The 71690-nt window shown below is 47.9% G+C and overlaps 1 protein-coding gene and 1 non-coding gene across 7 annotated transcripts; one reads left to right on the top strand and one right to left on the bottom strand.

Moving 5' to 3' along the window:
* Positions 1-7836: 7836 nt before the first annotated feature.
* LOC117881141 lies at positions 7837-7999 on the bottom strand. Its single transcript, XR_004646715.1, has one exon. It is a non-coding gene; the product is annotated as a U1 spliceosomal RNA (small nuclear RNA).
* A 5349-nt stretch (positions 8000-13348) lies between these two features.
* On the top strand, positions 13349-59507 carry LOC117880273 (zinc finger protein 773-like). Of its 6 annotated transcripts, none has more exons than XM_034776289.1 (4): positions 13349-13663; positions 22188-22276; positions 22932-23058; positions 55705-59507. In XM_034776289.1, the coding sequence occupies exons 2-4, from the start codon at positions 22235-22237 to the stop codon at positions 56403-56405; spliced, it is 870 nt and encodes a 289-aa protein (XP_034632180.1). In that variant the 5' UTR covers positions 13349-13663; positions 22188-22234; the 3' UTR covers positions 56406-59507. The 6 variants fall into 6 exon arrangements, with proteins under 6 accessions (XP_034632180.1, XP_034632179.1, XP_034632178.1 ...); XM_034776288.1 differs by having other exon boundaries at positions 13350-13622; positions 22219-22276; positions 55702-59507; XM_034776287.1 differs by having other exon boundaries at positions 13350-13622; positions 55702-59507.
* The last annotated feature ends 12183 nt before the right edge of the window (positions 59508-71690 follow it).

Here is a 71690-nt window from a genome sequence, read left to right as displayed (position 1 = left end):
GGGGGAGCATCTCTTTATGCAATAAATGAAGCAATAGAAACAGTAAAGTACGTGGTTTAGTGATTGTTGGGAATTAGTTACAGAAATAAACATTTTTCAGTACATTTCAATTAAGGGGGCAGGGGAGAGTCCAAAGCAGTATTGAATGTTATAGGCATATGGATGTTATAGGCATATGGATGTTTTAGAAGAGGTAACAGCAAAAGTATGAGGGTAGGCCAAAATCCACAGAGGTATATCAAAGGAAATTCGGAGTCCAACTACACTTATGGATCTGGTCCTAATCCACTCTGAAGGCTCAGGAACAAACATAAAAAGAACCCCAAATTATTTCTTTTTAAAAATTTCATGCCTTTGGGATGTATAACTCCTGATTTTTGAATTCTTGTGGTCGTCAGTTTCTCTTGGAGTTGTAGATCTATTTTCAGTAAAAATGACAGTAGTAGAACTTTGCCTTTGATAAGGATTTCATATGAAATCAGTCAGTTGGGAGGCTGTTTGTAACAGTTGGTAACTCAGACCCTCCCTTGCTTCTTTTCCCGACTGTGCTTCTCATCGGCACTCCAGCTCATCCCTCCTGGTATTGCCAATGTCCCGTGATGTGCTCTATGCAGATGTCCCTTGACCACCTGATGGCGTCTGACACCATGAGTTGCCGCATCAGCCAAGCATAGCATTGACCAACTCCACATTCTCTCAGCTCTCGCATATTACCGGGGTCCCATGCACCCAGGGCTCCGACATTCAGCATGTGAATTTGGACCTCATAGCCCCTAGCTCTCAGGGTGTCAGCCAGAGGGGTGGATTTCTCCAGCTTTCAAGATTGGGCATCGTGGAAAGCCGGGGTCCTGTTTTCAAAGGACACTGTGATGTCCACCATGATGACTTTCTTCTGGTCCTCGTTGGTGATGACGATATCCGGTCGCAGTTGACTGTCGGTTCCGGAGATGGTGGAGATCATGACGACCTTCCCTGCGGGTGGTGGGATGGCTCTACCAGGCAAACTTGGATGGCACTGTGTCGCAGTGGTCGTCATGAACTCCACCATCTCTGGAACCGACAGTCAACTGCGACCGGATATCGTCATATCTGGGCTTGCATGAATGGGGCTTGCAGCTACACAGGACGTGGGGTAGTGTCTCGTTGGCACAGCCGCACTTCCTGCATCGCTTGTCCCAATTCCCATGGCGGATGGCTCCATTTAGTGGGACACAGTTGAGCTGGGCCCTGTGGATGAACCTCCAGTTGGCAAATCAGGTAAAGCTGCCCCCGGGGGAGGAAGTGGTTGCTGGCATCCCACTTGCACATCACCTCGAAGGCCTTTCCCTGGTCTGGCTTCAGTTTCAAGTTTTCCACATATTGGCAGCGATGGCATCCTTCAGGGTCCTCTCCAGCACAGTTCTGGCTCTTGGAACGATGATGGTGCGCTCCGTGTTCTTCACCCGTGGCACTAGGACTTCCAGCTCCTGGAATTCCTCGCACCACATCCAGCAGCAGCCGATACACTTCTCTAGTCATTGCGTAGCGTTGCGGGCAGGAGTCCAGAGTGAAGCAAAGTCTCCCCCGTCTCTTCCAAATTCGCCTTCCAGCAAGCCGCTCAGGTAGGTGGCAACATCTGGTTGGAGGGGGTCCTGGCGATTCGCTTCATGACGGCATCCTGCAGAGCACTCTCTGAGATATTCCTCACCGTGGAGTCCAGGCACGTCAGAAGGCAGAAGGCGTAGTGATCACAGCAACGTTGCACGGATTGCCCATTCGAGGGACATTGGCGCCACCCTGCCTGTGCGAGATGTACACCAGTTCATTGCTGGCCCTCTGAGGAAGAAATATTCACTTCTTCACCAGCTGCTGGATGGTGTTGTCTGCCTTGCTCAGAGGTACCTTTGCCACAGCAGATCCCCTCAGGATGAATGAGATACGGGGGATCAGGAAGGTGTTCAAGGCGTTGATCTTCTGCCACAGTGCCAGTAGGGAGGAGTCGATCCTGGCCACATCTCGTAGGATCTCCGCGATGGTATCCTCAGGTGTCTGCTGGATGCGGAAACCCATCGGCATGCTGAGATATTGGTACACTTGCCTGTCCTCTCAAAAAATCATGGGTTCGCCCTGGATCTGAAATGGTGTCGCCTGGATCAAATCCCTTCTACTGCCATCAATATGCAAGGATGCATATTTCCTGGCATTGAAGCAGAATCCCATCCAGTTGGCAGCCTGGCTTGTGATGTCGAGCATTTGTTGAAGATTCTTGGGTTTGTCTGTGATCAGGACCAGATTGTCTGCATAGGCCAAGATATTCACGCTGTTGTCATATTGCTTGAAACTGCCTACACTGCTGGAGATCGCTCAAATGAGTGGCTCCATGGCTAAAGAAAACGATGGGGCCCAGGGGACAGCCTTGCTTCACACCACTATGGCTAGGAATTTTGGGTGTCTCTCCTTCCATGGAGCAGATGGTGGGGTGCAGCCTTCATACAGTTCCTGGACCAGTTGGAGAAAGTTTTCAGGCATCCCGAACTCTTGCAGCATGTCAAAAATGTGCTGGTGGGGCATCGATCCAAAAGCATTAGCCAGGTCGAGCCATGCTATGGCACATTGCCTCCGTGCCCTCCTGCCGTGTGGATGGCAGTCTGAAGGACAAAGTTGTGTTCATAGCAGCCTTTGCATGACATGAAGCCTTTCCGGATGGAGTTGATGGCTCCTCTGTCACTGACCTAGCCATGAGGCAGCTGTCATGCAGTTTGTACATGGTGGAACAGAGAGAGATGGGTCTCCAGTTGTTGGGGTCGTCTCACTCGCCTTAGTTGTAGACGAGCACTATCATTGACTTAATCATAGAATCATAGAATATCAGGGTTGGAAGGGACCTCAGGAGGTCATCTAGTCCAATCCCCTGCTCAAAGCAGGACCAATCCCCAACTAAATCATCCCAGCCAGGGCTTTGTCAAGCCTGACCTTAAAAACCTCTAAGGAAGGAGATTCCACCACCTCCCTAGGTAACCCATTCCAGTGCTTCACCACCCTCCTAATAAAAATGTTTTTCCTAATATCCAACCTAAACCTCCCCCACTGCAACTTGAGACCATTACTCCTTGTTCTGTCATCTGGTACCACTGAGAACAGTCTAGATCCATCCTCTTTGGAACCCCCTTTCAGGTAGTTGAAAGCAGCTATCAAATCCACCTTCATTCTTCTCTTCTGCAGACTAAACAATCCCAGTTCCCTCAGCCTCTCCTCATAAATCCTGTGTTCCAGCCCCCTAATCAGGAGCGGAACTGTATGCATTTGTTGAAAATGGCAGTTAATACCAGGCAACTGGGGTCTCGTTTTTTCAGGAAGTTGTAGCAAATGCCATCTTTTCCTGGGGCTGTGTTTTTGGTCTTTGTGAGTCTGGTCTCTACTTCCTATGATGTAAAGTCTTGTTCCAGGTCCTCTGCATAGTCAACCCAGGGTAGAGGATGAGGGCACTCTGGACGCTTCGTGTCGTTCTGAGCTAAGCGGTCAAACACCCCCTTGAAGTACGAGAATAGTCTCTCGGATGGGATTGCGCAGTAGGATGAGGGCATGTCAAGGATCTCTCTCATAGCCTTAGGGTAGTTTGACCAGTAGACCTTCTGGATCCTGGATGCTACTGCTGGGTCATAGCAGTGACTGATGTTCCTTCTCCTGGCGTCCCTCATGTTGTTGTGGTTCTGTCTGGACACAGGAGCTCTGTGCACAATCAGTGTGTTCTCCTGAGTTCCCTTCCTCTCAGATACGATTTCTGCAGACAGATCTTTCGTGAGTCTGTCTACAAGGAGCTCAAAGTCCTCGAAGGAGGGTGTCTTCACCAACTCCTCCATCCAAGCAGCTTGCCATGGTGTGGTGGCCCTCACCCTGGGCTGCTGCTCTTCTGTCTGTGCAATCTCCGCAGGCTCAGTCTGGAAAACTGCTGTGGAGTTAGCCCTTTGTCTTTTTCCCTCCCAGTTTTGAGAACTCCATCTGGCCAGATCTTCCGGAACGAGGGCAGTGTCTTCCCTTACAGATTTTAGGGCAGCACTGGTGGACACTTTTAGAGGCAGCGGTACTGGTCCTTTTAGGGATGTGGTCTTGCTTGGGAGTTTCCGGAGCAATGCCGGTCCTTCTGTGGGTGAGTTCTGTCTGAGGGGTCTTTGATGCAGTGTGAGACCTTCTGGGGGCAAGGTCCCGTTGGATGGTCTTGGAGGCCATGCTGGTCCGTCTTGAGGTGGGGTCGTTTTGCATGGTCCGAGCAATGGAAATAGCTCCTCCACTGTCTGGGTCTCACTGGGTGGCCTGTGAGGTAGTGCTAGCTCTTCTGATGACAGGATCCCATGGAGTTACCTGGGGTGGGGGACGCTGATCCTTCTGACGATGGCGTTGTGCTGGATGTACTGTCTGGAGATGGAGTTGCATAGATACAACCTAGATGGAGCTACTATAAGGTGGGTGCATAACTGATTGGAATATGGTTCCCAGAGAGTAGTTATCAGTGGTTCACAGTCATGCAGGGATCAGTTCTGGATCTGGTTCTGTTCAATATCTTCATCAATGATTTATATAATGGCATAGAGAGTACACTTATAAAGTTTGCAGATGATACCAAGCTGGGAGGGGTTGTAAGCTTTGGAGGATAGGATTAAAATTCAAAATGATCTGGACAAACTGGAGAAATGGTCTGAAGTAAATAGGATGAAATTCATTAAGGACAAATGCAAAGTACTCCATTTAGAAAGGAACAATTAGCTGCACACATACAAAATGGGAAATAACTGCCTAGGAAGGAGTGCTGTGGAAAAGAATCTGGGCATCATAGTGGATCACAAGCTAAATATGAGTCAATAATTTAACGCTGTTGCAAAAAAAGCAAACATCATTCTGGGATGTATTAGCAGGAGTATTGTAGGCAAGACATGAGAAGTAATTCTTCCACTCTACTCCGAGCTGATTAGGCCTCAACTGGAGTATTGTGTCCAGTTCTGTGTGCCACATTTCAGGAAAGATGTGAACAAATTGGAGAAAGTCCAGAGAAGAGCAACAAAAATGATTAAAAGTCTAGAAAACATGACCTATGCGGGAAGATTGAAAAAACTGGGTTTGTTTAATCTGGAGAAGAGAAGACTGAGAGGGGACATAACAGTTCTCAAGTACATAAAAGGTTGTTACAGGGAGGAGGGAGATAAATTGTTCTTCTTAAACTCTGAGGCTAGGACAAGAAGCAATGAGCTTAAATTGCAGCAAGGGCAGTTTAGGTTGGACATTAGGAAAAACTTCCTAACTGTCAGAGTGGTTAAGCACTGGAATGAATTGCCTAGGGAGGAACAGAGGGTCCTGTGGCACCTTTAAGACTAACAGAAGTATTGGGAGCATAAGCTTTCGTGGGTAAGAACCTCACTTCTTCAGATGCAAGTAATGGAAATCTCCAGAAGAGAAGCATTAACATAACTCTCAAAACTATGTAACTAAGTGGCAATCACGGCTCCGAAATGACTCCAATGGATGCAATCATTCCAAGTAAGAACTCCCCACACAGAATTCTGCTCACAGACATAGAATTCTTTCCATCTGGTTCGTTTGGGTCATCTGGCTGGTTTCCCTGGCTGCTGCCAGACACTGCTGATGTGCATAAACCCGCCCACTTACATGTAACACCATCTGTCACTATCAACTCTTACAGCAACAGGTCAAAGAAACTCTGTGCCAGCGCTCTGCCGGAGCCCCATGCTCCTTTCTGCCCTGGCCCAGCTACCTGAAACATTCCATCAAGAGTGCCTCAGAAACTTACTTACAGCTTCACTCAACACAAGTCCAGTTCCTTGTCTAACCACTGCACATATGCCTTCCTTGTGCTGACCCCCAGGTTTTGCACTCAGCTCAGGAAAATAGGAATTGAGAGCCCTCTTGTGTAGGGAAGTCATATTGAGGGTAGTTTTCTGGTTGGGGGTGGGTTCAGGGCGACAGAATTTCTGATCCCTAAAAATGGGGGGCTGCCAGCACCCAACCCGTGGCCCCGCCACCCCTCCACCATGAGGCCCCACCCCTACACCGCCCCTTCTCCCAGGCCCCTGTTCCACCCCCCCTCCGAAGGCTCCACCCTCACAACACCCATTCCCCCAAACCCCTGCCCTCGCGCTTCCTCTTCTCCCCGATCTCCCACCCTTGCCCCACCCCTTCCCCAAATCCCCGCCCTACCCCTTTCCCCAAGGCCCCGCCCTACCTCTTCACCAAGACCCCACTTCTGCACCACCTCTTCTCCCTAAGCCCCTGCCCCGCCCTTTTCTCTGAGGCCCCGCCCCTGTCCTGTCCCTTCCCCCCAAGGCCCTGCCTTCCTGCCACCTCTTCTTTCCAAGCAACCACCCTCGTGCTGCCTCTTCCCCCGAGGCCCCACCCTCACACAGCCCCTTCTCACCAAGCTCCCACCCTCACACTGCCCCTTCACCCTAGTCCCCGTCCCTGTGCCGCCCCTTTCCTTGAGGACCCCCCCTGCGCCGCCCCTTCCGCTCTGAGTCCGCCCTCACAACACCCTTTCCCCCAAGACCCTGCCCCCCCTCGGTCTTCTCTGCCCCTGCCCCTGTCACTCACCCTTATGGATGGTAAAAAGTGGTGGGGGTCATGGCCCCTTGCCCCCCTCTTCTGGCGCCCCTGGGTGGGTGGCACGACTCATTCCAAAGAATGGAGTAGTAGGGACAAATAACTACATTAGATTGAAAATAGAGTCTGATAAGTTTATGAGTGGGATCGTATTATGTGATTGCCTGCAATGGTGAGGGACCAGGGATGGAACAGGTGGGGCTAGGGGTCCCATCACTTTCAAAAGACAGAGGGCATACCCCTCCCACTTTTTACCGGCAGTAAGGATGAGCAACGGGGAGAGGACAGAGAGGAGTGAGCAGGGGGCAGGATCTTGGGGGGATGGGCGGTGCAAGGGCAGGGCTTCAGGGGGAAGGGGTGGTGCGAGGGCAGGGACTTGGGGGGAAAGGGTGGCATAGGTTGGGACCACGGTTCAGGCACTGGTGGCCCCTCCCCCACTTTTAGGTAGCTTAACTCACCGTTGGTGAGCGGCTGTGGCGCTCCCTCATCTCCTCCTGCTGGTGCCTGGAGCCCCGGCTGCTCCTCAGCTCCCCGCCACCCGTTGACTACTTGCATTCTTAAGAACCGCCTGGGGTGTGGGGGATTGGGGCTGGCAGAACCCTCAGGGTCCAGCAATTGCATGGGGTAGGGCCCAGGAGCCCGGGCTGCACTGGGTCAGTCCAGGCGGCTGTGGGGAGACTGGAACCTTTCCACCTGCCCTGGGCAGCACACCCTGGCGGGCGAGGACATGGACCGGGGGGCTGCTCTCAGGCTCCCCAGGGCCGAGCTTATTTCTGCCCTGCTGCTGGCAACAGGGCTGCCCTGCCTTCAAAGCCAGGAAGCCGGAGAGCGGCGGCTCATGGCAGGGTACCCAGCTCGATAGGCAGCACTGCAGAAGAAAGAGTGGAGAGTAATGTAACAAACGGGTGTATATGGGGAGGCTAAAGCAAATTCTGGGACAGCCATAGCCCGCCCTCCTCACGGCACCCCCCCCACCCTCCCACCAGCACCACCCCTGCCTGCCATAGTTCCAAACTGGACTCAACAACTCCTCAAAAGGCAGACCAAAGAAGGGGCACAAAGAACCTAGGACAGCAGGAGTCAGCAGCTGAGAGGAGAGCACTCACGGCAGTGCCCACAGCCCCCTACTTTAACACAGACTCTCCCACCCCTCCCTGACTGCCTTCCATCTGCCCCACCACCACCTTCCCAAGGCAGACGTTCTCTGGCTCTCACAGACCTTGAGGTTCATCTGTCTTTGCATGAGCAAACCAGGGGAAAGCACAAACGCAGTCCCCCACTACCACAAATTATGCAGTTGAGTTTCCAGCATTTGGGGAAATAGCAGGGGTCAGCACATCCACAGTGCAATGGATGAGTCTCCCCCTGGGAAACCACCTTCATGATCATGGTATCTCCTTTGCCAAGTAAGTATGAGTTGCTCAGCCCCAGTCGCCACCCACCCTCGCTCGCCCCAAACTCTCAGCACATGGCCACCTCAGCTCTCCCGCCATCCCCGCCCACACTAGCTCTGACTGCTACAACCAGCCCTGCCACGGCCCCAGGCCCAGACCCTGGCCCTGCTCGGCAGCCTCCTCCTGCTCCCACAATGCTTTGTTTGCACACAGAGCTGCATACGTGCACACTTGGCCCTGCCTCTCCCGCAGCCCACTGACACCAGGCCCCTCCCCTTGCCAGCCCCGCTCCCAGCCTAGCAGCAGCTGCCCCACAAGCTCAGGCCTGGGCGCGTTCTCCCCGGGCTAGGCAGGCAGGCAACTGCGGGCTGCAGCGCAGAGCACCAGTGCCCGTCAAAGCTGTCTGGCCTGGAACTCAAGCAGCTGCTGGGGCCAGAACTCAGGGGGCACCAATGTGACTTCCAGCCTCCATCGCCCCTCCTCCCCCAGCTGGCTCTGCCGCGGTTCTGAACCAGGCTGCTCAGCAGCAGGAGTAGAGAAGGGGCAAAAGGACATGGGGGAAGCAGGAGTGTTTCAGAAGCCAGCCACAAGAGGGGGAACAGGAAAATCCCTAAGGAAAAGCATCCGACCTCTGCCCCCTGCTCTGTCACAGACTTTCTTGGGCAAGTCACTCAGTCTCTCTGGGTGATGTGCTTCAGTTCTCCCATCCAGGAAGTGGGGCTGGGGGGCGCTTCCCGACCATGCGTGAGCCTTGGGAGAACTACACTGAAGATTAGGAAGATGCTCAGATACTGGAGTAATGGGGCGCAGGATATTAGCACCATTGTTTGGTATGGAGTCTGTTTGGAAAGAAAACAGTTCCCTAAAGTCTGAAAACATCCGTGTTCAGAGATAACGTTCTAAAATATGTCATGGAGCAGAGTGGTTTTCCCCCGCGTAGCCAGCCCCTCAACCTCATGCCAGCCCCCGCTCTGCCCTCAATCCGGCCCTTCTTCCTTCCCCCCAACCATCAAACCCCGCCTCCCCCATGGCTCCCCTTAAACTCCAAAATCGTATCGGGAGGAAAAATAATATAGAACATTACCAAAGACTTACCCCTTATAATAATAAATGATACGTTACTAATACATTAACCTTTGTGAGCTTGTACACGCTACTCTTTCTCAGTCTGTGCAGTTAATACCCAATGTACAGTTATTAACAAGAAAAAAAGAGATTACTCAACGATAGACAGAGTCACTTCCTCCCTTTGGCTGTAAGTCCAGCTCCACTCTCCTTAGATTTGATGTTCCTGTGGCTCTACCTCTTTGCACCCAGTTTATCCACAAGCGAGATTTCCTCATGTAGCGGGCCCTCGCTTTTCCATTAGACACCTTTGAACTGTATTCGTCAATAGACATTCAAACAGTCATTCTCTGTGTTCATTTACTTTGGGTCCTTAGTGGGTGGGCTTCTTGTTTACAGTTTTCATCTAACACAACTTTTTGATCAATTCCCTTTTTCACCAACTATATTTCCTTTCAGTTTTTGCCCTTGATACTCTCTCTCTCTAGTACATCTGTAGATTTTATTTCCCTCTCATTCCCTTCTCTAATGGTGTCTGCTCACATTCACAGTTCTATTTTTTTTCTGCTTCTCCTGACTTGAAATCTTCCCTATTTTTCTTCTTTCCTCTTTTTCACTTCCCAGGTACCTACTTCTAGTCTCCAGTTCTTCTTCTATTTTATCACCTCCCTCACCTCCTACCCCAGCATTGGTTCATCTGCTAGCTCAACATCTCCATTCTTCTCTTCCCTCCCTCTTCGCTCACAGCTTTTTCCAACTGCCACCTTTGGGCGGATTGTGAATCCTCTCTCACTGGCTGTCTCTCTCCCTGGGAACACCATTCTATGCTGCTGCCTCACAGCCACAGCAGGCGCTAGTGCCAGTGTCAGAAACAGCTTCCCATTGGAAGTAGCTCCTGGCAGCAGTTTCTGGCAGTATGCGTATCAGGTAGGGCTTGTGATTAATGTGCATAAGTCTTGTCAAGTAGTGTCAGGCTAAGCAGTTTTAGGCCTCAATCTTCTGGAAGTTGTAAGAAGCAAGTACAGTTGAATCCTGCAAGCATAAGCATAATCTAGCTAGGAAGCTTTATAGACTAAAAAGGAAACTCTGTAAAGGTAGATACAGACTTGTGGTTACTATGATCTGCAACCAAATACCTCTTTAAGCTAACTCAAGCATTTTTTAGTCTAGAAAATTGACCACAATTAGCCGCATAGCGTAGAGATGAGAAGAGCACAGGTGCACAGTTCATAAGTTCAAAACAACCGCAAATACCACACTGAAACATTTGGCCACCTTCATTGGTTGACCTGTTTTGAAACACGGCCAGCAAATACCGTATAAAAAAGGTGCAAAGACGCAAGTGTGTGTTGACCTAAAAGAGATCACTCTTTCTCAGGTTCACATACACCCCCTGAACCAAAGGGACTTGTGCTTCACTGACTATCTGTGCCTGGCCAATGCAGGAAATGATCAACTGAAGGTAATGTATCTTTGGAAAAACGCAGGGTAAGGCTTTGGAGTGAAGAGGTCTGGTTGTGCTCGAGCTAGTTAATCTTAAGTCTGTATTAATACTATAGTTTAATTATATTAGTAAATTGGTTAAGTTGTTTAAAAATAGTAGTAGTCAATAGTTAATCAATATATAGTAACTGTATATGTTTTGTGCCTTGCTGGAAGCAGGTACAGCGCTGGTGAAGCTAGTAATTTATCAACCATAATAGCTTTACAAGTCGCTGTGCCTTTCTTCACTATAAGATCAATAAAAGTTTATAAGTTGTTATATAAGGTTATAGGTAGGTTAAGGTTAGTAAAATATAGTTAATCAATGTATTAGTATTGCATATAGAATTGTATTTGTTGAGGGTGGTTACAGTACATGTGAAGTTGCTACGGAATCAGTAATAGTAGCGTTGCATGTGCTTGTGACTATTTTCAGTATTATTTACCTTTTATATGTGCACTTATAGGAATAGGTAGTTAATGCATAATATTAGTTGTACTTGTGCTTGTCTCTAGTATAACTTGCCATTTGTATTAATCCTCACTCAGTGCTGGTCTTTAATTCTGTTTTTCTTATTCTGTCTATGTTGCCGTTATGGTCATAAGTCATTAAAAATCTTTCTTGAGGAATAATTAGTTGTTTAGTTTCTCTTTTGCGGACACTACTCATTACATCTGGGTTGGGTGGTGGGAACTAGCGATCACCCAGAGCCCCACTAGGGCCCTGACGTGAGCCCCCCTAGGGCTCTGACGTGTGCCTCCTCCTTCCATTAAACTCCACAGGGCTGTCAAGCAATTAAAAAAAATAATTGCGATTAATTGCGCTGTTAAACAACAATAGAATACCATTTATTTAAAATATTTTTGGATGTTTACTACATTTTAAAATATATGAATTTCAAATACAACACAGAATACAAAGTGTACAGTGCTCACTTTATATTTATTTTTGATTACAAATATTTGCACTGTAAAAAACAAATAAAAATATTTTTCAACTCACCTCATACAAGTACTGTAGTGCAATCTCTTTATCATGGAAGTTGAACTTACCAATGTAGAATTATGTACCAAAAAACTGCATTCAAAAATAAAACAACGTAAAACTTTAGAGCCTACAAGTCCACTCAGTCCTACTTCTTGGGCAGCTAATCACTCAGACAAACAAGGCTGGTTATAATTTGCAGGAGATAATGCTGCCTGCTTCTTGTTTACAATGAGAACAGGCATTCACATGGCACTATTGTAGCTGGCGTTGCAAGATACTTATGTGCCAGATGCGCTAAAGATTCATATGTCCCCTCGTGCTTCAACCACCATTCCAGAGGACATGCTTCCATGCTGATGACGGGTTCAACTTAATAATGATACAAAGCAGTCCAGACTGATGCATATTCATTTTCATCATCTGAGTCAGATGCTACCAGCAGAAGGTTCATTTTCTTTTTTGGTGGTTTGGGTTCTGTAGTTTCCAAATCAGAGTGTTGCTCTTTCAAGACTTCTAAAAGCATGCTCCACACCTCATCCCTCTCCAATATTGGATGACATTTCAGATTCTTAATCCTTGAGTTGAATGCTGTAGCTATTTTTAGAAATCTCACATCGGTACCTTCTTTGCATTTTGTCAAATCTGCTGTGAAAGTGTTCTTAAAACTAATATATGCTGGGTCATCATCTAAGACTGCTATAACACGAAATATATGCAGAATGCAGGTAAAACAGAGCAGGAGACATACAATTCTCCCCCCAATGAATACAGTCACAAATATAATTGATGCATTATTTTTTTAACGAGCATCATCAGCATAGAAGCATGTCCTCTGGAATGGTGGCCGAAGCACGGAAGGGGCATAAGAATGTTTATCATGTCTGGCATGTAAATACCTTGCAACGCTGGCTACAAAAGTGCCATATGAACGCCTGTTCTCACTTTCAGGTGACATTGTAAATAAGAAGCAGGCTGCAGTATCTCCCATCAATGTAAACAAACTTGTTTGTCTTAGCAACTGGCAGAATAAGAAGTAGGACTGAATGGATTTGTAGGCTCTAAAGTTTTGCACTGTTTTGTTTTTGAGTGCAGTTATGTAACGAAAAAAAATCTGCATTTGTAAGTTACACTTTGACAATAAAGAGATTGTGCTTCAGTACTTGTATGAGGTGAATTGAAAAATACTGTTTCTTTTGTTTATCATTTTTACAGTGCATATATTTGTAATAAAAAATAATAATATAAAGTGAGTACTGTGCACTTTGTATTCTGTGTTGTAATTGAAATCAATATTGAAAATGTAGAGAAACATCCAAAAATATTTAATAAATTTCAATTGGTATTTTATTGTTATAAGTGCAATTAATGATGATTAATTCTTTTGAGTTAATTGCGTGAGTTAACTGGGATTAATTGACAGCCCTAGTATCAGGGTTTGTGTGCTTCGCTATCAGAATGAGCTGCCCTCCCAGCTTTCTCCCATGGGTAGCTCATTCTGACGGGTGGGGTTGCTGTAAGGTCTAACTCTGAAGTATGCATACCCCTGACAGGCTTCTTTAAATAATTTTATGATAAGATACAGTATAGATACACCAGCATATACCTGTATATTTCAACCTTAATTCAAAACCCAACCCATATATTAATTTAAAGATAGGCGCATAGAGACTAGTTTTATAGTTTATGGCTACTTGCAGCTTGGATCCCTCCTGCATGATCTCCTTAATGGTGCCCTTTTTTAGTCTTGCGCCTCCAGCCGGAGAGAGCCCCGCCCCCTGACCAGTCAGTACTGCTGCATCCGGGTTGGTGCTGACGGCGCAGGAAGCGGTTGCAGCAGCTGAGAGCAGGGGCGGGTCACTGGGAGGAGGGAGGCCGGAACCGGGGAGGACAAAGGCAGATAGATACTGCGCAACCCCACCCAGGCTCAGCACGGGACGCTGCTGCCTTCGTGTGATCTGGGAGCCCGAGCTGAGCCACTGCTGCTTCCCCGGGTCCTCCTGTCCTTTCCCTGCTTCCTCCTGAGCCCAGCCTGCGGTGAGGGGAGAGTTTCTCCAGCGGGAACCAGCCTCGGGCTCTGCCGACCCCAGCCCCTGTGCCGGAGACTCCAGGTGAGAGAGGCCTCGGGGACAGCGCTGGGAGCGGCAGGAAGGTGAGTCTCTAGCTCTGGGGCACTCGGAGCTCGCAAGCGGGGATCTTCTTCTCGGTAATTGTTAGTGCCCTTGCGGGCAGGGTCGGAGCTGGGTTAGCCTCAGCGAAGCTGCTTCCCTGGCTCTGCACCTAGCTCCTGTCCGGGTCTGCAGGGCCATTAAAGTGGGGAGGATCGGGGCGGGGAAAGAGAGTGGGCCCCAGTGGGTTTGGAAGGGAGGAAAATAAGCCAGCGATAGGGGGACGGGAGAGAGAGGACGCAATGGAATGAACTGAGCTCTTCTCCGCAGGCAGGAAGTGCCCGGGGAGAACAGCAGGTGATGGGGGAAGGGCTCCTCTGTTCTCTCCCCCGCCCTTATCAAGTATGGCTGTAACCTCCATGCAGATCCCCCTGCTCTCGAACGACTAGGGTGACTAGATGTCCCGATTTTATAGGGACAGTCCCAATATTCAGGGCTTTGTCATGTATAGGCTCTTATTACCCCCCATCCCGTCATGATTTTTCACACTGGCTATCTGGTCACCCTATGCATGACTGATCCTTTAGCAGGGGTGAAAGTGCCTCCAGACTTACCGGTAAGGGCTGGGGCCGACTCTGGCCCCTGGCAGGGGCTTGGGTGGAAGGGGTGGGGCTGGGGGTCAGCATTCCCCAGCTAGCCCTTCCAGGCTGCCTGACCCACATGGCCCAGGGCTCTAGTTGCAATTTAAAGGGGCCGTGGTAGCGGCGTCCAGAGCCCTGGGCCCTTTTAAATCACCGGCCCCGGGGAAGCTGCTCCCTTTGCCCCCCCCACCCATCGGTGGCCAAGGGGGGGGCAAAAGGGGGAGGGACATTAAAGTGCTGCCGGGTACTTTGCCGTGGCAGCACTTTAATGTTGCTGCCCACCCCCCATTGGTACGGTACAGACCCTACCAGCAGGGCTGCCAATGGGTGAGACAAAAGGGGCAGAGACATTAAAACACTGCCGCGGCAGCACTTTTAATATGGGCTGCATATGGGCAGATGCAGGTTCTTACCAGAACGCCGTACTGAGCCCGTACCGTCTCACTTTCACCCCTGCCCTTTAGCCAATGTTGCCCCATTTTCTCTCTCCTCCTCAAATGTCAGTTTAAATTCTCACCTGAGTTGAGCTGTTTTTCCACCCATTTTATCTGCGGCACTTTGCCCTCACTTAGGTGGAAAATTGTTGCCCTGAGTCATTCCCCAAATGGGAAGGGGGTTGGTGAGTAGTGGTGGGGAGAGCCTGAGACACGCTGCCTCTGGGGTGGGGAGAGGGTGGCCAGTTTTTGCCATTAACAGGGCATGGAAGGGACACAGCAATGGAAGGCCGGAGCAAGTTTCTCCAATGGAGTATCTGCTCTGAGCTGCTGCCCCTCCCCGCTATCCACCCAATGCACTTCTCACCTTCCCCTATCTCTGTCCCCCTCCCCAGGGCCAGGGAGTCTGCCTGCTCCACACCCATCTCCAAAGCAACTTTGCAAAGGGTCCTGCTGCCTAGGTGAATGGTGGTGAGAAACCACTACTTTTTCTGTGGTTATTGAACATCCATACACAGTCCTCTCAAACTTTCCCTCTAATTATTAAATATCCCCCAGAGCTTGGTGCTTTCCTCTCCTATTATCAGATATTTAGTTTTTAACCCTTTTTCTCCCCAATTCTCAAAGACTAAGATAAAAGTACCCTAAACTCTGCCCCATTTTCTCTCTCATTACACTGCTCTACAGCCAAAATGCTTCTGAAATAAATGTAGTCAAACTTTACTAATTCTGGGTCACTGAGAACGAAAATTATGCTTAAAATTGTTGATTGGCTCTAGTTTTCAAGATACGCTATTGGGTCAGTATATACGACCCTTAACTTGGGAATTGCGGAGGATAAGTGAGTTATAAAAGGAAGGGATCTCAATTTAAACCAGAAATTACTAAAATACATCTTTGACTGGATCTATGAATAAATCTGACTGGGTTTTAGGCAAAACAATGAATGATGCAATCTGAAGCTGGTATTGCGTCATACATGATATGAATTGCATCATGTTATTCCTAGAAGTCATGGATGATGCAATCATAACGAAGCTTACATCACTCTGCTGAACAAATTGCCCTATATCAGCTCTAGAAATCATACAGTGTCGTGCTCTCTTATTTGTCAGTGTTTGATTTTGCAAAGGGACACATTTCTGTTTAGCCAAAGTGAGCAGAGATGCCTCGTACTTGTGTGAACAGTGCAGATAACTTCTGCTATGTTTGTGGTGAAGTGACTTTTGCATCACAAAAGTGCAGTATAACCACTATGGTTAAGAAAGCCTATCACCTTTATTTTGGCTGCAAAATTGGAGATCAGGACAAGAGGTGGGCCCCACACATATGCTGCAACACTTGTGCAACAAATCTTCGCCAGTGGTTGAACAGGAAAAGGAAATCTATGCCTTTTGCAGTGCCAATGATTTGGAGAGAGCCAACAGATCATACCAGCAATTGTTACTTCTGCATGGTGCCTCCAGTTGGGAAAGGTGTGTCAAAGAAGAAAAAGTGGACTGTGCATTATCCAAACATTCCATCAGCTATATGCCCAGTGCCCCACAGAGAAGGACTGCTGGTTCCTGATGCACCAGAATCATTCTCACTTGAATCAGACAAGGAAGAGGATGAAACTTCTGGTCCTGAACCATCAATGTCACAGGACCCACATTTTCTCCCATCCTCCTCCTCTGAACCACACCTCATAACACAAGGTGAACTGAATGACCTTGTCAGGGATTTGGAACTACCCAAGAGTAAGGCAGAGCTGTTGGGCTCCAGACTGCAGCAGTGGAATCTCCTGGCAGGTGATGTTAGGGTTTCCATGTTCCATGACCGTCAAAAGGATCTTGTCCCATTCTTCTTCATGGAAGGTGATCTTGTAGCCTGCAACAACATCGATGGTGTGATGGCAGCCCTCAACATCGTTCACGATCCAGATGAGTGGAGACTGTTCATTGATTCATCGAAGACTAGTCTTAAAGCTGTTTTACTACATGTCATGGAGTATTGGGGGACTCAGGGCCCTGCACCCCCGGCTTCCTGCGATTCACCATGACTCTCAGCCAGCCAGTAAAGCAGAAGGTTTATTTGGATGACAGGAATACAGTCCAAGACAGGTCTTGCAGGCACAGACAACAGGGCCCCCCTCAGTTAGGTCCAGCTTGGGGTCCCAGGGCATCCCAGCCCACCCCCCTTTGGGGGGGGGTCAGAGCCATCTCTGCCTCCCAGCCATCTCTCCAGCCCGCTTCCAGCACTCTGCCTTCAGCGACCCCTCCCACCGCCTTTGTTCAGTTTCCTGGGCCAAGGTGTCACCTGGCCTCCAACCCCTTCCTGGGTTCTCATGTTACACGCTCAGGTATTCGCCTTCGGGCAGACTCCCAAACCCATCCCCCAATGCAGACTATCTTAGCCACACTCCCCTGTCAGCATTCACAGACCACAGTAAGAACAGGCCCAGTTCGTCACACTACATAATGGCAATGTTTTGCTATCAATTCCAGTTGGTCATGCAGTCCATATGAAGGAAACCTATGACAACATGAAACAACTTTTGAGGTGCATAAACTATGACCAACATCAGTGGCAGTTTTGTGGCGATTTGAGGTTGTTGCTCTCTTGCTTGGTCTGCAGACTGGATACACGAAGTACTGCTGTTTTCTCTGTGAATGGGATAGTCATGCAAGAGATTCCCACTACATCGAGAAAGATTGGCCACTCCGACAGTCATTGGAGCCTGGGAGGAAAAGTGTTCAGCATCCACCACTTGTTGAATCAAGGAAGATTTTGTTACCACCCTTACACATCAAGCTGGGTCTGATGAAGAACTTTGTCAAGGCCATTGACAAAACACAAGCAGCTTTCAAGTACCTCCGTGGAAAATTTCCAAGGTTAAGTGAAACTAAGATAAAGGAAGGTGTCTTTGTTGGTCCTCAGATTCGTGAACTTCTTCGAGATGATGCATTTGACCATGCTCTGCGTGGCAAGGAAAAGACGGCATGGAAAGCCTTCCAGTTAGTGGCAATAAATTTTCTCAGAAACAACAAGGCAGACAACTACAGGTTGTTGGTGGAAAATCTCCTCAAGGCATACAAAAGCCTTGGTTGCAACATGTCACTAAAGATACCTTTTTTGCATTCTCATCTAGCGTTTTTTTTTTTTTTTTTTCCACCGAACTGCGGAGTAGTGAGCAACAAGCACGGCGAGCGATTTCACCAGGACATTGCAACAATGGAGAAACGCTATCAGGGCAAATGGAGCCCATCAATGCTTGCAGACTATTGCTGGACAGTGACAAGAGATGCTCCATTTAATGAATACAAGAGACAAGCCAAGAAGCGCCGAGTAGACACTGAATAGGACTAAACTATGTACATAATAGTTTTTTGCCTTTTTGTTTCATAATAAATTTTATTTATATAACCCTTTCGCTGTTTTTTAAAGTGTTATATAAACAGCACAGGTGAAATATTATCATGTAAAGCAACCATAAACACATGAAAAGACCTAGGTTTACAATTTATGATTAAAACTCTATCTACACAATATACATAGACATAAAATGTAAAAACTTAAATATCTTAGAAACAGTAGCCAATCAGTTGTTTTAACTGTCATATTTGAATTCAGCACATCAAAATACATAATAAATAGCACATTTTATCTCTGAAGCAGATGACTTCTCAAAAATTGTAGACCAGTGTTATCTATTACTAATGTATTATGTTCTGAGATTATCCTGTCTCTAATTACAAAATGTTAACATAAAATCTGTTTTTGCTCTTTCCTTTCACTCTTGATTATTGATATAAAATTCCTGGAACTGTTTCCCCTTTTCTCTCTATCAAATATTGATAAGAAATTCACTCAGATTTTACCTCTTTACCTATTATCAACTATAGATATAAATACTTCACATCCTCCTACTTTCCTTTCTAACTTATGAAGATTGATCCAAAATTCCTCCGAGTTCCACCCTTTTCTCTTTAATTACTGAAAACTGATATCGAATCTCAGTCAGCTATTTCCACTAATTATCAATCAGGCTACGATTTAGTCACAGGTATTTTTAGTAAAAGTCATGGACAGGTCATGGGCAATACACAAAAATTCACGGGCCTTTGACCTGTCCATGACTTTTACTAAAAATACCTGTGACTAAATCTTAAGGGGGTCGCTGCTGCGGGGTGTGTGTGGAGGGGTGCTGGGGTTGCTGCTGGGGGATGGTTGCCCCAGAGGGCTGTTGCTGGCGGGGGCCAGGGCCAGCCATAACAACAACTGCCAGTGGCCGCCGGCAGCAGCTGCCCTGGGCACCGCTGCCGGAGGCCACCTGGGGAAGCAGCTACTCCAGCCGCCTGGGGACTGCCTCTGGACGCTGCTGGCAGCAAATGCACTGGCCGCCCAGGCACCGCTGCTGGCAGCGTCTGCACCGGCCACCTGGGCACCACTGCTGGGGGGCTGCCCAGGGAAGTGGCTACTCCAGCTGCCTGGGGACCGCTGCTCAGGCAGTCTTTGCGGCCAGCCGCACTGGCCGCTTCTCGGGCGGTCCTCAGGGCTAGAGCCTGAGCAGTGGCCGGTGTGGCTGGCCCCGGGGCCACTCCAGCAGTGGCTGGTGTGGCTGGCTGTGGGGCCGCTGGAGCAGCTGGCTGCAGAGCTGCTTCACCAGCAGCCGGTGTAGCTGTCCCCAGAGCCAGCTGCTTGAGCTGACTAACTCTATGACCAGAAGTATCTCCATCCCCCATGTGGGATTGCTTCCCCCAGCTCTGAGGTGCAGCATCTCTGGGGTTGGTCAGTGGCCATTATTTTCCAGGGACAGGCCAGGAAATGTCTTAAATATGTTGGCTCCTCCATGCTTTCCTTCTGTTAAGGAAGTATCACACAGTGCTCCCAGCTGCCTGTGTGAATGGCCGTCGGGCGGGAGGTGGTAACTTTCTATCCATTTACCAAACACTAATGTGAAATCCCCACAGATTTTGCTTTTCTCCCTCCGTCAAAACTGCAAGAACTTCTGGTTTTGGATGGAAACTGTTGTTCAGAGCCCTTCTCTCAGATGTGGGGAGGGAGGAAGGTGTGAAAGGGGTTACCCGGTGTCACAGCTACTCGCTGTGCTGCACTGCCCAACCCATTTGCATTGTCTCTTCCAATATACACCCGGGCTGTTCCTTTTTCCCCATGTACATCTTGAAACTTTATATTCCCAGCACTGCAGAATATAGTACAGGCATGTGCCAGGAAGAACCTTCCACCCAGCCCACTCTATTACACCCCACTCTCACTGAGCTTCCTGGTACATCCTGTCCCTCCCAATTATATAGTCTTCCCCATATTGTGCTAATCACCTTGTTAGCCAATGATCTCACTATAACCGGTTAATTGTCTCTGGTTAAGCCAGTAATTTTCTTTTGTGAGGCAATTATCTGAGAGACCAGGGTGCTATAGCTAGCCCTCCGCAGGCCCCATGCAGTGATCTGCCTAAAAGGGGTCTGGCCTCCTCCCTTCTGAGCTTTGCTCCTGGTCTCATTGAGACCAATATTAATCTGGAGTCATGGCAAGGAAGCACAAGGAGTGACTCCAGATTAAAATAGGGGCAAATGAGATCCACATCCTCTCTGTGGGGAGGTGATTCCATAAACTGCTCTCACCAGAGAGCTCTGGTTTTTGATAAAGAAGAAAAGGCTGCTCCATAAGCAAGTTAAAGAAGTATGGGCTGGATGAATGGACTATAAGGTGGATAGGAAGCTGGCTAGACCATTGGGCTCAACAGGTAGTGATCAATGGCTCCATGTCTAGTTGACCACCGGTATCAAGCGGAGTGCCCCAAGGGTTGGTCCTGGGGCCGTTCTTGTTCAATATCTTCATTAATAATCTGGAGGATGGCATGGATTGCACCCTCAGCAAGTTTGCAGATGACACTAAACTGGGAGGAATGGTAGATCTGCTGGAGGGTAGGGATAGGATACAGAGAGACTTAGACAAATTAGAGGATTGGGCCAAAAGAAATCTAATGTTGTCCTTGTTGAACAAGTGCGGAGTCCTGCACTTAGGACAGAAGAATCCCATGCACTGCTACAGACTAGGGTCCGAGTGGCTAGGCAGCAGTTCAGCAGAAAAGGACCTAGGGGTTACAGTGGATGAAAAGCTGGATATGAGTCATAGAATATCAGGGTTGGAAGGGACCTCAGGAGGTCATCTAGTTCAACCCCCTGCTCAAAGCAGGACCAATCCCCAGACAGACAGTTTTACCCCAGTTCCCCATATGGCCCCCTCAAGGATTGAACTCACAACTCTGGAGTTAGCAGGCCAATGCTCAAACCACTGAGCTATCCCTCCCTCCTCAGTAGTGTGCCCTTGTTGCCAAGAAGGCTAACGGCATTTTGGGCTGTATAAGTAGGAGCATTGCCAGCAGATCGAGGGACATGATCATTCCCCTCTATTCGGCATTGGTGAGGCCTCATCTGGAGTACTGTGTCCAGTTTTGGGCCCCACACTTCAAGGAGGATGTGGAAAAATTGGGAAGAGTCCAGCGGAGGGCAACAAAAATTATTAGGGGGCTGGAGCACATGAGTTACGAGGAGAGGCTGAGGGAACTGGGATTATTTAGTCTCCAGAAGAGAAGAATGAGGGGGGATTTGATAGCTGCTTTCAACTACCTGAAAGGGGGTTCCAAAGAGGATGGCTCTAGACTGTTCTCAGTGGTAGCAGATGACAGAACAAAGAGTAATGGTCTCAAGTTGCAATGGGGGAGGTTTAGGTTGGATATTAGGAAAAACTTTTTCACTAGGAGGGTGGTGAAGCACTGGAATGGGTTACCTTTAGGGAGGTGGTGGAATCTCCTTCCTTAGAGGTTTTTAAGGCCTGGCTTGACAAAGCCCTGGCTGGGATGACTTAGTTGGGGATTGGTTCTGCTTTGAGCAGGGGGTTGCACTAGATGACCTCCTGAGGTCCCTTCCAACCCTGATATTCTATGATACTATCTAGCCAGTTATTACCCAATTTTTCCTTCCTAAAAGTAGTACTTTGCATGGGGCTTTACTGAAATTCATGTTGTTGATTTCAAACAAATTCTCTAATTTGTAAAGGTCATTTTGAATTCTAATCCCATCCTCTGAATTGCTTGCAACCCCCTCCCAGCTTGGTGTCATCCACAAATTTTATAATCATACTCGCCACTCCTTTATCTAAGTCTTTAATGAAAATATTGAATAGTGCCACACAGGACAGATGCCTGTGGGACCCACTAGATATGACCTTCTAGTTTGGCAGCGAACCATTGATAATAACTCTTTGAATACAGTCTTTCAATTAGTTATGCACCCACCTTATAGTAATTTCACATTTTCCTGGTTTTCTTCTGAGAATGTTACATGAGACTGTCAAAAGTCACCCGTGCATGGCAGAGTCTAGAACATTTGTCTACATGGAAAGAGCCTGGGGGGATTGAGGAGAACTTGATGTGAAATTGGCTAAAGGCAGTTCTGGAATCTCCCTAGCTGCCCTTCTTTCCCTGACAGGCTGCAGAATAACATCCACGTTTTCCTCCAGATCGTCTCATCCTCCCATGGAACACAGAAAAGAAATGGCTGCTGACGAGCCAGTCCAGGTAGGGATTTTCAGGGAGATACGGGAGGAAGAGGGACAGTAAATATTTAGGAGGTGGGAACTTCTTGGGGGTTTGGTCTAGAAAGGAACAGGAACAAGGTGTGACAAACCTGCTGGGATTAGTTTACCTTGGGCCTATATTCTAGAAACAGACCCATGAGGGCCAGAGATGGAAATTACCTCTTTTGTGGAACAGGAAACAACCCCCTCTGGACTGGGCTGGGAAAACTTACCAGATTTCCAGTGCTGGAGCATGAACCTACCAGCCATAGGCTGTTAGGAGATACGAAGTTGGCACCCACCAGTGAGGCTAAGAGGAGATGCCCCATCCCCTCATATCCAGCTGCGGGAAATGGGGAGGATGTTGGGATTCGTACCATGAGGCTGTCCTTAGAGCCCCCAGCAGGATCCATCTCCTGTATGCTCTGGCTAGTAGGTGTGTGATGAATGTGAAGACCCTGCCCCCTCTGTCTGATGGGAGGAACAAGGGGCTCTCTCTTTCTCTCCTCACCCTGATACCTCCTGGGGGTGGGACTACAGTGACTGTACCTCCCAGAACTTCCATTTTCCTGGCCCTGGTCCCCCCCTCACCCCCCGTGACTAGGGGGCTGTCTCTGGGGCAGCAGGTACTGAGTGGGGGGTTCTTGCTCTTTCAGGGGCTGGTGACCTTCGAGGAGGTGGCTGTGTATTTCACCAAGGAGGAGTGGGCTCTGCTGGACCCTGCTCAGAGAGCCCTCTACAGAGACGTCATGCAGGAGAATTATGAGAACGTGACGTCTATGGGTAAGGATTCCTGTCCCCTTGGTTATTAGAAGGGGAAATGAAGAGTTACCCCTACAATGCAACCTCCGCTCTGCTCTGTTTCAGCAACGTGCCAGTAACACACATGCTAACGCTCTGCCCTCCCAGCTACAGAACACTTTGGGAACAGAGCACATGACAGGATAGCACAAAGTCTAACATCTTCTCTTTGCTAAGGGAAAACTTGGGTTCATTTTCATTGTAGCAGACAGAAGCTACCTACCCCGGGCTACAGTTAAACACTGAGCCTACTGCGCACAAAGCATCTCAGACTAGCAAAATGTTACCACCCCTTTGCCCTTGCACTCAGGATTCCTTCTGAGTCATTGCCTTCACTTACTCCTCACTAAGCCCTGATGACAGTTAACATGTATGGTACCAGACTGCTGACAATCACCATGGCAAGAACATAGCTTGTGTGCCTTTACTGACACAACCTACAATAGTCAGCACTGAAATGAGGCAAACTTGGTATGTCAAGAGTCACATGCACCTCTCTTCATATCAGTCACAGCTCTGCCAAGGGATCCAACTAATCCCTCTTTTAATTACAGCTACAGCTGAAACAGTGCACACAGCTGGAATGCATGCAGATAAATACTGGTGTTCAACTCTGTGGAGCACAACACAGATAATATGTTCTCCCAGTCCTTCCTTGTATCTATTGTAGATTGATAGATTTTGGGGGGGAGGGATAGCTCAGTGGTTTGAGCATTGGCCTACTAAACCCAGGGGTGTGAGTTCAATCCTTGAGGGGGCCACTTAGGGATCTGGGGCAAAATCAGTACTTGGTCCTGCTTGTGCTCGCTCGCGCGCGCGCGCTCTCTCTCTCTCTCTATATATATATCTCTAGATATAGATATATATATAGATGGACAGGAGGGTCCTTATTAGGTCATCTAGTCTCACCTCCTGTGTAACACAGACCACAGAATTTCATCCAGTTGCTATTGTATTGCTGAATACCTTGTGTTTGATTAAATCATCTTCCTGAAAGGCAGCCAGTCTTGGTCTGAAGACTTCAAGAGACAAAGGGTCCTCTACTTCCCTCTGTAGTTTAAGATTTGTACCACCTTTCCTGAACTATTCTCAGTGGCTATTGAAGCTCTAGGCCAGGAGTCCCCAACGCGGTGCCCGCGGGCGCTATGGTGCCCGCCTACTGGCTACCGAAAAAGTAGCTGCTGAGAAGCGGCAATGTCAAGAAGTGCTACTGACGAAATGCCATCAACGGCGGCAACGCCTCTTGACGTTGCCACTTCACGGTGGCATTTCGGCGGCTGCTTAACCGACGGCCATGGTCCTCGGCATCTAGTCGTCCAGCGCCCGCCCCCCATAAACGGTTGGGGGACCACTGCTTTAGGCTTAGGGGTGGGGCAGAGTTAAAGTTGCATTACAGGGGTGACGTGGTTTTCAGAGGTTTAAGTTTAGCCACCATCCACATTCTGGAAGGGCATGAGACAGCACTGAACAACCTTAACTTTGCATTCATGTAGTTTATGGGCTTTTAATTTCCTTGATTTATTTTAATGGATTTTTTTGCCACTATAACTGTGTCTACACAGAGCTTTTGTTGCCATAGCTATGTTGGCTGGGGATGTGATTTTTTTTTTTCCCCCCCTCCCATAACCAACAGAACTATGCTGGCAAATCTTTTACATGCAGACCAGGCCAAATTTGGCATGTGGATTTTAGTGCACTTTGAAATATTGTTCTTAACCCAGAAATGTTGGTATCAGGGCAGAACCCAAGAAAGATGTGCAATACATGTCTTCAAAATATCCCTGGTAGGGCTCATACTCAAATGCATGGGTGTAGCTTATTTTCAGTGGCCACAGCATGCCCCCTCTAGCCAAACAATTATTGTGACAGCTGATTGTTGGAAACACTCTGGCTCTTAACAGAGCCTTAGTCTTGGTGTCCATGTGCATTTCAGTCTCTTTGACTTTACAGTTTGGCTCATGCTGATCTAAAATTCCAAACTCTAGTTATTAAACTTTTTCAATACTGCTTGCCCAAAGAGGCAGTGCTAGCTGAGATAAAGACCAAGTGCCTGAGATCAGTTGGGGGACAATGAGAACCGCAGTTTGAGCCCCATGTGGGTGCAAGGAAATGTTATAAGAGCATGGTGAGTTTGTAAAAAGCTGCTTTTGGGGATAGGGGTGTATCTCAGGAACTTCTTGATCAAATAACCCCACATTTGTGTGTGGTTGCTGCTGGAGCGCAAGTACTGTTCTTGGAGCTTCAGTGTTAGCTGCAGTAGCAGACAGTGCAGCATGTTCATTCAGCAGAACTCTATATCTTATTCATAAGACCACAGGCTCTGTTCAGTGGTGAAGGAACTACAGAAACACTAACCTATGTATGCCTATGACAATTGTACTAGCTCAGTCAGTGCGCCAGGACACTGCCCCCTAGGCTGGCCAAAGGTGCCCCTCCTATGAACTTCTCCTTTTATACATTGATAGAAACAGTTACGTATCACATTCCTGACATGGTTAGTTACCAGACCTACACCTGGTACCTGCTAGTTGGAACCAAACATCCTCATCCATTATCCTGTCATCCCATCCTTATCTTACAAGGGGGTTGGTGTGTCCTTGCACCATCTCTCAAGAATGTGTTTATGTGGTTACTTGGGAACTCGGGGTGTTCTTCTACCATCCTCTCTGGTCAGGAATGTGCTTGCTTGGTCAGCCAATACCTAATGTTATTTTGCCAAGGCCAGGCCTGCTCTGGTTCTCAGCCTTTGGTTCACTGTTTGTAATTGAGGTAGGCCTTACTGGAGCATAACTAACTCTTCCCTTCTCCGTCATAAGCAACACAATTCTAGACAATCTGAGTAGGCATGTGCAGTTTAGAGCAAACAGAAAGAAATGTTGAACCTTAACTATAGCAGAGCTGGCACGTTACTATAATAACTTCCCAAGTGTGTTGAGCCTGTGACAGTCAGGTGGGCTCATCTGTTGAAAGAGACAATGCGAAGTTCCTATTTAGGAGTCCTTGGGGGGGAGATAAGGCAGAGAGCAGTGGGAGAGGAGACGATAGGGAGCTGGTGCAGGGAGGGTGAGAGTAGTGGGAGGAAGTGAGGGGGTTGGGGAGGATTAGAGAGAATCAAGGAGGGTTGGGTGAGGAAAAGGGGAGACTGGGAATGCAGTTCCTGGGAAGTGGTCATGGGGTGGGCTGGGGGAATGGGAGATTTGGAATTAGGAAAAGGGGGTGGAGCTGTGGTGCTGTTGGTGGGGCACGATTGGATAGGCAGTCCAGGTTATGGAGGGCTGGGGGAACTCTGGGGTAGTTGGAACAGGAAATGGTTGGGAAATGGTTGCTCTAGTGAGCGGGGAGGGTCTGGTGGGAAAGGGATGACGGGAAGGTTTCATGGAAAGATTTGGTGCAGTCTCCAATGACCTATTGTGATGCTTTGGCATTCCACCCACATCAGGGAGGGTTGTCACTGCCTGCCCTGTAACCCTGGGTGTCTGCTGTGCTGCTTTGGCTCAGAGCCCTGCTACAAGCAGCATGCTTACAGTGCAACAGCTTCACTCTGGCTTCCACCAGCCTGGGTTACTCTTTGCAACGTGACCCCTATTCTCCCCTCCCCCCCACATCCCCTAGTCCTGAACATCTCCTCCACTGTCTGCCTGTAGATGGGTTTCAGAGGGGTAGCCGTGTTAGTCTGTATCAACAAAACCAATGAGGAGTCCTTGTGGCAGCTTAGAGACTAACAAATTTATTTGGGCATAAGCTTTTGTGGGCTAAAACCCACTTCATCAGATGTATGGAGTGAAAAATACAGTAGGCAGGTATAAATATTACAGCACATGAAAAGATGGGAGTTGCCTTACCAAGTGGGGGGTCAGTGCTAACATGGCCAATTCAATCAAGGTGGAAGTGGTGTTACACCCCACTGTCCCCCTCCCTCAGGGAGTCCCCGGGGAAGGCAGATCCACATTGTATGTGGCTAACGCTGTTGCAAGCATCGCAAAGCATTTTGGGGAGGGTCAAAGGTGTGAGTGGGGAATGGAAGATTCCTTTACAGGAGTACAAGAGGCCAAGAGGGGGGAGAGAGAAAGAATGGTAGAGAACGGGTTAACTCCATGTTCCTGCTAGGCCTGAAGATAAAACGCTCAAGGCCACAGCACACCTCTGACTCTCGGCTGCCAGCCAAGAACGAGGGGGGCCTGGAATGGAAGACACAGGCCTGCAGAGCCAGTCCATAACAAGTGAGGCAAGCGAAGGCCAGCACAGAGGAAAACAAAGAGAACAACAGAGTTTAGCCAGTGTGTTCTGGGGAAAGTCGAGGAGACCACAGAAAGCCTGTTTGAACTGGCACACAAAGCACCAGGAACAAATGTCACTCCAGGCAGCTTGGTAATGAAAATCTGTCACAGTTTTGGTGGAGAATGAGGGCATCTATCTCGCATTAGAAAGCATTAGAGCCCCAAGTCCTAACCTACTTTCATACTCACACACTCACTACCCCAAAGCTGGCCAGGCTTGGGTGTAATGTAAGAAGACGGGGGCGGGAGGGATGGACGGAAGTGCTGTCCTGGGCCCAGGGTGTCCGAGAATCTGCTGTGCTCTCCGAAGTGCTCCAGCTCTCGAGGGTTTTAGAGACGCATACAAAAACTCTCTAAATTATTAGTTGTCCCGTTACAGCCCTTCCTGGCTTTCGTCATGGACGATGTTTGCTTGGTTTAGAGGTTACAGCAACAATATTACACCCCAAAATCAGTAATTGCTATTGCTTGCCAAAAGGGCTTCTCATTCCACTTCCACTCCAGGCCCCCCCACAGGAGGAACCAGGTTTGTCCCAGTGGGATCCAGGGGAGGTCCGGGGCCACCCACCTGGTATTTTGCTGTGGCTCTACTGTGTTTATCTAGACCATGCACTGTCTCCAAGGCACCTCCCCTCCAGCCTTGCGCCACACTGTGGCTCGGGCCCCATCAGCAGCTCGAGCCAGGGAGAGCCTTTGGAGGTATTCTCCCTTCTCAAAATCCCATGGAGAGATAGAAACCCAGATAGTCCAGGCAGGTGGCTGGTCCACAACGGAGGCCCACAATGCGATGACCAGAAATCTAGGGAGAAACATATGTTTTGGGCTGATTGGCATGCGCCCATTTCAATTTGCTTGGTAGCTGAAGCTGGTACACTACCAGGGAAATGCGATTTACAATCGGGTACAGACTCACCCACTTTTGCAACATTACCTTGTCTCCAATTTGCCATCCCCAGATGTCTTTAATGACAATCCCCTTATGCTTAGCCTTTTCCTTATCTAAAGCGGTTTCTACAGCTTCGTGGGTTTTTACATAGCTTCTCCCTCCACTGGGCAAAGCTGAGATTTTTTGGTTGTGGCAAACAGAAAATGTGATTGTTGGTAAACACAGTGCTTACATTACATTTACATTTGTTTATTAGCTGGTTGTTAACACTTCCATCCTCCCAAAACACTTCTTCCCAGGAATTAACACATATACATTGCCCATTATACAGTACTTTGATCTCATTATCCAATTCATCCCACATACAGGATCCTAGTACAATGTCTTTACTACAGTGCTCTGGAGCAACAGGCAAGGACAAGCATGCCCACTTTTGAGGAGTCCACTCGGTACAACCTCTGGTGTCCAGTTGCGTCCCTCCCTCCCCAGCCCACTGTCTCGAGGTCTGGGGTAGCCAGAAGGATCCCATGTGCAATATGGGGAGTGAGCTAACTTTCCATATCTTTGCCTCCAGAGCCTGTTGGAGTGCGATTTTTAACAACAGTTTTCTCCAATTAAAAGGTCTGGCCTTACTATGCTAAAAGCATACTACATCCATTCGTATTGATAAGTATCAAACAGTGATCCTTTTTTTTTTTTTTCCTTTAGCAAGTGTATCAAAACCTTAGTGTTTTCTGATATTACCCAAAACATTTTGTGTTCCAAGGTGGATAAAGCAAGTACTGTATTTTCTGGCGTATAAGACTACTTTTTAACCCAGGAAAATCTTCTCAAAAGTCGGGGGTCGTCTTATAGGGCGGGTGCTGAAACTTCCGAGCCGGACTGGAGAATCTGCGGTCGCCGCATATGGTGGGGGGAGCTCAAAAACGGCCGCGGCCGCATCCCCGCCCGATGACGAGGTGAGGGGGCGCCTCACCGGGAAGGTGTAAGTGAAGGGCGGAGCAAGCTGCAGGTGTCCGGGACGCCTGGGGTATGGAAAAAAGAGAGAGAGCGGCGCTGTGCCCAGAAAAACACGCCTCTTTCACCCGTCTGGCCCGCCCTTGTATCCTATTACCGTACCTCCTTCTCTGCCTCTCAGATCTCGCTCCTGAGGACTGCAGTGAAGCGGCGCAGGTGCGCATGTGCGAGATCTGAGAGGCAGAGAAGGAGGTAATAGGATACAAGGGCGGGCCAGACGGGTGAAAGAGGTGTGTTTGCGCTACCGCTCTGATAGTCTTGGAGACAGGGAGGGCTGGGCAGGCAGGGAGAGCTGACCAATCCAAGCAGGCTTTGTATACAACAACCAGCTAATCGCCGGTAAGGTACATCGCTTGCCGTGATTGGCTGGTTGTTGTATACTGGGTACCACATACAGTACAGCACCAGTATCTGTACCTGTTCATACAGTATAGCACCAGTACATACAGTACAGTATACAAATGTCCAACAGTCAAAACCCCATCATGGCTCCACCAGCAAGAAGAAAGAAATATGAAGCCAGTTTCAAACTTAAAGTTGTAAACTTTGCCATGGAACATAATAACTGCGCTGCTGCAAGACAATATGGAGTAACAGAAAAGATGGTTCGGGACTGGAAAGCAAATGAAAAAGCATTAAAGAGTATGCCAAGGGGTAAGTGTGCATTAAGAAGAGGCATTCCACATTGGCCAGAACTCGAAAAACATGTAGCAGACATGGTGAATGAGCATCGCCAAAACGGTTATGTAGTGACACGAAATAAAATACATTTGTTTGCACTTCAGTGGGCCAAATCTAACCCAGATCACAGCAACAGATTTAAGGCCACTGTATCCTGGTGTACTAGATTCATGGGAAGGCATAATATGGTACTGAGGCAAAAGATGAAAATTGCCCCAAAATTACCTGCAGATCTTGATAGCAAAGTAAATAGTTTCCATCGATATGTAATACAACAGCGCACTAAACATGGCTATGCGTTAAGTAGTATTGGAAATATGGATGAAACTCCAATGAATTTTGATATGGTTGGAAATAAAACTGTCCATCAAAAAAGTGAAAAAACAATTTTAATTAAAACAACAGGACATGAGAAGTCCAGTTTTACAGTGGTACTAGGATGCACAGCTGATGGCGCCAAACTGAAACCAATGATTATTTTTAAAAGAAAAACAATGCCGAAATTCAAGTTCCCTGTTGGTTGTTTTGTACATGTGAATGAAAAAGGCTGGATGGATGAAGAAGGGGTAAAGCTATGGCTTGATAATGTATGGAGCAGGCGACCAGGTGGACTTATTCAAAAATGTAGTCTACTGGTGTGGGATATGTTCAGGGCTCATTTAACTCCCAGCACCAAGCAAATGCTTGCAAGACTAAACACAGATGCGGCAGTTATTCCTGCAGGATTGACATCGTTGGTACAGCCACTGGATGTGTGCCTAAACAAGCCATTTAAAGATCGCATTCAAGAACAGTGGAATGAATGGATGGTTAGCGGCAAAAAGTCATTCACAAAAGGAGGAAACATGCGTGCTCCACAGTTGGATGTTTTGTGCAAGTTTGTCATAAAAGCCTGGAATGATATTGATGCAGAAACAGTAATCAAGTCTTTCAAGAAGTGTGGCATATCAAATTCATTAGATGGTATGGAGGACGACTACTTGTGGCAAGGTGAAGAGGAAGCCGAAGCTGAGACCACACCATCTGATACGGAATTCGATCCATACGATGACTGCCTTACAAATGTATCACAAGATGTCATTGATGTACTTATGATATCAGATGACGAACAGGAGGATTTTGAAGGCTTTTAAAGGGAAACTGTCACGCCAGCAAAACCTGTAAAAATACCATAGCTTGCAGTTATGATGGGTGTTGCTAACTCGCCAGGGACTTGCCCGGCACTTGCTCGCTCTCTCTTGTTTGTTATCTTCCTCCTATCATCAGTTTGGTTGACAGCTTAGAAAACAAACAGCATGGCAGCTCCCATGGGTTTATTGTCTTATCCTTCCTTTCAGCTTTAGAGTGAATTAGGAAAAGTTTAATCCACTTGCACTGTTTTATGTTTACATGTTTGATGACAAACAGCCTTATGTTTATAAGTGACCGTTTTCCTGCTAAGTACCTGCATGTCATAAGCATTTGAATTAAAATTACCATATTGAAATCAAATCTGATGTTTTTTTAATTTTTTTTTGGTGTGTGTTGGAAGAGGGGTAGTCTTATACGGCGAGTATATCCCAAACTCTATATTTTAACTGGAAAAGTTGGGGGTCGTCTTATACACCCAGTCGTCTTATACGCCGGAAAATACAGTATCTGCATTTCAGTACATCCCATAGCTACAGCAGTATGGTTTTTCATTTGTTTTTGTATTAGGCTGTCCTATAGCTGGGACAGAGAGCTTAATTTATTCTTAATTACCTCCAGATCTACAGTATGTATAATCCCTGCTCCAAAACCAGTTTCTCCCAATATGTTGTCTGCTGCCTGGGGAGGTTTCCCTGCAGCATTTGGTAGACAACAGTGCTAGCAACCAGACAAACACAAAACAAAACATGGAACACACAACACAATTTCTATTGTGACAGTGGATTCATGGTATTCTGGGTTGCCCTTCAGCTGGTATCAGCTTTTCCTGATTTTCTGAAAGACAAAAAGAACATATTTCTACCCCTTTGGGGATGGCAGATTATTGCTTAAAATATTCCTTTCTTTATAAATACCCTTGCTGATTGCAGGCAAAACAGAGGCATTAGCCCCATATTTTCCTGTGTTTGTTTTATAGGCTGGCCAGATTGCAATGGCTTTTACCTTTATCAGGTCATGGTATTTTGCATTAACGCAGATGCTTTCTGGCTTGCATTTGGATCCAAAGCCATCAGCAGCTCAGAGACTCTGTCTTACAAGGGACACAATCAGCTTTCACCCGAGTTTTGATTACTTTTAACTTCTTGCTTCCAAAACACACACTGATTTAAAAAGGAAAACACAACCTATTGGGGCTCCTTTTTGGCAAAGTGACAGTTTGATTACACAGAGCCACCTGAAGGCTCAGTGTGGGGCACGGTCTTTGTCTCTTTTACTACAGCTCTTATCTGCTATTTTGTTCCCAAAAAAACAGATTTAAAATCTTTTCCCATTCTCCTGGCTTTGATTGCCCTGCTGCAGCCACGACTTTGGTTTTTACTTAAAACAGTTTAAATTTTGTAGAGCATTGAATTACTTTAAGGGTTAAATGCTAAATACCAAAGTTAAACAACACTAGTTACCTATGTCTGGCAAAAATGTTTTTTGGTTTTGCAACTTTGAATGGAAGATTCAAATGGATTTTAGTGGTATTATTTAAAACAACACCAATTTATCTCAAACCTACAAAACAAAGATTATACACACCAGGAGTGTTCTTTTAGCAAATGGGACTAATTTGTTCATAGTCAAATGATTTCACTTAAATAACCTCTTTGCCTGGATTATTTACAGACATTCTTTGGAAAAGGGCCCATTTTCCTTCAGAATAACTGCAAAGAAACCAAGAATTGTTGTCTTCTTTAACACCTTTACAGCGTTCAACTGATTAATTCTCTCCAGAGTTAACTTCTCACTCTCTTTCCTTAAATCACTTGCTTATCTCACAAAATGACACCTTAATCAACTCAAATTTTACCATGTTTAAGTACTATTTCAGGGATTTAAATTCCCCATGTCTGCACTTATTGCGTCCTTCACTTCTGCCACTATGCTTTTAAGGTTTTCAACCCATTTCTTTATCTGTTGCCTGCCTGCTTGTCTGGGCCCGATCCTTTTTCTCTTGCTGCATTGTCCCTTTCCATGGGCAGAGGCTTTGTTCCGCTACCAATTTAGCAAGGTGGGTGGGCTCCTTAACTAGCCCCCACCCCTCCTGGTCCCTTTTCTTTCTGTAATCACCCCACAGGGTGCTTTTCCATGTAGTTGGGGGAGGGGGTGCCGTACATTGAACCTTTTCCCCCTTCACCTGCTATAATGGCTGCCACCTGGACAGAATGCATGCCCAATTGGCATTTTAACTGTTTAATTTCCTTTTCATGACAAGCACACTGCTGTTGTGGCGTATGCTGAGCACAAATGGTCAAATTTTTTACGAGTCCCTGAAGGACCGGTACTTGCTTAGCCAGCGCTTCCAGGTGGGTGCATTTCTCCTTTTCCGCCTGGAAGTCCTGTCTCAGGGCCTGCAACTTGTCCTGGGCATAGGCTTGGGTTGCAGCCTGGTTAGTAATTTGCGCTTTCAGTTGCTCAATTTCCATCGACTGTCGGGTAAACACCTCCTCCCTTCTCCCCAACTCCTTTTTCTGTCCCAACAATGTCTGATACCACATGGGTGCCGCAGTCCAAATTAATCCCACAATTGCCCCTAGGTTTTTACCCTTCAGCTTTTCATCCTTGGCATACAGGTCTAACAAATCCTGCTAAGTCAACACTCTTTTCTGGAGCTCTGCCACAGAACCCCAGGGATTGTATCCCACCTTGGTGAGAGCCCTCTCCCACCAGGAGAGGTTTTCACACACACCCTTGGAAAGAGGTAGCAGGGTCCTGTCCCTCTTTGCTGCCTCCCCCGTGGCTTGGGCATCAGGTTCACCTGCCTCCCATGGCACCAGCTAACTGGGCAGCTGGATTTCCATGTCCGCACTCCCTACAGCCCGTATGTCCGGCCTTGAACCCATCGCTGATGCCATCGCCCACAACTGCAGGACTCCCAGATCCGTAGCTACACCCTTCTGTTTCCCGAACATCACGTCATAATCCCTTAGTACAACTCTTAAGATCTTTCAGTCACTTTCATTTATTTCTGTATTAGGTTGTCCTGTAGCTGGTATCAGCTTTTTCTGATTTTCTGAAAGACAAAAATAACATTTTTCTACCCCCTTTGGGGTGGCATTGATTATTGCTTAAAATATTCCTTTCTTTTACAAATACCCTTGTTGATTTCAGACAAAACAAGAGGAATTACCTCCATATTTTCCTGTGTTTTTATTCTATAGGCAGGCCAGATTTTAATGGCTTGTATCTTTTAAGAGTTATGGGGAAATTATTTTACTGTTCAGTCACTAAATCCATTAGGTGGTATACCACAGTTTTTCTTATACCGCAGACCAAGTTTATAATGTTTTTCCTGCTGTGTTAAGCTTTAAGTTTACTCACAGGTAATAGCTGAGGAGCATCATTACCATATTACCTTTAAAGGATTTTTCCAAAAATCATACACACTATACTTGTTACAGGGTACTTATTAACATTACATTTATCCTAATGTTTAATATTAACAATAACATTAGCATTAAATCTATTAAAGGTATTATACCATGCCTTTTATTTAGACAATTTGTTTGCTGACCAGGAATGTCCTTTATTTTCAGTTTCTTTGTGCTGGCAGTTGTTTCCTTCATCAATCAGATGTGTTAATGCAAATTACCTAAGCTTGGCTATTGGATTCAAAGCCATCAGCAGCTCAGAGACTCTTGTCTTAAAAGGAATACAACTTCCACCAGAGTTTTGATTACTTTTAACTCTTGCTTCCAAAACAGACAGATCTGAAAAAGAAAACACAATCTATTGTGGCTCCTTTGGAGCCCTAATAGAATTTTAATTGAGTAGCAAGTTTCGTTTACATTTCTTTCACCCCTTCTATAATATACACTGCACATGTCCTGGGGAAAATGCTCCTTCCTACTATAGTTTAACTTCTATACATATCAATTTTTTTTTTACATAAAGTGTAACTGTTTCTTTTGTTCTTACAGAGTTTTCATTTACCCTTATCAAAGTGACAGTCTGATTACACAGAGCCATCTTAAGGCTCAGTGTTTCTAACATTGCTTCTTTTTATTTTGTGCACCTCACCCCTGCTGTTGCTTCAGAGGGGCACTGTCTTTTTGTTTTTGTTTTAAATTTCTTATTCTTTTACTACAGCTCTCATCTGCTATTTTGTTACAAAAAAACAAACAAGAATCCACAGTCTTTCCCTATTCTCCTGATTTTGACTGCCCTGCTGCAGCCATGACTTGGTCTTTATTTAAAAACATTTTAAATTTTGTAAAGAATCAAGTTACCCCTTAAGGGTTAAATACCAAATTCCAAAGCCAACCAACACTGATTACCTGTGTCTGGCAAAAAGGTCTGTCAGTTTTGCAACTTTGAATTAAAGAGTCAAATGGATTTTTAGTGGCATTATTCAAAACAAAACTAATTTATCTTAAACCTACAAAACAGGATTTGACAAAGCAGGAGTGTTGGCCTAGGTCCCTAACACTTCACACATTTACACAATATATCTGTACACACACAGAGAGATACAAACACTCTTCCGCTTAACATCCCTTACACTGCTTTAATTTTTACACAGCTGTACATAGATTACATTTGCTATACATTATATTTGGGGCAGTTAAGTTCCAATAGAACCTCCCCTATGTTCTTTTAGCAAATTTGACTAAATTGTTCAGTCAAATGATTCAAAGCAGATTGTCTTTCTCTCTGGCTTATTTCCTTCAGAATGGCTGCAAAGAAACCAAGAATTCTTTTTCTATTAACACTTTCCTTTGTTAACATTTTTACAAAGTTCAACTGCTTAATTCCCTCCAGCCTCTGTAGAGTTAACTTCTCACTCTTTCCTTAACTCACTTTCTTATCTCCCAAAATGACACCTTCAACTCAGATTTCACCATTCCAAGTATTGTCCCAGCATCTGAAATCCCCATGCCTGTACTTACTCTTTTCCTTACTCCTGCCACTATGCCCCTCAGGGTTCCCAACCTGTTTTCCAATCTCTTTATCTGTTTCCTGCCTGTTTGTCTGGGCCTGATCCTGCTTTTTCCAATGAACCTTTCCTTTCTATGGGCACAAGCTTTGTTCCACTACCAAAGCTTTGTTCCACTACCAATTTAGCAAGGAGGGTGGGCTCCTTAGCTAGCCCCCACCTTTCCTGGTCCCTTTCCTTAAACATTTTTCAAAATTGTGAAATGACCACAATATTACACACACAATACTACACTGCCCAAACTCCTATATACTTCAGAGATTGGTTTAACAGAACAGGATCTGGATCTTATGTTTGCTCGTGCCAGTGCTTATGATTTTAACCCACTCTGGGCCAGAGGGAGAGATGCTAAGCTTCCCTCTGTATTGCTCAGGCTTCTACCACCGAGAGTTCGTACAACAAACATAAAAACCCCTCCTAGGGGCAGAGTGAGAAACCCTAAGTTCTCCTCTTATCCTCAGTCATGCTATGACCGAGGGTTTATGCACCTTCTCTTGAACATTTTTAAAAGCTTGTTCAAACTTTCCTGTCCCCCCTGACACCATTCAGTGAGTGACACAGCCTAGATTCTGAAATCGTAGCTTATATTTGTTATTTTCCTGCTACCTGTCTGGAGGCCAGCAGGTTTGGTTAACCAGATTGTTTTGTGCCAAGTTTACTTGGTGCACACCAATATTTACAATAACTGAGGTACTTTACCAATATTCCCCCTTTCGCAATTCTCCACCAATTATGTTACACTAATAAAATAATACCAACAGGATCTTATAAGAAGGATAAGGCAAAATGCCACGTTTATTGCAAATACAACAGACAGTTGTTACATTCATTCATTCACATGAACACTCACATAGATTCTGCATTAATCAGTTATGGTTACCAGCCTGGAAGTTGCTTGTGACAGAATATTGCGCACCTGATGCTCCTGGAGGGTGGTAGCAGAACCCGGGACTCAGAATCCTTAGTCTTTAGAGTCCATTTTTATAGGAATTTATTCCTGTGGGAATTGCTTCATCCTGCTGTTGCTGAATCAATCAGCAGGTGACACATTCCTGATGGCTCCGTGCTGTCAGATGTTGGTTTTTCTCATCCTTTGAGATGGTGGGGTGGATTCCAGTTTGCCCTCTGGGGGTCATCTGGTTGTTCCCACTTGACGCCTTCTTCGGCCGATGGATTCTGCATTCCTAGGCTGACACCTCCCTGATCATTCATGTAAACCAAGCATTCATTCACATACATTCCTTCTTTTAATCACATTTATTTTACTGTCTCCACCACTTTCGGGATGTTACTAATTTATGTGAGACTCCCTGCCCTTTGATTATAGAGGGAGGGGTTTTTTTCTGTGCTGCCTCTAAGAGCAGTTGCCGTTACAATATATCATTTTGAGTGGAGAGTTAATTAATGGCTTACCGCCTTTGTTTACAAAGTATCAATTACAGAGCATGATTAGAGAACAGAGTCAATTGACTGTTTGCAAGTTTTACATAGCAATAAAGTATCTTTCTGAGAACAGATGCAATCAATGGCTTACAAGTTTTACACAGACAGTAGCTTGTAAGTTAACAATAAATCCAAGAGATCTTTTACTTGGTAATGCTATGAGATTTAAATTATGGGGGAGCAATTATGGGGAATCACTTTCATTTCTAATATAAACCTTCTTTAATATCCCTACGCTGCTAGGAGTGGGGGTGTATGCACCGAAAATTATATGTGTGGAGCGAGACTCCTTGAGTCTTCCCCTCCTATTACCCAGACTTCTAAAACCGGGAGTGTACCCACCTGCACCCTATCCCCACCAACTGGGGTGGAGAGAGGAATGCTAAACCCCTCTCTGGTTCTCAGACCTACTACGGCTGAGAGTGGGCACACCTTTAATCAGAAAATTCTCAATATGTAATACCAACAGTGCCGGACAGAGCAAACATGAAATACCAATGGCGGACGAGGTGTGCCACAGGGTTCCCCGCCTCTGCAATTCTCCACCAAAATTGTGAGATTTTTGTTACCAATCTGCCTGGAGCATCAGGTGATCAGGCTGATGCCGCAGGATCATTTGGGGAGGAGATGACGAAACACATCAAGTGTCTAGATTTTAAAGCTTTATTGATAAAATAATAAAATCACAGCAGAGAGTGCTGGGAACGCTCCCACGTCACTCAGGGGAAGAAAGAAAGCATTAGAGCTCCAAGCCCTAACCAGTTTCATGCTCACACACGCACTGCCCCAAAGATGACCAGGCTTTGGTGTAACGTAAGAAGAAAGGGTGGGGGGAGGATGGACGGGAGTGCTGTCCTGGGCCCAGGGAGTCGAAGAATCTGCTGTGCTCTCTCAATTGCTCCAGCTCTCAGGAGGGTTTTAAGTCCTGGGCTCCTTTGGGGGTGTTCCATTCCACGACCTCTGTTCCTGGTGCTTTTTGTGCCAGTTCAAACCAGCTTTCTGTGGTCTCCTCGATTTTTCCCCAAAACACACTGGCTAGACTCTGTTGTTCTCTTTGTTTTCCTCTGTGCTGGCCCTCGCTTGTTATGGGCTGGATCTGCAGGTCTGTGTCTATTTCATTCCGGGCTCCCCTCATTCTTGGCCGGCAGCTGAGAGTCAGATGTGTGCTGTGGCCTTGAGTGTTTTATCTTTGGGCCTAGCAGGGCGTGCCCTTCTTCTTTCTGTCCCTCCCCTCTCTTGGCCTCTCGTACTCCTGTAAAGGAATCTTTTATTCCCCACTCACACAACTTTGACCCTCCCCAAAATGCTTTGCGATGCTTGCAACAGCGTTCACCACATACAATGCTGATCTGCGTTCCCCGGGGACTCCCTGAGGAAGGGGGCCATTGGGTTGTGACAGTGGCCCATTCCCAACAGTTGACAAGAATCGGTGAATATCAAAAGAGGGAAAATTAATTTTTGTAATGACCCAGCCACTCCCAGTCTTTATTCAGGCCTAATTTGATGGTGTCAAGTTTGCAAATTAATTCCAGTTCTGCAGTTTCTCGCTGAAGTCTGTTTTTGAAATTTTTTTTGTTGAAGAATAGCCACTTTTAAGTCTGTTGTTAAGTGTCCAGGGAGATTGAAGTGCAAGAGATCCACTTCCTGGACACTACAGTGCAAATAAGTGATGGTCACATAAACACTACCCTATACCGGAAACCTGCTGACTGCTATACTTACCTACATGCCTCCAGCTTTCATTCAGAACACATCACACAATCCATTGTCTACAGCCAGGCCTAAGATACAACCGCATTTGCTACAATCCCTCAGACTCATAGACTTTAAGGTCAGAAGGGACCATTGTGATCATCTAGTCTGACCTCCTGCACAACGCAGGCCACAGAATCTCACCCACTCACTCCTGTAACCAACCCCTAACCTTTGTCTGAGTTATTGAAGTCCTCAAATCGTGGTTTAAAGACCTCAAGGTGCAGAGAATCCACGCTGCAGAGGAAGGCGAAAAACCTCCAGGGCCTCTGCCAATCTGCCCTGGAGGAAAATTCCTTCCTGACCCCAAATATGGCCATCAGTTAAACCCTGAGCATGTGGACAAGACTCACCAGCCAGCACCCAGGAAAGAATTCTCTGTAGTAACTCAGATCCCACCCCATCTACCATCCCATCACAGACCATTGGGCATATTTACCTGCTAATAATCAAAGATCAATTAATTGCCAAAATTAGGCTATCCCATCATACCATACCCTCCATAAACTTATCAAGCTTAGTTTTGAAGCCAGATATGTCTTTTGCCCCGACTACTCCCTTTGGAAGGCTGTTCCAGAACTTCATTCCTCTGATGGTTAGAAACCTTCATCTAATTTCAAGTCTAAACTTCCTAATGTCCAGTTTATATCCATTTGTTCTTGTGTCCACATTGGTACTAAGCTTAAATAATTCCTCTCCCTCCCTGATATTTATCCCTCTGATATATTTATAAAGAGCAATCATATAACCCCTCAACCTTCTTTTGGTTAGCCTAAACAAGCCAAGCTCTTTGAGTCTCTTTTCATAAGACAGGTTTTCCATTCCTCCGATCATCCTAGTAGCCCTTCTCTGTACCTGTTCCAGTTTGAATTCATCCTTCTTAAACATGGGAGACCAGAACTGCATACAATATTCCAGGTGAGGTCTCACCAGTGCCTTGTATAACGGTACTAACACCTCCTTATCTTTACTGGAAATACCTCGCCCGATGCATCCCAAGACCGCATTAGCTTTTTTAATGGCCATATCACGTTGGCGGCTCATAGTCATCCTGTGATCGATCAATACTCCGAGGTCCTTCTCCTCCTCTGTTACTTCCAACTGATTTGTCCCCAATTTATAACCAAAATTCTTATTAATCCCTAAATGCGTGACCTTGCGCTTTTCACTATTAAATTTCATCCTATTACTATTACTCCAGTTTACAAGGTCATCCAGATCTTCCTGTATGATATCCCGGTCCTTCTCTGTATTAGCAATACCTCCCAGCTTTGTGTCATCCGCAAACTTTATTAGCACATTCCCACTTTTTGTGCCAAGGTCAGTAATAAAAAGATTAAATAAGATTGGTCCCAAAACCGATCCCTGAGGAACTCCACTAGTAACCTCCTTCCAGCCTGACAGTTCACCTTTCAGTATGACCCATTGTAGTCTCCCCTTTAACCAGTTCCTTATCCACCTTTCAATTTTCATATTGATCCCCATCTTTTCCAATTTAGCTGCTAATTCCCCATGTGGAACCATATCAAATGCCTTACTGAAATCGAAGTAAATTAGATCCACTGCGTTTCCTTTGTCTAAAAAATCTGTTACTTTCTCAAAGAAGGAGATCAGGTTGGTTTGGCACAATCTACCTTTTGTAAAACCATGTTGTATTTTGTCCCAGTTACCATTGACCTCAATGTCCTTAACTACTTTCTCCTTCAAAATTTTTTCCAAGACCTTGCATACTACAGATGTCAAACTAACAGGCCTATAGTTACTCGGATCACTTTTTTTCCCTTTCTTAAAAATAGGAACTATGTTAGCAATTCTCCAATCGTACAGTACAACCCCTGAGTTTACAGATTCATTAAAAATTCTTGCTAATGGGTTTGCAATTTCATGCGCCAGTTCCTTTAATATTCTTGGATGAAGATTATCTGGGTCCCCACATTTAGTCCCATTAAGCTGTTCGAGTTTGGCTTCTACCTCAGATGTGGTAATATCTACCTCCATATCTTCATTCCCATTTGTCATCCTACCATTATCCCTAAGCTCCTCATTAGCCTCATTTAAAAACTGAGGCAAAGTATTTGTTTAAATATTGGGCCATGCCTAGATTATCCTTAACCTCCACTCCATCCTCCGTGTTTAGCGGCCCCACTTCTTCCTTTGTTTTCTTCTTCTTTATGGCTATAGCATCTTTTACTATTGGTTTTAATTCCCTTTGCAAGGTCCAATTCTACATGGCTTTTGGCCTTTCTCACTTTATCCCTACATGTTCTGACCTCAATAAGGTAGCTTTCCTTGCTAATCCCTCCCATCTTCCACTCCTTGTAGGTTTACTTCATTAAAAACATTAAAGAGGTCTCTATCCATATCCAAATCGGATCCTGGCGGTCTGTAGCACACCCCAAGCACTATCTCAGGGGAGGCTCTAGTAGCTTTCTTTCCCAATGTGATTGTTGCCCAGACAGACTCTGTCTTATCCATTCCATCACTTCTTATTTCTTTATAGTTTACCTCATCATTGATATACAATGCTACTCCACTACCTTTTGCCTTTATTTCGGTCTTTCCTAAACAGCACATAGCCTTCAATACCTATACTCCAGTCATGACTACTATTCCACCATGTTTCTGTTATCCCTATAATATCCGGTTTCACTTCCTGCACCAGTAGCTCTAGTTCCTCCATTTTGTTACCTAGGCTCTTCGCATTAGTGTACAAACATCTTAATTTTTGCCATTTGGCTTCACTGACATTCTTTACCCGATTAGGCACAGACATTCTACCACCAGTATCACCTATTAGACTGGTATCTACACTACCCTTCCTCCTTATGTCCATTCTCATACCCATGGCTGTATCCTTTCTTACTTTGTTTTCTTCCCTCTCAATGTTAAATTCCAGTGTGGAGATTACCTGGACATCTCCCAACCATCTCCCCCAAATTCCTAATTTAAAGCTCTCTTAATCAGTTGTGCCAGCCTCCATCCTAGAAGTCTGTTTCCCTCCTTACTCAGGTGAAGTCCATCCTGAGAGAACAGTCCTCTGTCCATGAATGCTTCCCAGTGGCCATACATCCCAAAGCCCTCCTTATAACACCACTACCTGAGCCATCTGTTGATCGCCATAATCTTGTCACACCTTTGTTGCCCTTCTCTAGGAACAGGCAGAATCCCACTGAAGATCACCTGAGCCTCGATTTCCTTAAGTGTCTTCCCCAGCTTGGCATAGTCTCCCTTGATATGTTCCACCGAGAATCTAGCCGTATCATTTGTTCCCACATGAAGGACATGTTCCCACATGAAGGACAATCAGCGGATTCTTTCCCGCTCCCATTAGGATCCTTTTAAGCCTCAGGTCCACATCCCGTATCTTAGCACCGGGCAGACAGCACACCCTTCTGTTCTCCGGATCAGCTCTAGTTACAGGCCTGTCTATTCTTCTCAGTAAGGAGTCCCCAATCAAGTAGACCTGCCTTTTCCTGGTGATGGTGTGATTCTCTGGTGTATCCTCTGTTCCCTCTGGCTGCAAGTGTTCTCTATTTCTATTGTCCCTTGCAATCCATCCCGTACCCTCCTGGGGCTCATATTTGGTGGTGTTATCTCCATTGACTCTTCCCCTCTTCCTATGGGACTAGCTGCTCTTCTCTTCTTCCTTGCCCTCTCACCTTCAGCGACCACCTGCTGTGCCCCTTCTTCATTTTCCAACTCTGCAAACCTGTTCCTGAGCTCTATTTCTCCTTCACTAGCCTGTCTTTCCCTCTGCCTGGTTCTCTTAGTCACATACTTCCACTGTCCACTTTCCTCACCCAGCAGTCTCCCCTCAGAATTCTTTGGTCCTGCTTCCATCTGCAAGTCTGAGCTTTTCCCTTCAGCCTCCTCATGTCCTTGCTCCATCATCTGCTCGAACCCCCTTCTAAACTGAACCAGAGTTTCCACCTGCATCTCCAATCCTCGGATCTTTTCTTCCATCAGCTCTATCAGGCAGCACTTCATGCAGACAAAACTCTTCTCAGGTACCCCCTCCAGGATCATGTACATGCTGCAGCTTCCACATCCAGTCATCCTCATTGTGTCTTCCACTGCTTCCTCTGTATCGGTCATAGCCTTCCCACCTAAAACCTGTTAGTCTGGGAAACACAAACCAAATCAAACCACCACCACCACCCACAGCAAAACAAACCCCCAACAGGCACCAGAACACCACCCACTCCCTTCACTAGCCTGTCTATTCCTCTGCCTAGGTCTCTTAGTCTCCCCCGCAAACTCCCACTGAAACTCCTCTGTTTACAGCTCTGTTTGCTGGCTCCTGTGCCACTGCAGCTGTCTATGCCGCTGCCTGACTGGCTACCTTTATAGGACCCCTAAGCAGAGAAGCCCCGCCCCCAATCAGGGCTTAGCTTTTCTCCCAGCACACTGCCCCTACCAGCCTCCACACATATAACTTCTCCTCACACACCTACAGGATCTCTATCAAGTGTTCTTAAAACTACAGTACCCACCTGGGGAATTGAAGAAACAGATTGACAGAGCCAGAAGAGTACCCAGAAGTCACCTACTACACACAGGCCCAACAAAGAAAGTAACAGAACGCCACTAGCCATCACCTACAGCCCCCAACTAAAACCTCTCCAGCGCATCAAGGATCTATCCCTCTCTCTCACAGACCTTGGGAGACAGGCCAGTCCTCGCTTACGGACAGCCCCCCAATCAGAAGCAAATACTTACCACACGACAAAAATACTAACCCAGGAACCAATCCCTGCAACAAATCCCATGGCCAACTCTGTCTGCATATCTATTCAAGGGACACTATCATAGGACCTAACCACATCAGCCACACCATCAGGGGCTCATTCACCTGCACATCTACCAATGTGATATATGCCATCATGTGCCAGCAATGCCCCTCTGCCATGTACATTGGCCAACTGAACAAAAGAATAAATGGACACAAATCAGACATCAAGAATTGTAATATTCAAAAACCAGTAGGAGAGCACTTGACTCTCCCTGGAATGCAACAACAGACTTAAAAGTGGCCATTCTTCAGCAAAAAAACTTCATAAACAGACTTCAACGAGAAACTGCAGAACTGCAATTAATTTGCAACCTTGACATGATCAAATTAGGCCTGAATAAAGACTGGCAGTGGCTGGGTCACTCCAAAAAGTAATTTTCCCTCTGTTAATACTCACACCTTCTTGTCAGCTGTTGGGAATGGGCGATATCCACCCTGATTGAATTGGCCCCGTTAGCACTGACCCTCCACTTGGTAAGGCAACTCCCATCTTTTCAAGTGCTGTAATATATATAGCTGCCTACTGTATTTTCCACTCCATGCATCTGATGAAGTGGGTTTTAGTCCACAAAAGCTTATGCCCAAATAAATTTGTTAGTCTCTGAGGTGCCACCAGGACTCCTCATTGTTTTTGTTTGCCTGTAGTGTCCAGCCCGCTCCTGGAACTCTCGCAGAAGTTACTAATTTCACTGCTCTTCTGAGGAGACAGTAAACAGCAACTCATTAATTTAACCTGGGTTTGACACTCTTATTGTCTAGCGCTGTGTTAGTTTATATTAAAAGTAAAGCACATTTATTAATCAAAAAGGTATAGATTTAAGTGATATCAAGTATAATAAATAAAGATAGAAAGGGTGACAGGGAAACAAAAGCAAATATACCCTCCTAAGACTAAAACCTGATTTAACAAACTAGAGTCTTTTGGTCAAAAAGGAGTCTTTCTCAGCAAGTCTCTCTTCCAGCAATGGCTTACAAGCTCCTCTGGCCTTGATCCTTTACAGAGTTCAAAGTGCTCAGTTTCGATGTCTCTTTAACTAAAAGGATCATTCAGGGGTTCTCTGACCATTCCTTTATAGTCCAGTAAACCTTTGATGTGTATTCTTCTGAAATGTATCCCTCCATGCCCCCTTTTCTCCTGCGGGGAAGATGTGGTCTGGCGAAGGCTTCATGCTGGTTCCTCCCTCCGGTGATACTGAGTGGTTATCTCCTTCCCTTGCTAGCTTGGTGGCTTTGTTTACCTTTTCTGTAAATGGATTTCAAGTGTCTCTCAAGTTACCTTGGAGACAAATGCAAACAGGTGAAACCACATTCCTTTGTCTAGGGTGGGTACCTTACGTTCTGCCTGGCACACAATTGAGAACCTAATTCCACCATGTTTGTAATTTTGCATGTCACCCATGTGGTTAGATGTTGATAGATGTTTGGCTGCGTGTGTGTTCCCAATGCGTGCCGCCCCAGCCTTGCGCAGACAGCTGGCATAGCAGACCTCAAGCAAACTACCCAATGACCACAAGATCCGTTAAGGGACGAAGGCACCCGGCCAGGTTTATTGTCGACGAAGCACTGTACTAGTATCCCGCAGACTCTACTGGACCACTAATACGTGAATGCCCATAACAATGGACCAGCTCAGTGAATGGCAGGACTTTCCGTTCCTCCCTAGGCCAGACAAAGATACTCCCTCTGAGATGCATCTTTATACCCCAATACAAGCAAGTAAGTACTGCCCCTCTGACATAGTTACTGTGGTTACTGCCCCCTGATGTGGCTAGTTATCACTTATTACCTTATACATGTTGGTTTGATCAAAACAGCTCTATTACGTACTGTCATCCTGACCTTATCTTTTAAGAGGGGTCAGTGTGTTCCTCTTATCCTTGGGTAATGTTTTTGTACCATCCTTGATATTGGGATGTTCTGGTACCACTTGATATCTGGATGTGTTTGCATGAGTACTCTGTACTTCTTAGGAATGTGTATTTCTGCAGTATCAGCCCTGTTCTTGCCAGATTCTGTGAGCAGGTCCTGCCTCATACCAGGCCTCTGATGCAAGGGCTTATGTCTCAGGCTCTCTTCCTACTACAACCCATACATGCCTCCCCCCACCCCCCACAATAGTATTAATGATCAGTGAGTTCTGAGTTCTCCATCAAGTGCTTGCTCATGTCCATTCAACTTAGTGTGTGTGCTCACCACATGCACTGGTGCCAGAAGTTTTTCCCTCAACAGTATCCATAGGGGACCGGCTCCGCACCCCCTGCAGTGGCCCGTACATGCTGAGGAATATATGGCGCCATCGGCTCCCGCCACCCTCAATTCCTTCTTGCTGCCAGTGATGGTACTGGAACTGTTGCTGCTCCAGCTAGTGCTGTTGCTGCTCATTCGTACAAACTAGTTAATTCTTGTATTATAGTGCATACAGTTTTCTGTTAGTGTTTGTAAATCCCTTAGTTATAGTTAGGGACTTCATAGGTCCCGAACAAGACTTTGCCTCAGGACGAGGCATGCCCCAGTCCCCAGGCTTTAAGCCCTGTGATCGCTGCAAGAAGCCCATGCCCATTAGTGATCCACACAGCAGTTGTCTGCGTTGCTTGGGTGAAGGGCACATTAGTGAAAAGTGCAAAATTTGCAAGTCCTTCAAGCTAAGAATGAAGAAGGAACACGATATTTGTTCCTTATGGAGTCGGCCCTCACCCCAGCACTGAAGCTCCGACTTGGTGCCGAGCACTGTGACCTCGGTATGCAGCGCCCCACCAGGACCGGTACTGGCACCGGTCCCCATCTGTGGCTCCGACCAAGAAGCCCAAGAAGACAGTGCTAGGTCTGTCTCCAACCTCCTGCAAGGGGAAGGATAAGACTCGGTGCGAGGAAGGTCCCATGCCGGGCAACTCTTCACCCCCATCGGGATCTCAGGCCCAAGCTCAGCCCGCTCCCTGCCGCCTTCCCTGGATAGTGGAAGAAGTCTCCATCAACTCCAGATACCGTCCATGCCAGAGGCCCTGCAGGTGGCACAGGAGATAAGGTCCCTCCTAGTGCCACCCACACTGGCTCCTGTGGTTACCTGGTCACAGGGTAAACCCACGTTCGGACCACTTCAGTCCCCACCTCAGCACCACCGTTCCTCGTCATGGGGGACGTCCTACCAGCGCTTGCGCTCCCGTAGCCGCCATGCCTCTGATTGTGAAAGGCAGACGCACTGCAGCCCCATTGGGTCCCCAGACCTTGGGCATGGGTAGAGAAGCTCAAGACCCAGCTCACCGGCTACTGGGTGCAGACATTTGGAGGCATGCACCCACCCACCCCGGCAGGAGTACCGGTCCCGGCACCCAGTATGTCCGTACCGTGGTACCACTCCAGGGCCCCGTCGAGGGATGAATGTTACCATTCCTTGGACCATCGTTGATCCCCTAGGAGGGCATCACTGCGTGCAGGTGCTTTCTGGCACCAGGCCCATTCTGACTCCCGGTCCCACTCCTCATCCCGGTACCATTCGTCAAGCGCGAGACATAGATTGCTGGCTTCAAGCTGTCACGGATCCGTCAAGCACCACCAGTCCCTAAGACCCTGTGATGGGTTGGATCACAGAAACCCTCTTGGGAACTGCCAACTGATGTGCCAATACTACTTCTGCCCCTGCCTTCTCTGCCCTGCCAGCTTGGGACTCCAGCACCCTGTCTTGTTGAGCCAGACACGCCAGTCTGCTCCAGCACAGACCCAGGGTCTGAACCACGTGCCCCAAAGCTGCAGACTTAACTGAAAGCCACTTAAGAAGTGTTCCTGTCTTTAACACTCAGATGCTCCCAATGGGGGCCAAACCCCAAATAAATCTGTTTTACCCTATATAAAGCTTATACAGGGTAAACTCATAAATTGTTCACCCTCTGTAACACTGATAGAGAGATATGCACAGCTGTTCCCCCCCACCCCCCAAGTATTAATACATACTCTGGGTTAATTAATAAGTAAAAAGTGATTTTTATTAAATACAGAAAGTAGGCTTTGAGTGGTTCCAACTAATAACAGACAGAACGAAGTGAATTACCAACCAAGTAAAATAAAATAAAACACGCAAATCTAAGCCTAATACAGTAATAAAACTGAATACAGATAAAATCTCACCCTCAGGGATGTTTCACAGACTGGACACCTTCCTAGTCTGGGCACAATTCTTTCCCCTGTTACAGCCCTTGTTCCAGCTCAGGTGGTAGCTAGGGGATTTCTCATGATGGCTCCTCCTTTGTTCTCTTCCACCGACTTATATATCTTTTGCATAAGGCGGGAATCCTTTGTCCCTCTCTGGGTTCCCACCCCCTCCTTCTCAATGGAAAAGCACCAGGTTAAAGATGGATTCCAGTTCAGGTGACATGATCTATAAGACTTCATTACCCACTTGACAGCACACACATATACAGGAAGACTTACAAGTAAAACAGAGCCATCTACAGTCAGTTGTCCTGGTTGATGGGAGCCATCAAGATTCCAAACCGCCATTAATGGCCCACACTTTGCATAATTACACTAGGCCCTCAGAGTTATATTTCATATTTCTAGTTTCAGATACAAGAGTGATACATTTATTCAAATAGGATGACCACTCTCAGTAGATTATAAGCTTTGTAATGATACCTTACAAGAGACCTTTTGCATGAAGCATATTTTAGTTACATTATATTCACATTCATCAGGATACTTTCATAAAATCATATAGAGTGCAACGTCACATCCTCCTCCTGAACTTACTGCCGGAGACTTGGACACTGACTATGGCGGAGGCAGTATACCTAAAATTCCTCTTTGGGCTCCCCTCTGGGGCAGACACTCCTGTGTCCCCCAAAAGGGAAAGAGACCCTGATCCAGCTGTGGGCTCACAGCTACCAGCTATGACAGACCTTTCACTGGCCAGCAAAATCCCCGCCCGCCCCTTCACTCAGGTTGGGCTTGCTTCCAGCTACAAAGTCCTTGAGGTCTGTTCCCACCGCAGCAGTCACCAGGACCCCAACTTCCAGCTCCAGGATACACGTCTCTGTGCACCTCTTCCACTCCATTACAGCCAGTTCGTGCTTCTGGGTCTCAATTTGCTTTGTCTTTTAAGTCCAGGGTTTGCGGGTGGGCAGCCTTTTCTTTTTCCAGAGCAGCCTTTTCCTGGGCAAATTGCACATACATTTCCATTTGTTTTCTCTTTAGACCGTCACTCGATGAGCTGGGATACCACAGAGAACCCCTTCCTGCCAGAACAGGCACCCCTCCACTCCTGTCTTGCTAAGTTAGACACTCCAGTCAGCACAGACATGGGTTGGGCCACACCTGTCTGCAGTTCACTGAAACTGAGATGCACTCAGCTCAGGGGCGTCTTAGCTTGTATGTTCTCAGCCCTGCCCGCAACCAGTTCAAGCCACGGCAGCCTCAGGACCAGGGGAGCCACCCCCGCCAGGAGCCTCCCCATAAGAAATCCAGAGACCGCAAGAAGCGTCCTAGCCAACAGCCTTCACAGGCTTCTCAGTCGAGCTCGACCCGCAATAAGCAGGCGGGCAAGCGCTCGTTTTGAGGGTATACCCGAGGGCAACCTACCGGACTGTTCCCAGGATCCTTCCTCCCTCCCCTATTTTTACCAACCAGCTTTCTCCTTTCCTCCCTGCATGGGCATCTATAACATCAGACCGATGGGTCCTCAGTACGGTGGCATGGGGTTACATCCTTTAGTTGCTTTCTACCCCTCCTTCCCACCCCCCACTTCCCCGTCCCTCTTCAGGGACCCTTCTCACGAGGGGTTACTGCAGCTAGGTGCGGTGGAGGTTGTTCGTCCAGAGTACAGGAACAAGGGGTTCTATTCCCATTACTTTTAATCCCAAAGGCCAAAGGCGGTCTGCAACGTATCCGGGACCTGCGAGACTTGAACCACTTCCTAACGAAGCTGAGGTTCCGCACTGTCTCCCTGGCCTCCATCATCCCTTCCCTGGATCCGGGAGACTGGTACGCTGCCCTTGATCTGAAAGATGCGTACTTCCACATCGCCATCTTCGAGGGACACAGCTGCTTCCTCTGGTTTACAGTAAGTCCCAACCACTATCAGTTTGTGGTCCTCCCATTTGGCCTAGCGACAGCACCGCGGGTATTTACCAAGTGCATGTCGGTAGTGGCGGCTTACCTCAGACGTCAGGGTGTCCAGATCTACCCATACCTCGACAACTGCCTGGTCAAGGGCAGGTCCAGGTCCAAAGGCATGTCACAATGCTCTTAGCCACTTGCAGTCGCCTCAGCCTGTTGGTAAATGACAAAAAATCCCCATTAGTTCTGCTACAGAGGATAGAGTTCATCGGAGCAATGCTCGACTCATCCTCCGCCAAAGCATTCCTGCCGTTGGAGAGATTCAGGTCATTGCCGGACCTCATCGCGGAAGTCTCCGCGTTTCCCCTGACCACGGCCAGGGTTTGTCTGTGCCTCCTAGGTCACATGGCACCATGTACATATGCGGTGCACCATGCCAGGCTCCGGATGCGACCCCTGCAGCAATGGCTGGTGATGGTCTACTCCCAGTATAGGGACCACCTGGAAAAGGTCATTACCATCCCCGCAACACTTACCTCGCTGCGATGGTGGACTGACCCCAGGAAAGTCCTGGAAGGAATTGCCTTCGTCGGCACTCCTCACTCAGTCGAGTTGGTTTCAGATGTCTCAGACCTCGGATGGGGAGCGCACCTTGGCACCCTCCAGATTCAAGGTATGTGGTCCCCAGAGGAAACAACGCGACACACAAACGTCAAAGAGCTCAGGGCGGTGCACAGAGCGTGCACGATCTTCCTACCTCACCTGTCAGGCAGAGTGGTCAGTCTTGATGGACAACAGAACCTTGATGTTCTACATCAACAGACAAGGGATGGCGCGATCCTCGGCCCTCTGCCAAGAGGCACTCCATCTTTGGGACCTCTGCATTGACTACGGAATCCACCTAGAAGCGTGTCACCTTCTGGGGGCCAGGAACACGCTAGCAGATCACCTAAGAGGGACTTTTCCTCTCACCATGAGTGGCTGCTCCACCCGGAGCAATCTTCCAGAGGTGGGGACCTCCCCAAGTGTATTTGTTTGCCACCAGGCAGAACAGGAGGTGCCACAGGTTTTGCTCCAGACGGGGTCTGGGTAAGGGCTCCCTCTCCGATGCCTTCTTCCTGGTGTGGGCAGGAATCCTGATGTACGCATTTCCTCCAATTCCACTCATCAGCAAATTCCTAGCGAAAATCAAGAGAGACAAGGCTCAGGTTATCATGCTCCCCCAGTGTGGCCTCACCAGCACTGGTTTGGGACGTTATCGAGCCTGTCAGCGATCCCTCCGTGGCCCCTGCCGAACCTATTGGACCTGCTGTCACAGGATCATGGTTGACTCTTGCACCCCAACCTTGCATCCCTCCACTTCATGGCGTGGATGTTGCGTGGCTGAACCCTGAGGAACGGGCCTGTTTAGATGGGGACCAGAAGGTCCTCTTCGAGAGTAGAAAGCCCTCGACTAGGCGGACCTACCTGGCAAAGTGGACGAGGTTCTTCCGCTGGGCAGCTGAACGGGGCATCTCCCCTTTGCATTCTTTGGTGCAGTTGATCTTAGACTGCCTGCTTCATTTGAGGAACCAGGGCCTGGCGCACTCCTCTATCAAGGTACTTGTGGCAGCCATTTCCGCCTTTCATCCGCCACTCCAGTGGCAGACGGTGTTCTCCCATGATATAACGGTTAGGTTCCTCAGCGGTCTTGAGAGACTTTTTCCTCAAGTTTGGTCCCCGGCCCCTCAGTGGGATCTCAACTTGGTTCTGTCCAGGCTCGCAGGTCCGCCCTTTGAGCCTTTGACCTCGTGCTCCCTGTCTCACCTATCATGGAAGGGAGCTTTTCTGGCGGCGGTGACATCAGTGAGGCGAGTCTCCGAGCCGCGAGCCCTGACCTCAGAACCGCCATACACCGTCTTCTGTAAGGACAAGGTTCAGCTCCGTGCCCACCCGGCCTACCTTCCCAAGGTGGTATCTAGTTTCCACATGAGCCAGGACTTCCGGTCTTCTGCCCTGAGCTCCATGAGACTAGTGAAGAGAGGCACCTTCACGCTTTGGGTGAAAGAAGGGCCCTGGCTTTCTACCTAGATAGGACACAGCCTTTCCGTAAGTCTGCTCAGCTTTTCATCTCTACAGCTGTTAGGATGAAGGGCCTCCGGGTGTCCACACAGAGGATTTCTAATTGGATCACCTCTTGCATTCAGACCTGCTACTAGTTAGTGGGAGTCCCTCTGCCGCCAATCGTCAGAGCCCACTGGACCAGAGCACAGGTATCTTCGGCAGCCTTCCTGGCACACTTCCCGATCCAGGACATCTGTGGAGCTGTGACGTGGTCCTCGGTGCACACGTTCATGGCCCACTACACCATCACTCAGCAGGCCAGGGACGACACTGGGTTCGGCAGAGCTGTGTTGCAATCTACACGTCCGTGAACTCCTTACCCGCCTCCAGGGGTACTGCTGGGAGTCACCTAAGTTGAATGGACTTGAGCAAGCACTCGAAGAAGAAAAGACAGTTACCTTTCCGTAAATGGTGTTTTTTGAGATGTGTTGCTCATGTCCATTCCACACCCCACTGGAAACTCCAACCGTGGGGAAGGAAGGCAAGAAGGAACTGAGGGTCGGGGGAGCCGGCGGTGCCCTATATACATACACCATGTGCACACCACTCCAGGGGGTGCCGGAGCCAATTCCCTACGGATACCACTGAGGGAAAAACTTCCAGCACCGATGCATGTGGGGTGAGCACACACACCTAAGTTGAATGGGCATGAGCAACACATCTTGAAGAAACATCAGTTACAGGTGTTTTTTTCAGGGATACATTACATGATGCCCTTGGGAAAATATCACACCAACAGTGTGCCAGATAGCACTGTGATGCTTTTAGGGTCACAGCTCTCCCTAGGCAAAGCTCAGAACCAGCACTCCAGCCTCACCCTCCTTGACCTGTCATCTGCATTTGACACCACTGACCAGGCTCCTCCTCTTGAAACCTTGTCTTCTCTTGTCGTCCTCTGGTTCCCCTCCTACCTCTTTAATCATCCTTCAGAATGCTCTAGGAGGATCCTCCTCACCCCAACTCATATCCATTCAGAATGGTGCTGGAGAAGAAACATCCATAAGGCTACCTCATTATCCTCAAACATGAATTGTGAAGAAAGGTTGAAAGAAATGGGCATGTTTAGTTTTGAGAAAAGAAGATTGAGAGAGGACCTGATAAGTCTTCAAAGATGTTAAGGGCTGTTAGAAAGAGAATGGTGGTTGTAGCGGGGTGGTCACATGCTCCTGCCCTGAGGGGTTTAAGACAGCCCTGGGAGAGGGCTGTTGCAGGAGAAAGCAGCTACAAGGCTGATTGGGGAAGCAGCCGCAGCTGGGCCACATCCAATAGTGAGCTAGAGCCGGTTCACACTGGTTCCCGGGAACCAGTTGTTAAATTTAGAAGCCCTTTTAGAACCGGTTGTCCCGCGTGGGACAACTGGTTCTAAAAGGGCTTTTAAATTTAACAACCAGTAAAGCTCCGGCAGCTCCCCACCCTGCCCCTGGCCCCAGCTCACCTCCGCCTCCTCCCCTGAATGCTCCGCCCCACTTCTCTCCCCCCCCTCCCCCCGCTTCCCGCGTATCAGCTGTATGCGCGGGAAGCCTGGGAGGGCTGAGAAGCAAGCGGCAACTTCGCACTCAGGCCCAGGGAGACGGAGCATAGGTGGGCTGGGGGGGGGGGGGGGGGGGGGGGCCCCGGCCCCGGGCGGGAAACCCCCCGCCCCCCCCCCCCCCAGCTGCGCTACCCCGCACCTAGGAGCCAGAGGGACCTGCTGGATGCTTCCCGGGAGCCGCCCCAGGTAAGCACTGCCGGAACACCCCACCTCTCCCCTCGGCAGGTCCCTCTGGCTGTTAGGGGCGGGGCGGAGTGGGCACCCACTACCGTGGCCCACAAGACCTTCCTGCCCAGCCCCTGAGCACCCGGCTGGGGAAGTTAGTCCCCGGCTGTTCCCCCTCCCCCACAGCTTCAGCTTGCCCCGCCGCCAGCGCATGCTCTGGGCAGCGGACTATGAGCTCAGCCTGACCTGGTGCTCCAGGCGCTGCGAGGCGGCCTGGCCTGGCCCGGCTCCAGCCAAGCGGCGCAGCTGTAGCGTCACCAGCCATCTCCAGGCAGCGCGGTCAGGGAGCAGGGAGGGGGTGTTGGATAGAGGGCAGGGGAGTTCGGAGGTGGAGGGGGTGGATTGGGGTCGGGGCGGTCAGAGGGCAGGTAACGGGGGGATTGAATGGGGGGCAAGGATCCTGGGGGGACTGTCAGGAAAGGAGCAGGGGTTGGATGGGGCGGTGGGATGCAGTCAAGGGCAGGAGTTCCAGGGGCAGTCAGGGGACAGAGAGAAGGGGTGGTTGGATGGGGCAGGGATCCCAGGGGGCCATCAGGAATGAGAGGAGGAGTTGGATGGGGCGGCGGGGGGCAGTCAGGGAGCAGGGGTCCCGGGGCGGGTCAAGGAACGTGGGGGGTTGGATGGGGCAGGAGTCCTGGGGGGTGGGGGTAGGCCACGACCCCCTCATGGGGTGAGGAGGGAACCGGTTGTTAAGATTTTGACAGTTCATCACTGGCCATGCCCCAATCAGGCCTCAGCTGGCCCTATATAAGAGGTTGGGAGCCAGGAGCTCAGCAGATTCCCTCTAGCTTCTGAGAGGGAGGGACCTGGCTGCAGGGACCTGAGCAGAGTACCTGAGTAGAGCAGGGCTGGGGAAAGACAGAGGAGCTGGGAGCTCCAGCCTGGAAAGCCCCAGGCTGCGGCCTAGCAGAAGGCCAACGGGTATTGGGGGTTGCAGAGGGCAGCCCAGGGGAAGGCAAAGGCAGCAAGTCCAAACCCAACCTTGCCTGTGATGAGTGGCTTATACTGCAGTCTGCCCCAGGGCGCGGGGGCTAGACGATGACTGGCAGTAGCCTTATACTGAGGTGAAGTGGGGATAGTGGGTGGGGGTTCCCTGGGGAGGGAAGACCCTGAGACAGAGGGGTGTACAGCCAGGGGGCAGCACCCCAGATAACGGGGCACCGGGTCACAGGCCTGCAGAGGGCGGTCCTGAGGCTGGATGAGCTAATTCCCGGAAGAGACCAGCAGGAGGCGCCGCAGGGGTGAGTCCCACATTGCTACAATGGTCAATTGTTCTCCATGCCCACTGAAGATAGAACAATAAGTCAGCTTACTATGCAGCAAGGGAGATTTAGAAAAAACTTTCCAATCTGGGGTTAAAATAATAGGTGGTGTGTGTGTGACAGTGCGTGTGACAAATGTCCCATGAATTCACCGAATTTCCCCTGTTTTCTTTCCCCAGAGCAGGGTTTCCCATTCCAAAGCTGGTCTGATCTCCCAGCTGGAATAAAGGGAAGAGCTATGGCCAGTCTACAGTGCTCAGGGCAGAGATCTGTCATGGCTTCCTTCCCATCCTGACTGATGCATGGCAGTGGCTCCTTCCCTGACCTCCCATTCTCCTGAGTATTTCGATGGCCGATCTGATATCCTTCTCTCTCCCCTATGGGGAGGAGTGTAGGGGAATGCAGTTCCTGATATTTTTCTGTCTTCACAGCACTTATTTTGGTTTCCTGTCCCCTTTTCCATCCCTGTTTTTGATGTTTCTCTCTCTCCGTCTCCCAGCAGGTGACTGGATGGTGAGTGAGAATCAGGAGCAGAATCCTCAACGGGCAGATGCTAAGCAAGTGGAACTGCACAGAGCATTATCACAAAGATCTAAAGGAACTGTGTCCAGGAGTCGTGAGCAGGGAAAAGTTTGTGAGAGTCAGCACAGGTCAAAGAGGCAGCAGGGAAACCAGCGAGGGGAGAAACTGAGTAAATCTACAAATAGTCCAGGAACTCACAAGCACCTCAAGGAAACCAGAGCCCAGCAAAGAATCCCCACAGGAGAGAAAAACAACACATGCACTGAGTGTGGGAAAAGCTTCAGTAGCCCCTCAAAGCTTATTAGGCATGAGAGAATCCACACAGGAGAAAGACCCTATACCTGTTCTGAGTGTGGGAAAAGCTTCAATGATATGTCCCCCCTTATTAGACATGAGAGGGTCCATATAGGAGAAAGACCTTATGAATGCTGTGAGTGTAGGAAAAGCTTCACTCAGAGTTCAGCACTTATTAGACATCATAGAATCCACACAGGAGAAAGACCATATGAATGCTCAGAGTGTGGGAAAAATTTCAATGACAACTCACACCTTCTCAGACATGAGAGAATTCACTCGGGAAAAAGAGCCTATAAATGTTCAGTGTGTGGGAAAACCTTCACTTACCGCTCGGGCCTTATTACACATCAAAGGAAACAGACCATATGCATGCTGGGAGTGTAGGAAAAACTTCACTGATTGACCAAGGCTTATTTGTCTTCAGAGATTCCGCACAGGAGAGAAACCCTATAAATGCTCAGGGTGTGGGAAGAGCTTTTATGTGTACTCACACCGTGTTGAGCATCTGAGGATCCACAAGAGTGATAAACACCATAAAAAACTTGCCTAGGGCTGACAAAATATGTTTTCTTTAATACTTTGGTTAATTCCCACATAGTGAACTCTAAGGTTATTTGCACCATTTGGTTCGCCATGGTCCGTCAGGTCCCCCAGACGAGTTACCTGCTTTTGCACATGTACAGTGGTTGAAGTTTTCAAATACATTTCTGCATAAAGTAACCTGACCGCCACCATTTTTCCTAGTTTAAAGAAACCTAGAGTATCACTTTTATACTATTCCTCCCACTGCAAAGTGATTGTTAGTCACCGAGTTCCCTCTTTGGGGACAGATTGTCTCATTCCCAGTTGTTCTCATGTTACCCTGGGTTGTGCAGAGCAGCATTCCTTTTTTGTATTGTTTTTCTCATTTAAAATATATTTAAATATAACCAAGAGTAGGGACAGGCAAAAGAATGTTGTTTCAGCTTCTGTTAGACCAGAAGGTGAGTCGGAGGTGTGAGTTCTCTCCTTCCCCAACACCCGAGTAGTGTCAGCTTCTGTCTGAGCCATGCAATGTTTATCTTCTCCACATTCTAATCCTCCACCTACCAAAGTGTCACATGATGCCGTATGCTCAACTCTGTGATTCAGAATTGTGCTTTGAAATCAGACTCAATAGTGCTGCAGATGAATGTGTCACACATCTGGAAGGGAAATTTGAATGGATCCCAAACAGAATGTGATCATTTTTAGTCTAAATCCCAGTTTTTTGTGTGTATGTGTTTTCTTTTCTTTTCTTTTTCTTTCTGTGTGATGTCCCAGCTCTGTGCAGGTAGCTGACCCAGTAGACATTGATAGAACTATGTAGAAAGAGCAGAGACTCGATTCGGTGGTGAAGGCGCTCGGCCAGGTTTATTGTTAATGAAGCATGGTCCTAGCACCCCATAGATCCTACAGATATGCTAACACATATATGCCCGTTACAAGAGACCAGCTCAGTCAACAGCAGGACTTTCTGCTGCCCCTGTGGCTGGACGAGGGTTAAGGCGAGATAGCCCGACATTTATAAACTGAGACACAACTGGGATAAACAACTTACATACCATCTTACAAGTTTCATTACATTGCTTTGTTACCTCCCCTTGTTTCTGAGATCTTGGACAAAACATCCCCATTCATTATTTTGTCAAACCATCTCATCTTGTATTTGATTGGATGTATCTGTACTAGCTGGAATATATTTACATAAATATCAAGTATGTTGTTATGTTGCCAAGGCCAGGCCTCCTCTGGTTCACAGCTTTTGGTTGAGCCTCAGATCTTGCACGAGGCCCAGTGTGTCCAGGCACATGCTCATGCTCTTTCTCTCTCTCTCTCTCTCTCTCTCTCTCTCTCTACTACCCCAGGTACTAGCTAGGCCACTTCGGGACTTTTTCCTGCTTGGTTGGAATTGTTTGCAGATGGGAAGGTTGGCTGCTTTTTCCCCATTATGATTGTTAATACTTTTGTAAATTACACGACTTAATAATAATGAGACAGTGCTCAGTGAAGTAGGTATCAGAGGAGAAGACAATGGAAGAATCATGTAACCTGCTCTGGAATTTTACTTTATATGAAACTGGAAGTGTCTGACACCTCTCTGAGATGTTTTTTTCCCCCTCTTTCCTGAAGGCCATTTGGTCACATAACTAAATAGTAGTTTTGTTTGATAAATTGTAGCTCAGATTTATTGGGAATTTTGAGACAAGCGACCACTTGCTAAAATAGTCATTTCTTACTTTGTTTTTCTTACTCCCCGTCCTTCCATGGTGGCGTGAAGTGCAGTTCAGTGAAGAGAATACTCCACTCTATTGGACCTGCTACGCAGGACTCATTAATATTTTTTAATCTCCAATCTGAGATGATGAACAACAGCAGATTCCAATAGTACAACTAACTGAAGTAACTGCATATGTTCACAGTGTTGTTCAATTGTGTAGGTCAATATTGTCAGATCCTCCAGGGACCGACTGAATTACGCAGTAAGTGACTTGAAACTAGGCAAAATGTCGGTCTTTGATTTCCAAAACAGTTATAATTCAGGTCTCACAGCAGGTTACCCATGAAGCTAATCTCCTAAATAATCTTATTATTTGGAAAAGGATATCCCTAACTATGCAGATGTAAATAGAAATGGTGTGTTTGCTGAACTCATTCTTTGTATGTGCTGCAAATGTGGATAAAATGACATCTTTCTTGAAGCAGAAAAATAACGATTATGATAGATTTCAGAGTAGCAGCCATGTTAGTCTGTATCCGCAAAAAGAACAGGAGTACTTGTGGCACCTTAGAGACTAACAAATTTATTTCATGGGCTACAGAGAAATTACGTCTCTGGTAGCTTATAGAGATTCTGATCCAGGCCTGTACATAGTTCCTAATTTTTGACATGTGGCATCATATTAAAGAAAGAAATTAGGTATATGTCTGGGGAATCCATTCTTCACTAGCACTACTGAAATTGTGAGTGGTTTGATAAGGAATTCTAGTACAGAGAAGTGTAAATTTATCCTGCCCTAGGCCAAGAACTTGGCAAGAACGTAGAGAGAAATAGCAGCTGTCTAGTTGTTTGTTTTCACCCAGGAGAAGGAAGTTGTGGTTTAATATGGCACAGATAAAACTGTTTACAATGTCACTGTGTAGTTGAGTGGCACTGATTACAGCCCCAAAGGCTGCCATGGTGAGATTGGGAACAATTGTCCTTTATTATTTGGATCCAGTGTTTCATGAGGCAAAGTGAGAAAGAGCTGATGCCTTCAGAGGACATTCCTTCCCCATGGGTCCCAATCTGGCTGCCTTCCATGCTGTGCAAGTGGTGATAGCCAATGAGGGAATGAATGTGTCAGACTGCAGGATACGTGAATTTTGAGTCCTGATTCTATGTGTTGGTTTCTTAGGCTGTGTCTACAGTACAGAGTTTTGTTGTCAAAAGTTATGCCTCTTTTTAATTAAAGCACTTTAATTAAACCACTGTTGCGTGTCCATACTACGCTCCTTGTGTCGCTGAAGCGCATCCACACTAGCAGCTCTTGCATCGACACAGAGAGGTGCAACTGGCCACAGGGTGCTTTGGAAAGGGTTTGCAATGCTTCATGGGGTAGGTACAGCATCACATGATGCAGGTTTCTCAATCCCATCTGTTTCATGGGCATCCTACTAGATTGCCAGCTGCTTTTCAACTGAACGGGGGGTGGGGCAGAGGGAGGAGCGTGTGACAGGAAGTGTGTGTGGTGGGAAGAGAGACTGAGTGTGTGTTGTGGAAATGGGGGGGGAGGAAGTATGTATGTGAGAGACTGTGTGTGTGTGTGTGTGTGTGTGTGTGTGTGTGTGTGTGTTGGGGGAGAGTGGGTCGGCATGCTGTCTCTTTAAATTCAGATAGCAGTTAGAGCAGGGGTCTCAAACACGTGGCCCGCGAGCCCCTCGCAGCCACCCCGCCCTCCCCCAGTGTTTACCTGCAGCGGCTCTGGCCAGATGTGCACCAGGAGCAGGGCAGGCTCCCTCCCTGCCTGCCTGCCTGCCCTGCCTCATGCCACTCCGGGAAGAGGCTGGAACGTGGGGAAGGAGGGGCTGTGTGTGGCTGTTACTTTAGGCAGCGCCCCCAGCAGCTCCCATTGGCCAGGAACAGGGAACCACGGCCAATGGGAGCTGCTGGAGGCGCTGCCTGAAGCAATATCAACACACAGCCCCTCCGCCCCCCCTTCTCCATGTTCCAGCCTCTTCCCGGAGCGGGGCAGGGCAGGCAGGCAGGCAGGGAGCCAGCCCTGCCTCCAGGTAGGCGCTGGGCCAGATCCTGCCCCTGAACCTCTCCAGCAGCCGAACCCCCTGCTGCACCCTGACCCCCTGCCTCACCCTGCACCCCGACCCCCAGCCCTGAATACGCTGCCACACCCTGCACCCCAACCCCCTGCCCTGAACACCCTGCCTCAACCCAACCCCTTCTGCATCCCAACCCACTGCCCTGAGCCCCATGCCACACCCCTCCTGCACCCCGACCCCCTGCTGCACCCTGACCCCCTGCCCTGAGTCCCCTGCCACACCCTGCACCCCGACCCCCTGCCCTGAACCCCCGCCTCACCACACGCCCCTCCTGCATCCCAACCCACTGCCCTGAGCCCCCTGCTGCACCCTGACCCCCTGCCCTGAACCCCCTGCCTCACCCCGCACCCCTCCTGCATCCTAACCCACTGCCCTGAGCCCCATGTCGCACCCCTCCGGCACCCTGCACCCCTCCTGCACCTTGACTCCCTGCCCTGAACCCCCTGCCTCACCACACGCCCCTCCTCATCCCAACCCACTGCCCTGAGCCCCCTGCCGCACCCTGCACTCCTCTTACACCCCAACCCCCTGCCCTGAGCCCCCTGCTACACCCTGCACCCCCTTGCACCTCAACCTGAGCACCCACCACACCCCACACTTCTCCTGCACCCCCAGGGGGCAGAGTTGGGGGTGGGGATTTCGGTGGGAAGGGGTGGAGTGGGGGCGGGGCCGAGGGCGGAAGGTGTCAGTAATGCGGCCCTCAGGCCAATGCACTAGTCCTCATGCGACCCTCATGGTCATTTGAGTTTGAGACCCCTGAGCTAGAGCAACCAATTCTGAGGCAGGGGAGGGAGATTGCACAGCAGTCTCTCCATGTAGTCCCTCGCAGCAGCAGCCCGCTCTGCCAGGGAGAGCAACATTCCGTATTAATGGTTCTGATTCCCTCCGAGTTCTCCTACAGCCTCCCCTTTTTGAAGTTAAATGCTACTGTGGTGGACTTTTTTGGTATTTCCCCCCAACAAGGATGTTACATGTAATTACATCATGGTCGCTATTACCGAGGAATTCAGCTATATTCACCTCTTGGACCAGATCATGTGTTCCATTTAGGACTAAATCAAGAATAGCCTCTTCCCTTGTGGGTTCCAGGACTAGCAGCTCCAAAAAGCAGTCATTAATGGTTTCTAGAAATTTTATCTCTGCATACCATCCTGAGATGACATAGAATCGTAGGACAGGAAGGGAACTCGAGAGGTCATCTAGTCCAGTCCCCTGCACTCATGGCAGGACTAAGTATTAGCTAGATCATCCCTAACGTGTTTTGTCTAACTGTTCTTAAAAAGCTCCAATGATGGAGATTCCACAACCTCCCTGGGCAATTTATTCCAGTGCTTATCCACCCTGACAGTTAAGGAAGATTTTCCTAATGTCCATCCTAAATCACTTTTATTGCAATTTAAGACCATTGCGTCTTATCAGTGGTTAAGGAGAACAATTTTTCTCCCTCCTTCTTGTAACAGACTTTTATGTACTTGAAAACTGTTATCATGTCCCCTCTCAGTCTTCTCTTCTCCAGACTAAACAAACCCCATAGGTCATGTTGAGATGACATGCACCTAGGCACTATGAGGATAGTTTAGTCTGGAGAAGAGTTACTGAGTTTTCTATATTTTTTATTTTCAATGTCAGCTGTTAAATCTCTGCTTATTAAAGCATTGAAAATGTCTGTATCAGTGTTAGAGGGGAGAAAGTGCCTTTTTCTTGAATTTTTTCTCCGAGAAAAATATTCCCTATGTATTCAAATGTGTAATGAAGTGTCACATTCTCCTCCCCATTCACCAGGAGCAATGTGGGTGATAGGTTTTCACACAGAAGGTTCCCTGACAAGATATTTCCAAGTCAGGCTCAGGAGAGTGGAAGTGGGAGAGAATCCCAGAGATGTGTGAAGAGAAAATGGGAATGATTCACCCACAAGCTGCCCAGCCACAGACACTGTGACAGGTCATGTTAAAACCTGTTATGTCAGCTGGGAAAAGGGCCACACGAGGGCAGTTGTTTTAAGACTCACTAGAGGATTTGCCAGCGGGGAGGCTGTAGGTCACATGCGGAGGCCAGGATGTCACTGGGGTCTAGCCAGGGGCTGCAGTAGGGGGGAGTCTGGCACTTGGTTAAAATGAAACTGGAAAAAAAACCTTGTTTCAGCAAAAGACTTGTGTTTGTCACTGAGGCCCCTCCCAGACTTAATCCTCTTCTGTGAAAATCTCCATCTGTCCTGGAGCTCAGAGAGACAACCCCCTCCCTCCCTGCAGATTTTCAGGTTTTGCTCATTTTTCTTGGTCTTGCACAAATATTTTTGTGATCGCAACAATCAGAGAAATTTAAAGAAGAAAAAAGAAACCCCTCTGTGACGGGTTGGATCACAGAAACCCCCTTGGAGCTGCCAATTGATGTGCCCAGACTACTTCTGCCCCTGCTTTCCTGCCCTGGCAGCTTGGGACTTCAGTCCCCTGCCTGGTTTGAGCCAGACCCGCTAGCTTGCTGCAAACCCAGACCCAGGTCTGAACCACGTCCCCTAACAGTTGTAGGCTTAATTGAAAGCAGCTTAAGAAGTGTTCCTGTCTTTAACACTCAGATGCCCAACTCCCAATGGGGTCCAAACCCCAAATAAATCCGTTTTACCCTGTATAAAGCTTATACGGGGTAAACTCATAAATTGTTCGCCCTCTATAACACTGATAGAGAGATATGCACAGCTGTTTGCCCCCACAAGTATTAATACATACTCTGGGTTAATAAGTAAAAAGTGATTTTATTAAATACAGAAAGTAGGATTTAAGTGGTTCCAAGTAATAGCAGATAGAACAAAGTGAATTATCAAGCAAAATAAAATAAAACACGCAAGTCTATGCCTAATACAGTAAGAAAACTTAATACAGATAAAACCTCACCCTCAGAGGTGTTCCAGTAAGTTTCATTTTACAGACTAGTCTCCTTCTAGTCTGGGTCCAGCAATCACCCACACACACCCTGTAGTTACTGTCCTCTGTTCCAGTTTCTCTCAGATATCTTTGGGGGTGGATAGGCTATCTCTTGAGCCAGCTGAAGACCAAATGGAGGGGTTTCCCAGGGATTTAAATAGACTTTCTCTTGTGGGTGGATACCCCTCCCTTCCCCTGTGTAGAATTCCAGCTACAAGATGGAGTTTTGGAGTCACATGGGCAAGTCACATGTCCATACACGACTCAGAACTTACAGGTAGCAGCCATGGTTCACATGCTACCTTGAACGTCCTCATGTAGACTTCTTATGTGGATTGGAGCCTTCCAAGATCCATTGTCCGTTAAGTGCTTCTTGGTTGGGCACTTAACTTGCAAATTCCTTTCTAAAGAAGATGACCAAATGCCTTACTAAGATTATTTAAGTATACAGCCAATATTCATAACTTTGAGTACAACAATGACACATGCATACAAATAGGATGAATGTATTCAGTAGATCATAACCTTTATATAGATATGTTACATGGCATATGTAGCATAAAACATATTCCAGTTATGTCATATATACATTCATAAGCATATTTCCATAAAGTCTTATGGAGTGCAACGTCATACCCTCTTCTACAGTGGATTTGTTTTCACTGAAACGTCTAGCCACTAAAGTTCAGCACTGCACTGGCCAGGAATCAAACCATTGCTTTCTGAATGCCAGGGGAATGTCAGCACTGAACCACCAATGCTGTAATTATGCTGCTTGACTATTTCCAGCTCTTCATTGCTCAGTATTCCATGCAGATTTACTTTTTAGCTAAAATTTCCCCTGTGGGGCCTCAGCCAAGACATGTTTCATTCTCCCCTTTCCAGAGGCAGCTAAATCCCTTGAAACCCTTTTGAATTTGCCATGCACCTGAGGAGCCCCTTTTGGCCTCTGAGTAAAGCATGAAAAGGAAAGAAATGCGTTGCCCACCCTCACTGAAGTGTGAATTCAGCACCTGCAGGTCATGAGACTGATACTGTACAGCACTGAGCTGGTTCTGTGGTGTCATGGTGTGCATCCTGGTCTATGAATTCAGAGAGCTAAGCTCAACTCTCACTGCCTGGATTTCTGCCTGGACTTAATTCAGTTTTAAATAAAAGCGCCCAGGAATCAGTGATCCACACTTTGTAATCCCCATCCCTGTCCCAAAAATCACTGAAAATACCTGCCAAAATGATGGGGGAGCGACAATGACTCCAGAGTTAAGGTGGATGGATCTGATCAGTTATTGAGCACGCTGACTCTCTATAGATAGCTTTTTAAAAGATTGAATGGATTGCATTTTATTTGAAATTATTAATTCACAAAATAAATGAAGGTCTTTTTATTTTATAATAGGTGAATATTATTACACTTGGATATTTTTCAGCATCTTAATTATTGATAGGACAATCAATCAGCTCTGTCTTTATCATCCAGATCCCCCTGGAAAGAGAAGCCCAGTTCTCAGGTGTCTCTGAGTCCCTGTGAGAGGATCAGCCACTTTGTCTGGGGACATTTCCTATGTATCATTATCAACAGATTCAAGCAGCAGCTGTCCATAGTGGGAGAAAATTCAGGGGAAGAATTGCAGTTTGAACCTGGTTCAATTGTTTGCAAAGCAGCACTTTGCCTCATTACACCAGCACAGGGACCTGCTCTGTATTGCCTGGGCTTGAGGTTAAATTCTCCCCTGGGATGTGTTAAATCCCTCGTAGGCTAAATGAGTTAGCTCTCATTGAATGTTCCCTTGTTCTTGCATTAAGAAGAAGAGCAGCAGATCACTTTGATATTATTTTATTTAATGTCACTCTGGACATTTTCATTATTCCTGTAACTGTCAGCTCTTTTCCCTGAACTGGGCTGAAGTCTCAGGCCTCAGTAACGCACTGGAGCAGGGAGTTAAACAGGTTCATGTTCACCAGGGATTCACCCACCTGATACAAAGTTTGCAAGGAGTGTGCATATTCAATGCTTGAAGTGGGCTCTGGATTCTCCTTTTCTTTTTCTTTTCATTAAGAAGTCAGCTGAGGCTTCACACCAGCTGCTAGGATGTATTTTTTTAGCATCATCAACCATGTCAAAGTATCTGACCATGTGGCCCAATGGAGAAGGTATCTGACTCCTCAGCAGGAAAGTGACAGTTTGAGTCCTGGTGTGGGGGTGTTCTTTGCCTCACAGCTTGCCTCTGCTGAATGGCTTCAGGATCCAGCTCTGGAAAGAGGAATGAAAGAAATGGCTGGGGAAGATGAAATACCCCCAAGGCACCTCAGGATGTCTATGTAAGTTCCTTGCACTCTGGGCCCACTGGGTACTGTGGCGGGGGGATGGGTATATACCCCAAGAGCATCAATGCCTGCCATGTCTCTCCCATCAACCAGGCCCCTGTCTCTGTGAGCTGTGGGGCCATATTGGGCTCCTGAGCAGACGTCCCATGCTCGCTGAGGCCCAAAGGCAGCAAAGCCTGCATGGTGTCAGTGTGTGGGGCTAGCGTTTGGGAATGTGCCAGGACAGGGGTTGCTGTGATGGTGCCTCTGGCTCTGCAGAGAAGGGGTGGCGGTAACAGCATCCCCCCCACCCATGTGAGTGTTTCTCCCCTAGCCCAATCTCCCCTCTAAGTACTGACCTCCCCCAACTCATCTGAGAGTTGCTCACCCTCCCTCTGAGCACCAGGTTCCCCCTGGCTCAGAGGGTGGGATCAGACCCCCCTTTGGCTCTCAGAGCTGCCTTTCCAGCAGCGCTGGGAGTCTGTGGAGGCAAATTGGGGATTCCAGGGATCTGTGACACCAGCCATCTGGGATCTAATGGGGTGAAGCCAAGGGATTCTGGGGGAGGGACTAGTGGTTTCCTGCTATAAAAATGTACTGTTAGTTTTTGCATCTTTAGCAAGTTGCTTCTCAAATTCATTCTTGGCCTGCCTTGTTATACTTTTACACTTAACCTTCCAGACTTTGTGCTTCTTTCTATTTTCTTCATTGGGATTTGACTTCTATATTTTACAGGATTTTTTCTCTAATTGTGACAGACTGTACCCCATGTTCACCACTTTTACAAGACCATGAAACATTTTGTACAAAGTATGTCTTGTGAGGTATCATTTAAAAACTCATAATCTGCTCACCATTAGTGTCCCAGTAAAATATGTGTGGCGCTATTATATGTAAAGTTCTTCTTCAAGTGCTGTCCCTGTGAGTGCTCCACTCCAGGTGATGGTGCGTCCCAGCACTGTTGATTGGAGCTCTTCGGTAGCAGTGCCTGATTGGGACGCATGCACCCAGCTGCTGTCTTGCAGCGTCATTAGGGTCTGTCTGTGCGCGTGTGTCCCGCACTCCCCTCCCCAGTTCCTTCTCAAGTGTCCTCGGCTGAAGATGGAACTCAGGGCAGTGCTCATCTCTTCCCTGGTCACTTAAGGAAATAAGTAGAAATAAATAGAAATAGCTAGATAGAAATATCCCAGTTCTTTCCCTTCCTTTAGAATAGTTTTTTAGTTAAAAAAAACAAAAACAAAACTTTTTTTCTCTCATGTTCATCTTCCGTTGAGACTCTCCCTCCAGGCAATCATAGCTCCATGATGCCGGGATCCCCAAGATTCAAGAAATGTGGCTCCTGCAAGGAGCCTATGCCCTGGTCTGACGGACACTCACTGTGCGTGAAGTGTCTTGGCGAGACACACGTCCCTGCTAAGTGTGTCCACTGTAATAGCTTGAAAACCAGGGCTTGCCGTGACAGAGACTTGCTGCTGAAAATGCTCCTTATGGAGAAATCTCTGCAGCTGCCAACGGAGACGGGCACAAATAAACCTTCTCCCTCACTCTCCCCTGCTAGGTCAGAACCAACCAGGAGCGCGGCGTCACCCTCTCAAGCGAAGAGGCAGGAAGCCTCAACCTCTCCACACACAGATCTGCAGAAGCATAAAAGGTCTCCACCAAAATCTCTCCCCCCGGTGCTGACAGCATCAAAAACCGGCGCCTCTGACTGCCCCAGCACCTCAGCCATGGCTCAAACGGGGCGCAGAAGCAGGGATCCGACTTTCCACAGCAGGCAGCTCTCCTCGGCACCAGTCCCGCCAGCACTGAGGATGCACCCCAGTGCCGACAAGAACGTCAGAACCAAGCCTGACGATGACCCCCGCAGCAGACGCAGAACCTCCACAGGGCACATATAAACAGCTGTCGGCTAAGCAAAAATCGCTGCAGACATCGGCTCACACTCCACGACCCATGGCACCGCAGCCTATGGAGCAGCAACAGTTTTTAAATCAAGCACTCCATGGCCCCAGAGCCTGACTCTCCTCTCCTAGAAACCGAGTGCTCACTCTTTGAACAGCCACTCTCGCCACCCGACCTGGCTGCCCTCACTGTCAGTGAGAATGACATGCAGCAGCAGGCAGAGTTTTCCCCGCCTGACTCTCCTCCCCCACCGGAGCCATATCTATCTCAAGGCACGGAACCTCACAAGAACCAGCCTTAGTTTCTCTACTTTGTCCCCCCAGGACTGGCGCCCTAGCTTTCCTACCCTATGCACTGGCCTCAGTGGTACCCTTGGTCGGCCCCTGCTGCCACTCCTCCTCGTGGTCCTTCCACCAGGCCGCAAGTCCACTCTGCGCCTCTATCTCCAGCTCCATCTACATCTAGAGCTCCTGAACCCCCCTTGAAGATGTGAGCTACAAACCTTTCCCTGAATCACCTGCTCCTAACTCCCCATCAGTTGCAGATGAAGCTCTCATGCCACCACCGCCACAGAATGTGGACGATTTTAAGCAGTTCCAGGAACTTTTCAAGAGGGTGGCACTCAGCCAGGACATTCCTTTAGAGGAAGTGCAGGAGACACAACACAGACTCCTCAAAATCCTCCAACCCTCTGCACCCTCAAAGATCGCACTACCCATAAACGAAGCCCTCCTGTAACCCGCTGACACTCTATAGCAGACCCCTGCCTCCATCCCACCAACATGCAAAAAGGCTTTATGTACCTGCTAAGGACATAGATTTCTTATTTTCCCACCCACATCCCAACTCTCTTGTGGTAGATGCAGCGATGCACAGAACAAAACAGCCACAATACCAGCCCACTCCGCAAGACAAGGACCTCAAACGGCTTGACCTCCTGGGCTGCAAGGTTTATACCTCCTCCACTCTGCAATTCAGAATTGCAAATTACTCCGCCTTCCTCGCAAGCTATGACTACGACAACTACAACAAGCTATTTGATTTTACCTCCCATATCCCAGAGGACAGAAGAGCAAACTTTAAATCAGTCCTTGTCAAAGGTCACCTGGTGTCTAGGGCAGCACTACAAGCATCCCTAGACATGGCGGACACAGCAGCCCGCACTACCGCCACTGTAGTGGTGATGCCCAGGTCTTCCTGGCTGGCTGCATCTAGTATCCCCAAAGATCTGCAGACCAAAGTGGAAGACCTTCCCTTTGATAAAGATAAACTTTTTTCCAAAAAAAACGATGAAGTCCTTCACACCATGAAAGACTCTAGGGCCCTCTGCACAGACTGGGGATATACCCGTCCCTTCCCAGGAGACAACGGTATCAACCTTATCAGAGGCCCCGCGCATAACAATATCACTGGCCCCAGTCCAGACCGTATGATATTGGGAGGAACCACAACAGACCTCCCAGGCTCCAACAAAATCATGCACAACCAACTACATTCCACACATCGGGAAACAAATAACAATTTTGAAACTTTGGTCGGGAGTCTGCACGACCACCCCTTAGCACCACCGCCTATTTGCCCATTTGGCCACCGCCTCCAGTTTTTCCACCATGTCTGGCAACAGGTCACACAGGACCGCTGGGTCCTGGAAATAGTTCAATCAGGCTACCATCCCTTTCATATCATGCCCGTCCACCTTTCCCCATCTCTCTTCAGGGGCCCCTCTCACGAGCACCTGCTTCAAGCAGAAGTGACTCATCTTCTACAGCTAGGTGGAGTGGAACCTGTACAGGTGCAACATCGAGGAAAAGCGTTTTACTCTCACTATTTTCTGACCCAGAAGAAAGGCGGAGGATGGCGACCTATACTAGACCTACCCCGACTGAACGAATTTGTACGTGTACAGAAATTCAAGATGGTCACATTGGGCACAATAATACCTGTGCTGGAACAAGGGGACTGGTTCACAGCCCTCGACCTACAGGATGCCTGTTTTCACATATCCATTCACCCAGCACACAGACAGTTCCTGCGATTCACACTCGCACACAACCACTTTCAATACAGAATGCTACCATTTGGACTCTCCACAGCACCGAGTGTGTTCTCCAAGACTCTAGCAGGAATGGTGGCCCACCTCTGCAAACACAGAATTATACTTTTCCCCTACCTAAACAACTGCCTTATCAAAGGCGGTTCATACAACGAGACATTAAAGGCCACTCATTTTCCCATTGCCCTCTTGCACAATCTAGGCCTGCAAATAAACTTCCAAAAATCCACCTTGATACCCACACAGCAAATCGAGTTCATCGGCGCTCACCTGGACTCGATTCTGACCAGAGCCTCGCTCCCACACACCAGATTCCTCGCCATTATGCACCTCAAACGCACGCTCTCCATTCGCCCCAGAATACAGGCATGAACATGCCTGCAGCTTCTTGGCCACATGGCAGCCACCACCTTTGTGGTCAAATATGCCAGGCTACATATGAGATGCCTTCAGGGTTGGCTCAGCTTCAACTACAAACCCAGATGACAGCTTCTGTATGATGCTAACTCCTCCAGCAAAGGTATTGGCCTCCCTACAACAATGGTGGACAAAAACAGAAAACGTATGCACGGGCGTCTCCTTCCATCAAAATTCCCCGGTGCTCATGCTCATGACGGACACTTCCCTGACAGGTTGGGGAGCGCACCTAGGAGATCACACGACACAAGGCCACTGGTCCCTATCAGAGACGCATCTGCACTTAAATCTTCTAGAGCTCAGAATAGTCAGATACGCCTGCCTTCGCTTTCTCCCCATCATAAGGAACAAATCGATTCGGGTCTTGACAGACAATATAGTGTGCATGTTCTACGTCAACTGACGGGGGGAGCACGATCATACTCCCTATGCATAGAAGCCATGCAACTATGGAATTGGTGCATACAACATCACATAGAGATCACTGCTTCCTACCTGCCTGGGTGTGACAACACTACGGCCGACACGCTCAGCAGACACTTCTCTCAAGAACACAAATGGGAATTGCATCTCACAATACTACGACAGCTCTTCTCCCACTGGGACACCCCGGCAATAGACCTGTTTGCCACAACACAAAACTGCAAATGCCATCTATTCTTCTCCAGAGCGGGACTTGGGACCGCGTCCCTAGGGGATGGGTTCCTCATTCCATGGAACAAGACACTCATGTACACTTTTCCACCGGTCCCAGTCCTATGCAAGATCAGAGAGGACAAGGCCAGGCCATACTTATTGCCCTAGCTTGGCCCCAGAACCTGGTGAGGAAAAGATATCGGGCCCACCATGACCAGACCCTGATGTTACACAAGCTGCCCAGGGCACACCACGCCTGGCAGCAGTAGCAAGAGGAGCCTCCCTCTGAGGCAGGATCAGGCCCCTGGAAGTCCCAATTTGCTCCCATGGCTCTCTCCTGACAATGGCTCTGTCTAGCTTTCATGCTGGGACAGCAGGAGCTGCTGCTGCCCTCCAGAAACCCTCATAGCTCCTTCAACTCCAAGATGATCTTCTGCCTCTCAGCCCCCGTCTGGTTGTGATTCGCAGGGAGCAGGTGGCTCAGTAACAGGGGGAGAATCATAACTGTGCCTCCTGGCAGGTAGGGGAGTTATTTACCAGCCCACAGGATCTTGTGCAGTGGGGGAAGTTAGTTTAGGCCAGGAAGGCTGGTGGGGGGGTCAGGGCAGGGGAGTTAGTTTGGTTTCTGCTGCTGCACGTTAACACGAAAACTGCAGCACTCAACAGGCTTTGCTTGGTATGGGAAAGGAGGGCACTGCTTTTATGAAGGTTGCAGAAGCCAAAAGACAATGGTTTACCATGGCCGCATGCAAGCCGAATTCTGTTGCCCGGCCCTGCGTCTGTGATCTCTAACACCAAAGCCGCAGGCACTCAATATTAAGATGCAAAATGCAATCTTGTACCAAAATCACATGTGCTATGTAATGTGAATACTGTTGTTCACCGTGAAAGAGTATAAGCATTGTTCTGTAAAATGTATCTTTTTAAATACTTCTTTCCCTTTTTTCCCTCCCGCAGCTGCAAATTTTTCAAGCCTCTCTCCTCCGTCCCGAAGGCTATCTCAGATAAGGCGGCAAAAAAACCGCACGCGAGACAAAATGTTCTCAGAGATCATGCAATCGACCCGCAGTGAAAGGGGAAGCTGCTGAACGGACACTCAGACCC

The sequence above is a fragment of the Trachemys scripta genome, chromosome 7 (assembly GCF_013100865.1).
Source record: "Trachemys scripta elegans isolate TJP31775 chromosome 7, CAS_Tse_1.0, whole genome shotgun sequence".
Taxonomy (NCBI): Eukaryota; Metazoa; Chordata; order Testudines; family Emydidae; genus Trachemys; species Trachemys scripta.
The sequence above is the reverse complement of the archived record's forward strand: the minus strand, read 5'-3'. Positions and strand labels throughout refer to the sequence as shown.

What these genes read in the sequence shown, in the direction of transcription:
- LOC117880273 (XM_034776288.1), top strand. Translation starts at nt 22,235, where the DNA reads ATGGAACACAGAAAAGAAATGGCTGCTGACGAGCCAGTCCAG. An exon ending in CTGCTGACGAGCCAGTCCAG is followed by an intron (nt 22,277 to 22,931) that starts GTAGGGATTTTC and finishes TTGCTCTTTCAG; the next exon opens with GGGCTGGTGACCTTCGAGGA. An exon ending in TGAGAACGTGACGTCTATGG is followed by an intron (nt 23,059 to 55,701) that starts GTAAGGATTCCT and finishes TCCGTCTCCCAG; the next exon opens with CAGGTGACTGGATGGTGAGT.